This window comes from Callorhinchus milii, unplaced genomic scaffold (assembly GCF_018977255.1).
Source record: "Callorhinchus milii isolate IMCB2004 unplaced genomic scaffold, IMCB_Cmil_1.0 Scaffold2, whole genome shotgun sequence".
NCBI classification, from domain to species: domain Eukaryota; kingdom Metazoa; phylum Chordata; class Chondrichthyes; order Chimaeriformes; family Callorhinchidae; genus Callorhinchus; species Callorhinchus milii.
Genome location: NW_024704743.1, coordinates 64,779,727 through 64,851,815, shown reverse-complemented (window position 1 = coordinate 64,851,815; position 72,089 = coordinate 64,779,727). Strand labels below are relative to the sequence as shown.

The following is a 72,089-nucleotide window of genomic DNA, read 5'->3' as shown; positions in this document are numbered from 1 at the left end:
CCCGTACCCTCCGTTCCTCTGGCTCCGGTCTGCTCCACATCCCCCGCCCCAACCGCCCTACCATCGGTGGCCGGGCCTTCAGCCTCTCAGCCCCGAGGCTCTGGAACTCCATCCCCCAGTGCCTTCGCCGCCTCCTCCCTTTCCTCCTTCAAGGCCGGTCTCAAGACCTTTCTCTTTGACCGTGCCTTCAGCTCCCCTCTCGACTCTCTTCCCCCTCCTCGCTCCCTCCCTTCCCTCCCCTCACCCTGACCATTTCCCCCTGTTCGGGTCCTGACACAACTGTCCAGCGCCTTGGGACGTCCTCCCGACGTGAAAGACGCTCTATAAATGGAACCTTGTTGTTGTTTAGTGAGATTGCAAAGTATGGCTGTTGAATGTTCAACCTATGTAATTTTAAAGGTCACTATGTTCATCCTACGTAATGCTGTTTCAGTAATCTGGCCACTTCACTAATCCGATCACTTTTGCCAGTCACTTGAGTGACCGGATAATTGAGGTTCTACTGGTACTACATTGGTGGTAATACACCAGAGAGCAAACAGATTGGGTGACCGATTTGCCGAACATCTCCGTTCTGTCCGCAAGCACAACCCTGAGCTTCCAGTTGCGCCACTTCAACTCTCCCTCCCACTCGCACATTTGAAAGAGAACTTAATGTTTTTCCTTAGCATTCTAAGGGCTTTTAGATTTCCGAAATTTATAAATAAATACACAAACACACTTTGATGAAACAATCGTGGAAATAGAAAGCAAAACTATTTTGTGCCTATTTTAAGGGCTGTGTCTGAAACATTAACTTATCTTTCTCTTTTTCGATGTTTAACTTTGTCAGCATTTCTGTTAATTTCAGATTTCCAGCATTGACAGTTTTTCTTTCCATTTCTAAAATTGTTTCACCAAGATACAACACAATACAAAATTACATTTGTATATCGCCTTTCATGTCGAGAGGACGTCCCGTGGTACTGGACAGTCCGGAATTTGTGTTTTGTGCCTTTGTTTTTACAATTTCCTGAAATCCGATTCTTGCGTATTTATTCTATCTGTGAACTTTTAAAGATTTAGCGAAGCCTACTTTTAAAAAAGTTGTTAAATTAAAACTGATTAAATTTGTGCAACCATTTCTTTAAAAAAATGATATTGATATTATGCTTTTATATCAAAATGTTTGATAGCTTTTTACCGTGTGAAATATGTTTGAAGATTTGCCCTAAGCTGGGCTGACTGGAATATGTATTGGTTCAATCCTATTAAAAAAGTCCATGAGGATATCAGTCCAAGTCCTTTATGTACATTGGGAGAAATACAGCATTCTCACTTGTGACGAAAGGTTATTGCCCTGAAACGTTAACTCATTTTCCTCTCTCCATAGATGCTGCCTGACGTACTGCGTGATCCCAGCGACTTCTGTTTTTATTTAAGCATTCTCACCTACCACCAGGTGGAGTGCCAACATAAAATAAATTCTACTTTATTGCTTATGAAGGCAAGGTCAAGATAGTGGACATTTCATATCACTCTACCATTATTTGACTAGAAGTGATCATGAAAAAATTCTAATAGTAATCCATGTGCGGGAGTAGCTTGATGTCACTGGTACTTTGCGATGATTTCAAGACCAATGGAGTCCTGCGGTGGTTAGAGCACTTGCTTTGCAAGCGAGAGGACCCGGGTTTGATTCCCAGGCAGGGCAAATTGTTGGGCAGGTTTTCTTACTCCGCACGCCTGGTTACCTAGCTGTAAGTAGGAACCTGGTTGTTAGTCGATTGGTGAATTGCTTTTTCAGGGCTAATAATCCCTTCAAAAATAAATAAATAAAAATAATAATTTGGTCACTCAGTCCATGATTGTTTGTGTGACACTGCTGTGCACAATTAGCTGCCGCGTTTCACCCACAAAATACACAGATAATACACTTTACAGTATATTCTGTGAAGTGCTTTGAGTCACCTCAATGCTGTGATAAGGCGCTACATCAAAATGCAAGGATTATTATTATATATTATTGTAAAACATCTGGGCATGTACAGCATGTAGCCAAGCCAACTTTGACTCTATTGTGTCAATCTCCTTATATGAAGAAGCAACAGGAGATTTAACTCAGAGTAACATCTTGGGAGATCTGGAAGTGTTTCGGAGTGAGGGATTCAAAACTTTGCAAAAACATTTCAAAAGGAAAATAGATATGATCTAGTTGTAGATACACTGTCCTAGACATTTGTACATGACTAACTCAAACTGCAAGGACCCGAAGAATGAATTGAATTGACAATGTGTTAGAGAATACACATTGACAGGCTTCTGTGGTGGGAGTGTTGCTACTCATTGTTTATAGGATAAATGTTGCCATCATTGGGTGCACAGGCTGGTTTTTGGGCGTCTAAACATTCAGAAATAAGGCCCTAAAAAATCCCCCACGAAGAGTTTACTTGATGGTTCACAAGTGCTTCACTTGTGTCGTAATTAAAATATTAAATAGAAAAGAGTTACATGAACAATATTTATTTTTACTATTATTGCAGACCAGACAGGTTTGTCGGGAGAACTTGGTGTAGCAGACTAGTTGCTGGGTACAGGGATTCTTCCCACTCAGCTCCTGTTTATCCTGCAAATCAAAATCCTAATGGGTAGAGCAATCCTAGTTGGACAAGCAGTAGGATAGCTTGCCAGACATTGCTCTCAGTGGCAAGCTATATGATCTTAGCTGGTTAAATTTCAGATATACTCTAATGCAAATTCTGGAGCCCCCAAGTCCTGGATTTTGCCAACCTGCAGTTAATACTTTCTGGGAAGCAAGGTGCATTCCTCTGGGGAAATTGTGTGTATTTCATTCCAGACAAACAAATATGTGTGGAACTCTTAGTAGAGTTTGATGCGTTTCTGTGTGTGTCAGACACTCAGCTGACCAAAACCAAATATCGTTATCAATATTATCCTGAGATCGAGAAGGGTAAAATTCTATAATACTCTGTGTCAGCAAAGGTCAAGTATGCTGATGGTGAAAATGTTATATCTGCATGATCTTGTAAGGAAGAAAGCATGGAATGGGTTTACAGTGTTAGCCGTTTGCCACAAGGTGGGGCTTTACACAACAAAATGAATGCTGACATACAGGCTTTGAAGATGAGAATTCTAGCTACTGTGTGTGGAGACATTGATGAATTGATGGGAAAAAGCCATGATAATAGTACGCTGTCAAAGTCATTACACAGAATGGTAAGAGGAATTTTACCTCCTAAAAGATCATCAGAACTATTTTCATACATTCAGTCGAAGCAAATACTCCAGTGTAGTGTGGGGGGTGGACATTAAAGATCCCATGACGCTATTTGAAAGGAGAAGGGAGTTTCTTTTTGCGTCAGCCAACTATCCTCTGGATAAATTGATCATTTACCACTTGACTATTTTTGGGACCTTGCTGTACAGAAAAAAAAGCTGCAGTATTTGCCTAGAAAAACAACAACTTGCACTTATATAGCCCCCTTCATACAGGATAACGTCTCAGAGCGCTTTACAAAGACTGCTTGGGATGCTTAGGAAAGGAAAGCATAGCCAGGGGAAGTAAACGTAGGTTTGGTTGAAAAAGTAGGTTTTCATGCAGGTCTTGAAAAGAAAGGGAGTTCCAAAGGTTAGTATCACTAGACAGGATAGTATTTACTGTAAAGTTTGTAAAAATGTTTCCATGTGACGAGATACTATCAAAATATCTGTTGTTACGGCCTTAAATAAAATCATGTGGTCTGGTAGATATCACATGTTTATGCTGAGCAGCCTTGCGCTCCCCGAGGTGGAGAACAACTGATGGGGAACAGGCAGAGTGAGCGCTAAATGCCTCATGTGGACCACTAGTGAGGTAATTGGTATATATACAAAACAAATCAGGTTCGGTGGCACGGGAGGAAAATACAGGGCAAATAGCTCCCAACCTTATTTTCTTGTTTTATAAAAGAAGCCCAAACAATTACTAACTAAGTAATTCAGAGGAAATTACATTGTTGGCCCTTAATGTTTCACCTTCCTACATCCACTCAGTGACCAGGAACAAGGTATGGGAGGAGATTGCCTCCACAAAAATAATTTAGAGGGGACTGATCCTGATAAGGGACTGGAATCAGTGGACTCATCTAAATAAACTACCAGCCTATAATTTGAGAGTCCTCTGCTGGGATCCCTTACCTCCTCCTCCTCAGAAACAATGGCTGTCACATTTCTGTGCAACGTAACACTCTGTAAATGTGTGAAAATAATATAACACATTATGTTCAAAGTATGAAGACACCAATTATATAGCGTTCTTTTCACATTTTCTTATTCGTTCCCTGTCGCTCCTGTGATATTGCAAACACTGCATAGCAGGGCAAAATGTTTTGAAATATTGGCTATGTATAGTAGTTATGAATATTATACAGCAATGTATTAAAGAGAACTATTTAAAATACAACTGAAAGCATACTCTAACCAAGATGTATGTGTGCTTTGAAGTAAGAGGTTTATTTTGTTCACTTTTACCTCCAGGGTATTCTTTACTTCTTTTGTGAAGGCTTTTCAATCCTATTTCATATTCAGATGAGAAGCGTTTAACACTTTGTCTCTTCACCCTCCTGGGTACAAGTGGTGCAGTTTCTGGAATGATCATTCATATGTCGTGCTCTAAATTTGCTTGGTCGTATCATTAATAATAATAATGATCCTTGCATTTGATATAGTGCTTTTCACGTCTTCTAGACGTCCCAAAGCGCTTCACAGAATATACTGTAAAGTGAATTGACTGTATATTTTGGGTGAACGCGGCAGCCGATTGCGCACAGCAGTGTCCCACAAACAGTCGTGGATTGAAAATGACCAATTTGTTATGTTTTTGTTTTTTGGAGGGATTATTATTAGGCGTGTGGAGTAAGGAAACTTGCCCAAGGTTTCGCCCTGCCTGGAATTGAACCCAGGTGTCTCACTTGCAAAGCGAGTGCTCCAACCACTGAGCTACAGGACTCCATACATACAGGACTGTATGTTACGAGTTATCCAGACAATATCTATGTTACAGTCAGACAGTCAATATCTGTATATTACAGTGAGACAGTCACAGAGAAATTGTCTGTAAGTCACATTTTCACAGCCAGACAGGAAACGCTGTATATTACAGAGTCAGGCAGACAGTCAGACAGAAATAGTTTGTACATTGTAGGGTTTGAAAGTAAGGTGAGCATAGAACAAGTCACCCACGTTGCACACCCGTCCACTTGCAGTGTGTAAACTGACACCGAGTTCAGCCTCACTGTTATTCACTTACTTTTAATATCATAAAATACATGAAATCATTTATGATTTCATAACTGACATACATAACTGATTTAATTCAGTTTGTGGGAAAAAAGTTTGAACTGAAAATAAGTCCTAGTGAGATGTTGCTGCATGTGTGGTAACTTTCACACTTTTTGACGCTTATCATTTGTCGTGGGACGTCCCATTAATCACACACCTTATTGAATGCACTGCTGGAGTCTGCATTTTAAATTCAATTCATATAATCTGAAATTAATTCCCCCCAAATTCTTATTTGGCAATTTTAATTCACCAGGATTAAATGTATTAAATGTATACATTCAAATTGTCCTGTGACATTCACAGTAGCCTTAACACATGGACTGCCATTGCCTCCTAAGATTAAAGCTCAGCAAAAAATACTGATAGTTCATAGTCTTCAACTTCCAAAACAGTATATTTAGAATCGTAATGCACTGCACAACTATACACTGTGTAGTTATATCGTAGCTTGAGTTTAGATCTTAGACCATATAGCTCATTAGTATTCAAACTGCTTGAGGAATAGTGAAACCTAACAATTTATTGGTTTATGTGGGACTAATCAATTCTTGAACCCAAAGCATTGTTAGGGATTGGGGCAGGGTGGGTGGGGGTGGGGGGGGGTTGCAGGGTGGTCATTGACAGAAGTGCCGTCTTTCGGGTGAGACGTTAACTGAGATCCTGCCTGCTTGTTCAGGTGGACGTTAAAGATCCCATGGCACTATGTGAAAAGAGAAGAGTTTCTCCTGGGGTCCTGGACAACAATCTCCCAAATAAAATTGGTCACTCTTTCCAAGGCTGTTTGTGGGACATTACTGTGTGTAAGTTGGTTGCTGTGTTCATCCACAAATACACAGTCACCCCATTTTACAGGAGATCCCGTTAAGCGCTTTGGGACGTATTCTTGATGTGAAAGGCATGATATCAAATGCAAGGATTATTATTGCTAATTCCCCTAATTATTTGAAGTCAGATCACCCTCTAACCTCCTTAGCTGTAGAGTATACAACCCAAGTTTTTCTAGTCTGTCATAGCTACAACCCTTCATCCTATGTATTAATCTGGTGATTGCTCAATGTCCACCGGGAGAAATGTCATTGAAAATCCTGTCATTTGCTAACCTTTTTTTAAGTAATTGGCATTTTATTATCTAGACAATTTAAGTTCCAATAATAATGTACAAATCAATCAACAATCATTGGAGATTCAGCAAAACTGAAAGGGAAACAGTTTCACTTGGATTCAACGTTTCATTTACAAAAAGGCAATGCTGTGAACAGAGGAAATGAGGCAAGGGGTTTGGGGAACAAAAAGAAGAAGCAAAGGAAAACATTCTTCTCCTTTCTTCCTTTTTTCCCCAGAGAAAAAAAATTCTGTGCTCCAGCAAGTGGACAAGAATAGGGTGTAACATGTCCTTCCCCATTTCGGGAACTCACACCCTGTCTTGTTGGCTCATATCCAGTCTTCAGAAGTCGAACAGTTTGTTCTTTAAGAGCTGTGATGATTAGCATTGACTTAACACCAGTAGGAAATTTTTACATTGTGACTGATTGATTAAAATGTTCCTGGCAATAGTCTGCTATTGTGCTTTGGGTGGATAAAAACTCGCAGTCTAAATATTCAAGTTTGGGCAAAATCATTCAACAAACAGGAAGTGAAAGAAGCTATTTTTTCTCTGATCCATGCAGAACAAAAAAGGGACAATTTATGTACTAGATTATCCCCTTATGCAAATGTTTGCACTGACTGGGTTGTTTCCAGTTATGCACTGAAAGAAGCAGTGGTACATCTGCTTCCCGTTTTCTCAAGTACAAATTCTGACCATCTGCTTGGTCTTATCCCGACTGGCCTATTTAGTACAAATCTACTTCCTGACATTGCCACCTTAGGTTGTGCTGCCATAACCAGTTCATTTTACTAAAAGCTCATAAACCAGAATCTTCTATTCAACACCAAGAGACCTGAAGGTGGTCCTATGTATGACATCCAATCAGCAAACACAGTGCTGTAGGACTGAATCATACTTTCCATGTGTGGTGTTGACAGATAGAGCTGGGAAAGTTACCGTAGAAAAACTTCTTCAGATATCGTTTGGTTTCTGTATGTTCTGTACGTTCATCATGCAAACTCCATTATGAAATCTATAAGTTTCACCGATCTAACCAACACTTTCCTATATTCAACTTAGTATAAATGAATAACATTAAATTGTCTGATTGGACTCTGCAGTTTAGTGCAGCACACATACTGGGAATATAGGTAAACTCTTTAACTTACGTATACTGTTACAGCACGGAAACAGGACCATTGGCCAAACTAGTCCATGCCAGTGTTTATACCCCACACCCACCTCTCCTATTTCCCTCTATTCCATTCTCCCTCATGTGTGCATCCAGTTTCCTCTTAAATATGTTGGTCCTTTTTGCATCAACCACAGCTTCCGGCAGTGAATTTCACATTCACCCTCACTAACATGCTTGAAACTGTCAGTTTGGTTTGGATATTCTTACGCATGGTAATGGGCAGTTATCTTACGCATGGTAATGGGCATATGTCAGTTACCTGGCAGACCAAAAAACAAACTATCACCCTCATAAAGTTCCTCCTGAACTCCACTTTAAATCTTTTACTGCCTATTTTATATTTATCCCCTCTTGTTTTGGACTCACCAACAAGTGGAAACAGGCTATCAATGTCCACCTTACAAAATATTTTCATAATCTTAAATGCCTCTATCAGGTCCCCTATCAGAGAGAAAAGCTCCAACCTGTTCAATCTTTGGCAGCTTTATCCAGTAATCCCTGGTAACATCAACAACAACAACAAGATTCCATTTATTGAGCGCCTTTCACGTCGGGAGGACGTCCCAAGGCGCTGTCCAGTTGGGTCAGGACCCGAGCATTGGGGGGAAATGGTCAAGGGGAGGGAAGGGAGGGAGCGAGGAGGGGGTAGAGAGTCGAGAGGGGAGCTGAAGGTATGGTCAAAGAGAAAGGTCTTGAGACCGGCCTTGAAGGAGGAAAGGGAGGAGGCGGCGAAGGCACTGGGGGATAGAGTTCCAGAGCCTCGGGGCTGAGAGGCTGAAGGCCCGGCCACCGATAGTAGGGCGGTTGGGGCGGGGGATGTGGAGCAGACCGGAGCCAGAGGAACGGAGGGTACGGGCGGGTAGGTAGGGGGATAGTAGGTCAGAGAGGTAGGAGGGAGTGAGGCCGTGAATGGCCTTGTAGGTGAGGGTGAGGATCTTGAATTCGATCCTCTGGGGGATGGGGAGCCAATGGAGGTGAGCGAGGGTGGGAGTGATGTGGTCACGACGTCTGGTGACATTCCGGAGGTGATGGAAGGCGGTGCCAGTTGTGGCGCGGATATGGGGGAGAAAGGACAGCTCAGGGTTGAACAGAACATCCTTATAAAAGTATGTGATAATCTCTCTGCTGCTGCAAAATAATTTCCCTAATGTGGTAACCAAAAGTGCACAGAGCATTCCAAACCTTATCCATTTATTTAGTTGCCAATTTTTTTTGCGTTGTTTGGGGATGCCAGAGCTGGGAATTGGAAACATATCCAGCTCCTAGGCTCCTAGCATCGCGCACATCATGTGAAGAGAACCTTCCATTTTACCCCAACAATGTGCCTTGACCATAATAGACAAGTGCTTAGCACTCCATTCATGTGAATTTATATGTTTCTCATACAATCTGCCCGAGTCTATCTGCAAATTTAGAATCACTTCTCAGACTCTTCCCACTCAACTTCCCAAAATAAACCAGAATCACTTTGCACCAGATTGGATTGGGGAGGGTGGAGAGGGTAGGAGGGTAATTTTGTTGTTGTTTGTCGAAGGCTCAGTCGAAGAGTAGGGTCTTGAGCGGCCTTGAAGGAGGCAAGGGAGGGAGCGAGGCAAAGAGAATGTGGGATGGAATTCCATAGGGTGGGGTCAGAAAGCCCCAACTGCCAACGGTGGGCCAGGCCGGGCGTGGGACGTGGAGCAGGCCAGAGCCTGCTGAGTGGAGTGAGCAGACAGGTTGATATGGGGTCAGCAGGTCCCATAGGTAGGAAGGGGCAAGGCCATGGAGGGCCTTGAAAGGATGAAGATTTTTAATTCTATCCTCTGGGGGATGGGGAGCCAGTGGAGCCGGGCGAGGGTGGGGGTGATGGGGTCACAGAGCCTGGTGGGGGAGAGAACATGAGCTGCAGAGTTCAGGATGATCTGCATCTTGTGGAGGGAAGAGTTGGCATAGTCAAGCCTAGATGTGATGAACGTGTGGATGAGGGTTTCAGTGGCCTGCGGTGTGAGACTGGGCAGTGTTGCAGAGGTGGGGGAAGGCAGAGTGGGTCATGGCATGGATGTGGGGTAGAAAGGATAGTTGAGGGTTAAACAACGTGCCAAGGTTCCTGACTGGCTAAGGTGGAGTGTGCATCCATGGATGGTGATGCTGTCAGCACCTGAGATGTGGAGGCCCTGACGGGAGCCAATCAGGAGGGCCTCGGTCTTGTTGATGTTCAATGGTAGAAAGTTTGCTCTCATCCAGGACTTGATGATGTCTGACAGACATTCTGTCAGCACAGCAGTGGTTCTGGAGTCAGAGAGATAGAGTTGGATGTCATTTCCTTACATGTGGAAGTTGACCCCATGTCTGTGGATGATTTCACCAAGAGGGAGTGTATAGATGTTGAAGGGGAGGGGACCAAGGACAGAGCCCTGAGGAACGCCGCATGAGACGGTGCAGGGACTAGAGAGGAAGCTGTTTGTGGAGATGAAGTGGAGACGGTGTGAGAGGTAGGATATGAACCATTCAAGGACAGAACCATGAAGGTTTAACATTTAAATAGTGCCTCTCACATTGGGAAGACATCTCAAAGTGCTTCACACACCTGACTGCAAGGTCCAAGCTGGACGGAGGAAATCTGAGGGGGGAAAGATAGCTGAAAGCGCATTAGTGTTAAAATGGATGCCATTGTAACCAGAATAGAATGCCTAGTGTGTGCCTCGGTGATGAAGATTAAAATTTTGCTTTTTTTTTGATAGAAAAACAAATACAAGATGATCATGTGGAGTAATATTCTACTCGTCTTATTCCGATTTAACCAGCAGGAGGCAATGGAGATATTGGAAAAAGTCTCATAGAAATTTACAGCACAGAAGGAGGCCATTCAGTCCATTGTGTCTGTTCTGGCTCTTGTAAGAACAATCCTTTCAGTAAAAGTTAGGATTAGTTAGGAGTAGATTTGGCATCTTACTGGTTTAGCTCCATTACCGAATTTGCAAATGGCATCTGTTTAGACGCTTGCATCAGCTGCACTTTAGAGAGATCATAGGAAACCCAGCTATGACAGGTACGTTTTACTGCTTCCATTGCCTCAAAATCAGGCCGATGTTAACAATCTCATGATGCTATTCAAAAGGGAAGTTTCTCCTGGTGTCCTGGCCAACAGTCCTCCAGATAAAAACTGGCTCATCTACTTCTCCTCCAGCTGAAACGCTAGGTCTGCTGATGTTGTCAGCTTGTCTGTCAAACATCAGAACCTGGATGAGCGCAGTTGAATGTAGACAAAACCTTTTGTGCAGGGCGCTATATAAATGCAAGTTGGTTTTGTTCATTGCAATTTGTGGGACCGGCTGTGTGCAAGATAGCTGCTACGTTGCCTACAAAAACAGTATTTCAAGCATTTATTTAAAGTGTTTCAAAGTGATGATGCACTACAAATGCAAGTTTTTTTTTAATTGTACTTGACAGGGAAAGAACAATCCCCTGTACAAAGGAAAATAACTCCAGTAACATTCAAAGCATTTGTCAACAATCCTAAAAAGGCAAACTTCTATATTAGTTGCACATTGAAAATATATCCAAAATTTGGCAAGCATATTTTACAGACTACTTTTGGTAGGTTGTAAATATTTTTGGTTATTCCAACAAAATGGAATACATATTTAATAACGTTATATTTTGGAAACACTCCTGTAAATAGAACCTTTTTTTTGAGGTGTGAATTATATTGCTGCTGCTTCCCCTTTAAATCATTTCTGGAAATGTAAGACTTTCTTTTAATAACGTTTCCTTTTTCTGCATTTAGATCTGGGAACTTAAACTGCTGCAAACAGAAAGGCATTTGTGGCTCTTTAATTAGGAGAGGTCACAAGCCAAAAGTGCTACTAACTGAATCAGGTTAATACTTCCCACCAATTAGAGAACATCTCTTTGATCCCAACTCTTCCTCCTACCTCTTTATTAAACATCCTGATTTTTTTGATCTAATGCATCTTAAATTTGGGTAAAAATCTCTCATGTGGCACCATATCAAGTTCCTTTGAAAATTCTTGTAAATGGCATCCATCCACCACCCTTTATCTATCATCTCTAGTTCTGTTAAAGATCTCTTTATCTTTTTACAAAACCTTGCTGATAATCTTGGCCTTGAGTCAGAAGGTTGTGGGTTCAAGCCCCATGTCGGGAATTGAAATCGCTGACACTCCCAATGCAGCTTTGGGGTGTGCTGCATTGTTGGAGGTACCGTTGGATGACACATTAAACTGAAGGCCTGTTTGCCTGTTCAGATGGACATTAAAGCATTTTGGGAAACCCTCCCAACATGAAAGAGACTATACCAAATGCAAGGATTATTATTACTTATCCAGATGCTCAGAAACTGTGTCCTTGATGATGGATTCATAAAGTGAGATTCAAAAATAGTCTGCTTACGCAAGATCGCTTGAGATCTGAGATAGATAATAAAAACGGCATCAAAGCTACCTGAAACTATTTGGATCCTTTACCAAAATCACCTCACATTTCTCATGGCAGTGGATAGTGCAGCTGCATGAATCCAAGGTGACTGATTTCCCTTCCTCCCAGTGAATCCATCCAACAGCTCAAGTCTGAATTTTGAGGGAAGTTGGCACTTGCACTTCATGTCAGCATGAACATGTTCTGTTTTCATTCTGTTTAATGTACTTTAGGAGCTTTGTGCACGGCAGCATTATATCTTCTATCTTTTGCTCCAAAATTTACTTCATCAGCCCAAAGACCCCTCTATCAATTAGTGACTGGAGTAAAATAACTCAATATGAGCCATGTAACAGCCTCTTATGAAAGAGAACCAGGACCACTCTGGCCACTGTGCAGCAGTAAGAAATCTTACCCTTATAATAATAATCCTTGCATTGGAATGCATTGCCTGAAAGCTGGTGGTGGAGGCCGATTCGATAACAACTTTTAAGAGTAGATAATTGTTTGGGGAGGACAAGTTTGCAGGGCTATAATAATAATAATAATCCTTGCATTTGATATAGCGCTTTTCACGTCGGGAGGACGTCCCAAAGCGCTTCACAGAACACACTGTAAAATGAATTGACTGTATATTTGTGGGCGAATGCGGCAGCCAATTGCGCACAGCAATGTCCCACAAGCAGTCGTAGATTGAAAATTACCAATTTATTATTGTTTTTGGTTTTGGAGGGATTATTATTAGGTGTGTGGAATAAGAAAACTTGCCCAAGGTTTCGCCCTGCCTGGAATTGAACTCAGGTCTCTCTATGGGGAGAGAGCAGGGGAGTGGGATTGATTTGGATAGCTCTTTTCAAAGAGCCAGCACAGATACGATGGGCCGAATGGCCTTCTTCTGTGTTGTATAATTCTATTATTCTATGATTTGATTTAGCCTCTTATCATGTCGTCACGATGTCCCAAAGTACTTCACAGAATATACTGTAAAATTAACTGACTGTATATTTTTGTGGGTGAAACATGGCAGCCAATTGCAGTGTTCCAGCAGTGTCGTGGATTAAGTGAACAAATTATTAATTTTTTAAAAGTGATTCTAACCCCCAGAAAGTGATCCGCCAATCGACTAACAACCAGGTTCCTACTTACTGCTAGGTAAACAGAAGCTTGTGGAGTAAGGAAACTTGTCTTAAGTTTCGCCCTACCCTTACTTCAATCCGACTTCTCAAGTCTATGAAAGTAAATTGTAGTTAAGTCAAATAGCACCCATAATATTTTGCATTCACTCCAGTCCGTACCTTTCAGGGTCATCAAAAATAATCAGTTTCTCTGGTAATAAAATGAATATGCTTATCTAATCTTTCTTGAATATCATACAAAGTTATTATTACTGTACTTACCTTCTCACAAATATTACTTCTGTAAGTTTGGAAATCCAAAATATATGTGGCAATTTTTTTGCATTTTGGTTGACTGTGCAACACAACTATTTCTGAGGAACACTATTTCTAAAATTATTGTATTACATTTCAAGTGTGCCTCTTTGATTAATGTTTGTCTTATTTTAAGTGGAGACATTAATCTTGCATTTGGTAAAAGTTGCTGTTAAAATTAATATTTTATGCTTTTCAATTGGACTCCTTCATCTTAATCGGAGTATTCAATCGCAGGCTGCATCATAAGATACAATGGAAACAAGGAAATTGCATAGTTGTCACAAGACAGCCCACTGTCCAGCAGTTGTAATGTGGCACATTGAAACATTATTCCATTTTACCAGCAGTAGTTTGCAAAATCACAAGGCAAACTGTGTGTACAAATATAACAATAATAATCCTTGCATTTGATAAAGCGCTTTATCACGTCTCCAAGACATCTCAAAGCGATTCACAGAATATATTGTAAAGTGCAGTGACTGTATATTTTGTGGGCGAAACGTGGCAGCCAATTGCACACAGCAGTCTCCCACAAATAGTTGTGGGTTGAGTGACTAAATTATTTTTTTCAAGGAATTATTATCCTTGGAAAAGATAGTCCCAGATCCCAGCCCTAGTTGTGGGACTTCACACACTCACTCACTCATTCTTGAACCCTCATACTCGCTCACACTGAGACATGCACTCTCTCACACGCTCACATTTGTGCACTTGCTCACAGACACAGAGACACACAGACAGACCAACAGACACACACACACGCACACACACACATAAACTGAATAGGATAGGAAAGGTTATCCTATACCTTTAGACACATTAAAGCAGTCGGACAAGAGAATATAGGTCCATTACTGTGAAGGGCAAGGTTACTGCAGACACTAGGAAGCACATGTATTTCTTTGCACAGAGGGTAGTCAATAGCTGGGTTAACAAGAAGGCTTGGTTGAGGTCAGGGTTCATTTAAGAAACTTCTGGAGCACAGTTAGGATGATGGATGAACAATTCAGTTGTGAGTAGCTTTGGTGTCTTTTCTGAAGGAAACACATCCTCATGGTACTAAAGAGCAATAGCATCAGACATAGTAGCACTAATCCTGTTCAGTGGTAACACTTCAGAGAGAAATTTCACCTGGGTCTAAATTTACCCTTTTATGCAGCATTTTAGATGTCTAGCATTCGGTAAATTCTTAAACACAGCTTTAATGTTGAAACTAGCATGTCAGGGAATTTCACAGCCAGTTTAAAAATATATTTTCAACACATTTTAAAAGTGACAATGAATTGAAATGAAAAGTTCTTTTAAAACTTAGGCAATTTCCCCTTCTACCAATTTCTCCCCGAAAGCACCTTGTTTCATGGATACTGTTTTTCATATGTGAGATAGACAACAAGTGTTGTGAGAGCAAATTGAGCAATTTCTCTTCTTACCTCATAGAAATGGAAATTTTGAAAGGAATAACTATGAAACTATGCAACAGTATGATTCATTCACTGATTGCTAAAAATAACAAACTTATCCATAAGTCTTCATGTAATTTCTCAATAAAATATATATTTGTTTATATAGACATCAACATGAGACTTACAAACTTTAGTTTAGAGTTGCAATAGTCTGGCAGTGGATCTCTTGCTTGCTCCAAAATTGCAATGATAGATTCAGTGCAGGTTCCTGGATCAGTACTTATGATGTACAGTAGAATCACGGAAATATCATAACTGAAGAAAGACATTCAGAACATAATACCTGTGCATTGCTAGCTCCTCCACTGGAACTATCTACAGTGGAATTAAACAGTGGCATATTCACACGCTGACTCTCCATTTTGGGCTTCAATGTGAAAGTTCTGATGTTGACTAAATATTTTTATTTGCATGTATCTGCCCAGAGGTCCAGGAATGCGATTACCCATGCACTGAAATGTAAGTGAGTCATTCAGCAATTTATTACTGGTAAAGTTGTGTGAGGTTATAAAGAGTGACAACAACAACAACAACATTACATTTCCAGAGTGCCTTTCACGTTGGGAGGATGTTCCCACGGCGCTGGACAGTCAGGGCTCAGGACAGCAACAACTTGGATTTATATAGTGCTCTCCACGCCTGACGACGTATCAGAGCGCTTTACAGTAATGGATCCCGGGACCAAGCCGGGGGGAGGGGGAGGAAAGGGACCAAAGGTGTGTGGAAAAGAAAAGTTTTCAGCAGAGACCTGAAAATGGGAAGGGAGGGAGCGAGACGAAGGGAGTGAGGAAGACAGTTCCAGAGCCCCGGGGCATAGTTGCTGAAGGCACGGCCACTGAGGGTGGAGCGGAGGACTCGGGGGACGAGGAGGAGGCCAGACCCGGAGGTAGGGGGGTGCAGAGGAGTGCAGGGACTTGAATACAAGGGTGAGGATCTTGAAATCAATCCTCTCTGGGATAGGCAGCCAGTGCAGTCTGGCAAGGACTGGGGTGATCGGGGAGCGGAGTTTGGTGCGGGTGAGAATGTGGACAGCAGAGTTTTGAATGATTTGGATTTTATGGATGATAGTGGATGGGAGACCGGCGATGAGGGCATTAGAGTAGTCCAGCCGAGAGGTGACAAAGGCATGGACCAGGGTTTCAGGACCCGAGGATGTGGGAAGGGTGGGGTAGAGGGAATAATGGAGAAACAGATACAGAGGGAGAGAGAGATAATCTGCGAAAGATTCAGAGAAAAAGACAGCAAGAGAGAGATAGAATGATAGTGATAGTATAACTCCTGATGGAAGAAGTTTATGGATAGTACTGTAGTCAATAGCTATTTTCGAGATGACCCATTATCTTCACTGTTTTCATATCCCCAATAGGATCGGTTCCCAATTTGTGGTGATGCTACTACACTGTAATCCCATTCTCTGTTGAGTCTGTAATTAGTTTGGATTATTATGTGTGGTTTATAATACACTAAACATTTAGAAACACTGTGAATCTGCTCCCACATATTCTAATGTAACATAACTCTAACACTCACATAAAAATATAACTGCAAGTTTTCATAAGGTATCATAGTACTTTTGACAGAATATAGACATTTAAAGAGTTTTTTTTCAATTTTAATACTTCTTTTGGCAACTGCAAGCATATTATCATAACTTTTCCAGAGATCAAGAAGGCAACCAATATAGTATAAGTTCTAGCAGAAATATACTGAACATACTGAATCTTTTGTTAAAAATCTGAGCTGATAACAGTGACTAATAAACTGCATTAGCATGAAGATATTACAACTTGTAAAATGTGAACATAAAGTTGTATCTGCTCTTTGTACCAAAATACCTCAAAGGCTTTTGAATATCAGAAATCTCTGATCTTCTCTAAAACAGTACATGCAAACTGAACGCAAGCAGAAGTTTCTCAGCTTTTCTTTCCCTGTGTAATTTTGCTGAGTTAAAATTGGTATTTCTCTTTTCTAATGCATTGTAAAGTATTGAAAAATCTTATAAAATTTAAGACACTCCTGAACATAAAATTCTTGATACACTGCATTCAGAATACCAGTTTATAATCTTGCAAAAACCTTGTCAAAAGTGATAAAACTGAGCCTTGTATTTGGATAATTGTGAAAGTTGCTCAAGAAGTTTAACAACTTAATTAGACACTTTAACAGTTTTCTGGTCAACAGGTGTGATACAAAACATGCACAGAACTTCAGTATAACTGGCTGAGGGTGGCTTATCATTTTGAAACTCATAACTTATATCATTCATTTTCTACAAGACAAATAATGTCTTTATGTAACAAAATGCTTTGGACAGTAAAGCTTTAAAATATAGTGGGTGGGGTGGAAGCACAGGGTTGCTGGAGCATTTGAGAGCAATCTCAAAAATTAAAATTAAGTTAATAATATAATCCTTTGCATTTGATAAAGCACTTTATCACGTCATCGAGATGTCTCAAAGCGATTCACAGTTAACTATAGATAATGGCCACTGGGGCTGTATGATATTTGTTGACTTTAGTTTTTAGATTTTAGTTTCCTGATTTTAGATGCCCAGTATACTGTGCCACCACTCTACTACCCATACGACTGTACCAGTCAAAAGGCATATGAATTAAAGAAACACATATCCACTCAATATACTTCATTCAGGACTTGGAGGTTATCAGTCTAACTTAAAATGTAACACTGAAATAAATAAACTAAACTTTATTGTGTCTGCAATGTGGATTTACACGAGTAAATAGCTATACATTTATGCCACAAATGAAATTTTATGTTTTTCCATAATCTAGCCAAAATAATTAGGCACAAGTTCCCAGTAAAATATGGATTTCAAGATATAATACAGACACTATTGACTTTTAACGGATTTTACTGCTGATTGTATTTTCTTTTGTTTTTCTTTAATATTCAGCTGGTGATCACGTACAAATAGATTCTCTTAACAAACTTTCTTGTGCCTATTCCTACAACTTACAACACTAATAACACCTCTATCAATATTATCTATAAAATATTCTAGACTTAAAAGCTCTATATTGTTAGAAACTCTAATACCCCATATTGCAAACTACAGTAATTCAAAACACAAGCACTTAACAACCTACCGATCTGAGGTTTGAACTGAACTGGTCACATATACATTTCCAAATGATCATGAATATTAAGCAAATAATTTAAGTGCCATATGATTAAATACAATCTCAAAGTACCTTCTTTCAGAGTTAATATTTCTGGGAGGTATAGTGATATTTTCCAGCATTATTTCCAGCATTAATTGCGTTTGCACTTTACAATAGTCAGATCAGAGATGTAAATGAAATTTTAAAAAAATTGAAGAGTTTCTATCCAATAGCTTCTTGCCTTTCAGGCAACTTGGAAACGACCACACTAAACGGTGGAACAAAAGTTTAAATGTTGGATTGAAATTGTTCACTATATCATGTGAAAACGATGCTCTCCTCTAGTTATGTGTGAAGAGAATTCATACCTGTCCTGGCTGCGGTACCCACACATGTTGCATTCAAAGGGATCACGGAATCCATGACACCCCATGTGTATTGTAAACATCACATGATCCAGGAAAAGTACTCTGCAGTGATCACATTTGTAAGTCTTAACATGTTCTCCGTCGCCACTGATCACTTTGAAGATTTCTTGAGCAGGTTCCATGCCTGCTTTCATAATGTCATAAGATCTGTGGTCTTCTTTCACTAAAGACAAGCCATTTCTTGCCTGTGTTACGTGGTTTGTTAGGTAAATAAGGTTATTCCGTTCTTCATTATTGCTCTCTGTGTCTGTGGAGTCTGGGCAGCTGTTGCTAGGAGATGCTTCTCTTTCGGATGACTGTGATTTTGTTTTTGAATACAGGATCACATTTTCAACTCCACCTTCTTGGCTTGCTGCACTGTTAGCGCGACTGTGGGCATCTGAATGGCTTTTGTGGATGGGGTACATGGTGCTTATAACAGGTACCACTTCAGAGCTTCCAGCAGGAGTTTGGACAAGTGGACGCAAAGACTCGGCCCCTAGATAATTGATAGCATTGTTAATTGCTTGGTCCATAACATGAGTCTGCATCATCTCACTCTCCTTTTCATAATTTGAATTAGCGTCATATTGAAGCTCTGAAATACCAAACTGCAGCGTCTTTTCACCTGTGTGATTAGCAGACGAACAACCAATACAATATTATTTCACAGAGACTGGATAAATGACTTTTTGTCATATAAATTCAAGGAAAGTGCAGCTGTAAAACTTGCCTAGACCATAAAGCACTTTCTTGGCTTATTAAAGAGTCAATATTACCAATAAAGAACACTAACAATATTATCCCTTCAGTATTATTTAGATAACTACGATAAAAAAATGCTGAGATACATCTTTACATTTAGTGAGAATAATTAAATTTTTTAATAATCACTGGCGATCTTTGTAGGCTCCTCTGAAAATATAACTTATTATACATTTACCAAAAGAACGCTATACTGGCTTACTTTATACAATAGTACATATAGATTCCTGGCAAATGAAAATCAGATCAACATGAGCATTGCACATATCCAGGTGTTTTTCCCCCCATCATCTTCCCAAATTTTCGGTGAATGCTGTGTTAGATCAATGGTAGGAATGTGGAATTCTCTGACACATTCAGGTCTTGGGGTAGCAACCATATCCACATTCAGAAAAAGACTGGACACATGGTTAAAAGAATAAAGTTGAGGAATATGGGAGAAAGCCAGGATATGGGACTAGGTCTAGGATCTAGGATAGGCACTTGCATGGAGTATAAACCCCAGCCAGACTGGATGGGTCAAATGGCCTTTTTCTGAGCTGCACTATCTATGAATCCTTTATGAATGCCTAGTTTCAGCATCAAAACTCCCACTTCAGGAATAGCCTAGATACAATAAGGAATATGTTGTAATTCCCATCACACTGGAAATATAATGTGCCTTAACTCAAAACTTTGCAAAACAACCCTTTCAAGAATCAGATACAAGGGGAATAGGGAAAGGGTAGGTAAGTGGGACTGAAAGGGTTGCTGTTGAGGGAACTGGCATAGACACGATGGACCGAATGGCCTTCTGTGCCATAAATTTCTATGGTTTTGTGGTACAGTTGCATCACTTATTAGTAGGCTCTCCTGACTATTCATGCACAAGAATATTTAGCCCAAAGTTGTTTTCACACCCTGTCACATTGATACAGATGCTGTTCTTTATTTTCTAGATATGTCAGATATTAGAGCCGCACCACTCAAAATATTAAACTTTAAGATAATAAGGTAGCTGCACTTCCCTTTACTTGCCACCTGACAATACAGTTGTGTTGTGAAAATAAATTATATAAAATTATAAGAATCCTTAAATTTAATTATCTGAAAATAAGTACCTTTTTTTAGCAATTAAGAACTACTGTAACATGGAAAATAACTAAACAAACAATACTAGTTACATGTCACAATAAGAAGAGAAGTTGGCAACTGCTATGTTGGATAATTTTAGTTCATCATGTTTTACACACATGGATTCTTTTTCTTGTTATTGGATTAATTTTCTTGTTATTGGATTATTTTTCTTGTTATTATCTCATTGACACAGTTCTGCAAAGGCTTTATGATAAAAGGGTGCTCTACACTGACTGAGGATATCAGTACTCACAGGGTTACTGTGAACAAGATGCTGCTCTGGGTGAAGGATTCTATAGAAATGCTAATTGTTGTACTATCTGCTCTGTGGTATTATGGTCCAATTGCATAACTCTGCTTGTGTATGTATCCCGAATCTACATTCAGTGCAACTTGCTTAACATTAATAAATTAATAAATCCACGACTGTTTGTGGGACACTGCTGTGCGCAATTGGCTACCGCGTTTCGCCCACAAATACACAGTCAATTCACTTTACAGTATATTCTGTGAAGGGCTTTGAGACGTCTAGAAGATGTGAAAAGTGCTATATCAAATGCAAGGATTATTATTATTATTACTTCATAATTTCTGACATTAAAGTCTAAAAAAGCTTTGAACTCTCCATTCCATTCTAGGCAGTAATGAAGTCTACCAGCCATAATTACCTCGATGGTTGAACAATATATTAACTGCGGGTTCACATTGTAGAACTGGGAATTGCCTTGTTTATTCTATGACTGAGGGAGACCTTGTTACTCACAAGTGACAATCATCACAAGAATATCATGAATATTAATTCAAATGGAATAAGCAAAGCAATGCAGAAATGAGAAAATGTCTATTAATTCTGTCTAATTCACTTTGCTATCCAAATCCCTTTTCAAGATTAAAATTGGTGCATTTTCCTCCACTATGGATGTAAAAGCATGGTTTTACTGTCAGGCTGACCACTATAATAATAATAATAATAATAATCCTTGCATTTGATATAGCGCTTTTCACGTCGGGAGGACGTCCCAAAGCGCTTCACAGAATAGACTGTAAAGTGAATTGACTGTATATTTGTGGGCGAACGCGGCAGCCAATTGCGCACAGCAATGTCCCACAAACAGTCGTAGATTGAAAATGACCAATTTATTATTGTTTTGTTTTGGAGGGATTATTATTAGGCTCTGTGTGGAGTAAGGAAACTTGCCCAAGGTTTCGCCCTCTGCCTGGAATTGAACCCAGGTCTCTCACTTGCAAAGCGAGTGCTCTAACCACTGAGCTACAGGACTCCACTGTCAGGCTGTCAGGCTAAGACTCCCTTAAATAGAATTTGATTGACTCCATTATGTCCTCATTGATAGACATTGCTTTAACACTTAAGTAGCATATTTTACAATTCATTCACTTGTTTGTACTCATGTTTGTGTGTGGCAATGAGGAGGGGACACACATTTTGGGATCTGTGTTGTGGAGATTTACCAATTGAAGGGTATATGATCAGCTCAGATATGGACCAGCTGGTAAGTGGCTATAGTTTCCCATCCCTCAGCGGATTGAGTTCAAGATAGTTGTTCTCATCTTTAAATTCTTCCTCGGCATCACCCCTCCCTACCTCTACGACTTCATACAAATACTACTTTCCTTTCATGATAACTAACTTGCTTCTATTCATGTCTTTTTCAGTCTTTGGAAACTGAAGACCCAAGTTTGCACCAGTTATAGTGTTTTACATATCCAGTGTTTAAATGCTACAAGACAGTGCCCGTTGTGAAGGGCGCTATATAAATGTAAGTTGTTGTTGTTGTTTCCATTTATTCTGTCACTAGATGAAGCCTTGTTTGGACTGGACCATAATGATGAGACAGCTCCTTTAGCAAAAATGCAAGCCTTAGTTATATACTAAATTATCTCAAAAATAATGTACCGCTTTCTTGATTATTGGCTCAGGATTGTGTTATTGTGTGATTTAGGCAATTAAACAGATCATCATCATAATAATCATAATAATAATAAATATGCAGGTTATGCAATATGAAAAAGTTCTATTTTGTTGACCATAAAAGAAGAACAAGAAAAAGGTATTTCGCCCATCGAGAAATGCCTTTTCATCTCCACTTTCAAGCCTAAGGACTAGTCATTGTCTATCACTCTTCCTATCGTGGTATGGCTCTAAACGTAATGGTGATTCAGATTCTACCCTGAACAGCTCTCCGTCCCCTAATGGATCAAGTTCTCACCTTTAGAATCCTCCATAGTCTCGTCCCTCCCTACCACTGCGACCTCTTTCAACTCTACCGACCCAGCTGCTCCTTTTGCTCGGTGACCACCAGTCTCTTAATGTTCCCTACATTATTTGCCCCACCATCAGTGATTCTGCTCCCAATCTCTGAAACTCCACCTCAGAGTCCCTTAGCCTCACTCCCTCTCCTCTTTCAAGGCATGTCTCAAAACAAACTATTTTGACTATGGTTTCCCCTCCCTACACCACTTGGCTCCCATTCCCAACGGTCTTGCACCTGCGAATGACATGGGCATATTTGTTTTCAGGTATCTCCTATCGTTCATGAGTTATTTTCCGTTTTGCGTTTTTCGCTGGAGTTATACCTGGTGGCCGCCGAGTCAAAGTGGCGCTGTGGCATCGTGCGTCACAGAGCACCTACGTATGTATGTACACACTGTAGTTACACCTGGTGACCGTGGCACTGTGGCATCCTGCGTCACAGAACATGCACGTAGCCAAGCGGCAGCGGGAACAAAATAAAGAACACAGACGAAGCTAAGCCGCTGCAACAACAACAAAATTACATTTTTAAAGCGCCAAGTCCTCCTATTCACTCCTCCCAAAAGGAGTCCTCAGACAGGAGTCTTCCCATATGAGTATAGATAAAGATGAAATGTCTGTCTGTGTGTCAATCTACCTTCCATAATGGATCCTTTGGTTGCAAGCGAAGCTGCAATGGCTACAGCTAATATTATATAAATGCCTGATTTTTAAAAAGGGGTTCTTTAATCTAGCTAATGTTGAGATTCCCTTTTTAAATGTATTCCAGTTTTGTTGGTGTGTTTTCTCCCCTATTACTATTTTATAACATATCCTTCCCCATTTAGACTCTCTTCCTGTTTTGCTGCTCCCTTTTCACAAAGCATTTTCCTATGTGGTTCTCCTTGCTCACGGGATATTTACTAAGATAAGTGTCAGCATATTTTGCTTCTAACAACAAGTAAAAAAGCCCCAAAAGTGTTTTAAAGCCTTAAAGAGCTACCTAAAGCATTTTGAAATAAAGATTGTTAGCATTTTATTCAGAAACTCAAATTGAAGAATAAAACTCAGTGGTATGATGTTGCCAAATAGAACTGGTATTTATATGTTCTAATAGACACTTTCATTGGTACAAACAAACAATGCTGCACAGCATCTTGAATGCCACAAACAGTAGACGAAAGGTTACTGTGAACAAACATGTCATGCTTACCAACAAACTTCTGTGGCATTGAACTTTTGCGCTTGGCAACATTACTTGCTAGTCTGTCCAGTACCATAGCTCTCTCTGATCCCATCTTGCCCACTCCTTCAGTTAGTTCATGTGGTTTGCTTTCTTCTTTCACTATATAAAAAAAAGAAAAAAGCAAATCCATTGAGAAATAGTGAGGTGAAGCTAGTAGTGACTGACGCTCAAACTAATCTGTCAGTTTCAATGCTAATTATTCTAATTAGTCCATCAGTTCCACTGCTTTGGTTTTCTTAATCCAACTGGTAGCTCCTTACCTAGACGTTCCTATTAATGAGTGGATTTGTGCACCGTTTACCATAACTAATCTTGCTTGTCCAGGTAACTACAGCATTAGTGAAGTAATTTTTGAGTTGTCTCTGTAGAATTATTGCTACTACTGTATTATAATTAGCTGGGAGTCTACAGTGTTAAAATGTATTGGTTATGGTACCAGTCAAAGCACATCATCAGTAAAGGTAATTTCATGCTGAGCTGCACAGCTGACCAGGAAGCTCATAGAGTTCTTGGTACCTACCATCCACTTAGTCAGGACTCAAACCTGTGCCTGTCGGATGTCAAATGACTAACTAGTGACTATCCTTCTTGGAGGGGGAAGTGGGGTAGATAAGCGGGTCTCCTTGGTGATGAACTGGCTCCAAGGTGCTTGGCAATGGAATGTCAGAATCAATCCTAGAGTCAGAATTGAGCCTAGAGTCAGAATAAAGGAGGGTATGGAGAGGAGAATAAGTTTTAAGAAGATTTCAAAGGGATGGATTTGAATCCGCTATGGCTCGCTCCCAAAATCCCTTTGTCTTGCGCCTTCTACTTCTTTCATTACTGTGTTAATAACTAATCTCTTTGACCGTGTGTTTGATTAGCACCCTCAAAGTCCTCCTTCTTGCCTCCCTGATCATGATCGCCATCATCTTTGTGAAGTGCATTGAATTATTCATCCTATGTTAAAGGCATTCTGTTCAAGTGTTGTAAGGTCCTCATCTACACATGCTTTTGATTATAGGTCAAACTGCTCTATAAAGACAAAGCTCTTTACAGCATTTCTAAGGAAAGTGTGTAAAGTGAGTGATCCTTGTGACCTCTCCATGATGGGCTTCAGATCAGTTCATGGCTTGGAATTAAAGCTTCAAGCCTGAACTGTAACAGAGCATTTTTAGATGATAGCTATTTGTCTATAGAATAATAATAATCATAATAACAACAACAATCCTTGTATTTGATATAGCGCCTTATCATGTCTTCTAGACGTCTCAAAGCGCTTCACAGAATATACTGTAAAGTGAATTGACTGTGTATTTTATGTGCAAAACGCAGCAGCCAATTGTGCACAGCAGCGTTCCTCAAACAGGAGTGGAATGAAGTGACCAATTTATTATTATTTTTTTTGAAGGAATTTTGAAGGTGGAAAAGTTATTCGCCAATCGACTAACATCCGTGTTCCTATTTATTGATAGGTAAACAGAGACGTGTGGAATAATATAATAATAATAATAATAATAATAATAATCCTTGCATTTGATATAGTGCTTTTCACGTCGGGAGGACGTCCCAAAGCGCTTCACAGAACACACTGTAAAGTGAATTGACTGTATATTTGTGGGCGAACGCGGCAGCCAATTGCGCACAGCAATGTCCCACAAACAGTCGTAGATTGAAAATGACCAATTTATTATTGTTTTTGGTTTTTTGGAGGGATTATTATTAGGCTCTGTGTGGAGTAAGGAAACTTGCCCAAGGTTTCGCCCTGCCTGGAATTGAACTTAGGTTTAACCACTGAGCTACAGGACTCCACAAACAGCACTGCAAATTGAAAGTAAGGAAACGTACCTAACATTTTGGCCTGCCAGGAATCAAACCCAGGTCTCTCGCTTGTGAGGCGAGTGCTCTAACCACTGAGTTACAGGACTCCACAAACAGCACTGTCCCACAAACAGCCACAAAATAAATGACCTTTTTTTAAAAATTGAAAGCAATATTTTTTTGGGTGGTGGGGCTTTGTTGCCCAGGACACTGGGAAAAACTCCCTTCTCTTTTTGAATAGTGCCATGGAATCTTTAACGGGGACCTTGGTTTAATGCCTCATCCAAAGGACCGCTCCTCCAATAGTGCAACTTCCCTACCAGCCCTGCATTGGAGTGTCAGCTTGAACTTTGTTCACATTTAGTTCCTGGGCTTCAACTATATTTTCATTCAGACTATTTGCATTACGTGATAAAAAAAGGCAGCTCTGCAAGAGTGCAAGAAGCTTGACTTGCACACGTTACCTTTCAGATTCTGTTACTTTATCCCCTCTCTCTTTACTAACATCATTCACCGGTCAATGGAGTAAGCATGTAATGTGCTCTTGTAGCTGTAAATCTAACCACTACCAAGAGCAGTTGAGATGACCTTAATTTAGTGGACTGCCTTCTCCCAAACGATCAAGAATTCACAGTGAGCATGGCCTCAAATGTTACCTTGCTGCTGTTTAACAATTTCAACAAGATATCTCCAACCTGCAAGGGCATATCTTAGTTTTAAAAGCACATTTCCATGCTGTTACGTTACATATACTGCTGTTACTGTGTCCTCCCGACGTGAAAGGCACTATACAAGTATAATTTGTTGTTGTTATAGGTATTTCCCATCCACCTTGGCTGCTTCCACAGTCACCTTTCAGTCTCCAAGACATGAATGCCACTACTCCTGGACACCTTTACCTCTGTATCTACGTCACTGGAGCAGCACAAGATGTAAGCAGACACCCAACATTAGACTCAAAATTCCCTTGTGACAGTAGAGGGACAATAGGCTGAATTTGGTGAGTACATGTGTGCCTTTTATTCTGTGATGTACTTTTCAGGTGGAAAAACAATATCCAAATTATGACCCTTTTACTCAAGCAAGTCTTGTTTTTACGGCTAATCCATAAAACAATCACAAATCATAACTTCTAAGATGGGCTAAACTTATCACTTTTGACAGAATTCACAATAGGTGCACGATGAGGTACAGTCAGCCTCATGTCCAACATAAACTGGGACAAGGCAGGACAGGAAGTGGTTTAAGACTGAAAGTACGGTTTCCAACATTTCCATAAATGCACGTCTCTTCGAGGACAACACTGCAGATGCACATGCCAGTACCATTGCAGTGTGCGGGTGCGATGCATTGTCGGAGGTGCAGCCTTTTGGATGAGAAGTTAAACCGAGATCCCCCAATCTTAACCATACGCCTGGAATTCATGTGAAACTCTACCGATACAAAAGGAAAAAGAACTTTGAGATGGCAAGCTGAAATAGATGAAATGGCAGCCGAGGTTTTGAAAAAATCTATATTACAAAAGTTGCAATTCGAACAACTGCTGTCCGACACTATGACAGGCCCATCCCTCCCTCAGATCTTGTTTGTCCATATTTTATCGTTAACTATATTTTATGGATACAATAACTGCAAGCATGGGATCTGAAAACTGAGTGCAAGTTTGCTGGATGAAAACAATTTATTGCAACTCCTGTCCTGACTTGTCCCGTGTTATGTTGGACATGTGGAGTGAGGCTGAATGTACTTCAACATCTGCAGGCTGATCAAGGTGCTACTGTTGGAAATGGCACTTATCCACCAGGATATCAGTTTATTGTTGCTGACCCTCTTAAGTGTGACAACTTTCACGGGTCAGATGGTGACTTGGGCAGCTTTGTTCCCCTCTTTTAACACCCTGATACCATCACCTACTGCATCAAGCAGCTCAACATTTCTGTATGAGCAGAGGCAGGTGCTCTGGTCAGCTTGGGCAGGTGGCAGGAGTTGTACTTTTTTCCAGCCCAGCTGAAGCTATGATTGTGTTCATAAGGAACAAATCAACAGAACTATGTTTTGAAAAGGCTATTGCACATTCATGTAAATAAGAGTCGATCCTGAAGGGACTCCCTGCAATATCATCCCATGGGGGCTAACACTTACACACTACACTGTACATTACTGAAATGGACAAATTGGCCATTCACTTCATGGCTGTTTGTGGGACAATGCTGTGGGCAAATTGGCTGCTGCATTTGCCTACATATACACAGTCACTACACTTTGTAATAACATCTTGTGACATGCTTTGTGGTGTCTCAATGATGTGATTAAATACTATTTCAAATGCAAGTGTTGTTATTATTATTAAATGCCCCTTCTCACCCATCCGTTACTGGACTTTTATACACGTGAAATCTGTCACATGTCTACATTTATAATGGCAGCTATATTCTGTCTTCTGATTTCACCTTTCTCTCTAATCATGTCTTTGAGTATGTCACAATGTCTTAAAGTACCGAAGGTCTCACAATATTGCATGATATTGAAATGTGATCAAGGCTTTTTGAACTATACTATAGCGTACCTTTTAGCATTGCCTAACTATGTATTATGATCTATCATTGTTTATCACCAAAAATATTTCATATGCTCTGTACATTAACAGGCTTTACGATTTTATATTAATAATAATCCTTATGGGATATCGATTTTCCCATCAGTAGGACTTCACATTGTTTCCTTCTCTTTTCAAAAAAGCCTGAAATTACCGTATCTGACTGTAACATTTTTAAAAATTGACATGGTGGGGGATGTAGATTTTGTGTTGCTTGGCTTCGGAGTGTGAGAGTTAAAGGACACTGCACATGCACATTCTCTAGGAGCTAGATCCTTGGTTTTCATTAATAAATCCAGCCTTGCCAAATACCTTCTCCACGCTAAGGTTGCTAAGGTCAGCCTGGCTCAGTTGGTGACACAGTCACCTCTGAGTCAACAACAACAACAAGATTCCATTTATAGAGCGCCTTTCACGTCGGGAGGACGTCCCAAGGCGCTGTACAGTTGGGTCAGGACCCGAGCATTGGGGGGAAATGGTCAGGGTGAGGGGAGGGAAGGGAGGGATCGAGGAGGGGGTAGAGAGTCAAGAGAGGAGCTGAAGGCACGGTCAAAGAGAAAGGTCTTGAGACCGGCCTTGAAGGAGGAAAGGGAGGAGGCGGCGAAGGCACTGGGGGATGGAGTTCCAGAGCCTCGGGGCTGAGAGGCTGAAGGCCCGGCCACCAATGGTAGGGCGTTTGGGGCGGGGGATGTGGAGCAGACCGGAGCCAGAGGAACGGGGGGTACGGGCAGGTAGGTAGGGGGATAGTAGGTCAGAGAGGTAGGAGGGAGCAAGGCCGTGAATGGCCTTGTAGGTGAGGATGAGGATCTTGAATTCGATCCTCTGGGGGATGGGGAGCCAGTGGAGGCGAGCGAGGGTGGGAGTGATGTGGTCACGAAGCCTGGTGCGGAACAGTACACGAGCTGAGTGCTGAATGACCTGCAGCTTGTGGAGGGAGGTGCCGGGAAGGCCGGCGAGGAGAGAGTTCCCATAGTCCAGCCTTGAGGTGGTAAAGGCGTGGACCAGAGTTTCAGCAGCGTGAGGGGTGAGGTAGTGCCGTAGTCTGGCGATGTTTCGGAGGTGATGGAAGGCGGTGCCAGTTGTGGTGCGGATGTGAGGGAGAAAGGACAGCTCAGGGTCGAACAGAACCCCAAGGTTCCTGATTGGCTTTGAGAGGTGGAGAGTGCAGCCTTGGATGCTGATGGTGTCAGCGCCTGAGGTGCGGAGGCGCTGACGTGAGCCAATCAGGAGGGCCTCAGTTTTGCGCACGTTGAGCTGAAGAAAGTTGTCTCTCGTCCAGGACTCGATGTCGGACAGGCAGCTGTCAGGACATCGGTGGTCGTGGAGTTGAGGGTAGAGGAGGAAAGGTAGAGTTGGGTGTCATCCGCATACATGTGGAAGTTAACTCCATGTCTGCGGATGATGTCACCACAGGGGGAGCATATAGAGGGTGAAGAGGAGGGGACCGAGGACAGAGCCCTGAGGGACACCGCACGAGACAGTGCGGGGGGTGGAGGAAAAGCCATTCGTGGAAACAAAGTGAAGACGGTGGGAGAGGTACGACCTAAACCACTCAAGGACAGGGCCTTGAAGGTTGAGGTGGGAGGACAAGCGGTGGAGGAGGATAGCATGGTCGACCGTATCGAATGCTGCTGATAGGTCGAGGAGGACGAGGAGGCAGAGGGAGCCCTGGTCACAGATGGTCAGGATGTCATTGGTGACCTTGACCAGGGCAGTTTCTGTGCTATGGGCAGCACGGAAACCCGACTGAAGGGGTTCGAATAATGAATGGGTGGAGAGGAAAGAGCGCAGTTGGGAGGCGACAACTCGTTCGAGGACCTTGGACAGGAAGGGGAGGTTGGAGATGGGCCGGTAGCTTGATAGCTGCGACGCATCAAGGGAGTGTTTTTTCAAGGTGGGAGTGACGGTGGCAGTTTTTAAGGGAATGGGAACAGAGCCAGAGGAGAGGGACAGGTTGATGATGTCTGTGATATGTGGGGCAAGGAGGTGGAGCTGGGAGATAAGGAGTGGAGTGGGGATGGGGTCAAGGGAGCAGGTGGTGGGTTTCAGGGATAGGATGCGTTTGGTGACAGAGGGTGGGGAAACGGGTACGAAAGTGTGTAGGGGAGGATGGGTAGGAGTCAGAGTGTGGGAGGGAGGGGTTGAGGAGTGGGTGGATGTTGGAGGGGAAGTGACCGCGGAGTGAATTCAGAGGGTTATGGGTTCAAACACTATATTGGAATTTGTACTTATATGGGTCGTCCCGACGTGAAAAGCGCTATACAAATGTACTATGGAAGCACCGTTTTGTTGCAGGTGCCGTGCTTTGGATGAGACGTCCTGTGGTGAGCTTTCAGATGCCTGTTCAGATGGACATTAAAGGCCCCGTGAAACTAATTAAAAAGAGAATGTAGTTTCTCCCAATGTCCTTGGCCAATAGTCGCCCAAATACAATTAGTTATCCACTTCACGGCTGTATGTTTGTTGTACATTACTGTGTGCAAACCGGCCGCCATGTTCATCTACAAAATACAGTCACTGCACTTTACAGTAAATCCTGTAAATCCTGATGTCAGCCAGGATACTGAGAGAAACTCATTTCATGTCCTACTGATGTGAAAGGCGTTGTACCAAATTCAAGGATTATTATAATGATTCTTGTTACTTCCTAACAACCTATTTGGAGGGCCTCTCATATTCCCATATGTGATTGCTTCCTTGATGGATGGAGCTATCGCCATTTAGTGTTGTTCACGGATATTTCTACTCTGCTAAATCAGCGCAAAACAAAACAAATAAATCCCTTAACCATTTGTCTGCTAGAATTTTGCACAATTGTGGGTTTCCATGGCAATAGGAGATATCAAAAGTAAGGACAATTAATTTCTTTATACTCCTCCAGCCATCCCTTCTTCATTCAGTAACATTTATTGGGGGTTGTGGATTACAACTCAGAAATCCGCGAAGTGTTCATAACTATTTATGTACCTGGATAGATGCCACTGTGCAGGCCCATGCTTTGCAAGTAATTGTGGCAACGCTCTTTGTGTTCTTCGAGTGAGCTGCGCTGCTTGTAGCTTCTTCCACAATAGCCACATTTGTGAGGTTTTCCAACTGCACAAAACAAGAACAGATCACTTAAGAACTAACAACTTTTTTTGCAATTCTTTATTGATGTTGGATTTGTTTCTGCCACCGCTTGTTAGCTCCCATATATTTCAAAGTGTTTATTTCTTTAGTGTATAGTCAATGTGTATAATAATATGCATGCTCCACACACTCTAATAGCACCATTCCTGTAACTATATGAATTATTCCAGTAAGTGAGTTGAAAAGTTAAAGACACTGTTTAAAAACTGCCTATCCAAGGAGTTAGGCATTCACTTGAACTGCTGGAGGGCAGAAACTTAGTAAAATGTATTATTATTATGAACAGCTATTCCTAAACACAGAATAAATAGGTTAAAAAACAATATTGGTTACACTGAGATCATTACTCCCTTCACTGGTTCTACTCACGCACTGAATCACACAGTGGAAGAAAACTAAGGAACAACTGAAATTCAGCTTGAACTGTGGCTCAAAACATTTTCCACATCCCTTTTCCACATCCCTTAATTAATCTGTCTTTTTACTGGGACCCAAAACAAAATGTCTTAAAGTGAATGATGTCTAAAATCCACAAAATGTTAAAGCCGCATTAACCGGAACTTAGCCTTAGACCACTAGGTCGAGATCCAGAGGAAACTGGAGCATGCACTTTGCGTGGAAAATACAATCTAACTGCACATATTTTAATCTGGTTACAAATGTACATTACAGGTTCAAGGGTAACTAGCCTCACACCAGTAACTAGATACTGTATAAGGAAGCTTCAATGTGCATTGAATTTGGAACACTGCTTAAGTTCACCAATGAAACTACCTCCATTGAAGTGGCTTATTTTAATATGATTTTTAAATCAATGTACTTGACAGTAATAAAAGGACAACAGTTCTGCATGGAACAGTATGACAGTGGAAGCCTCAACAAAGGTTTATAGATTTCACAAATGACTAATACTAGGTCAACCCAGTCGAGTTTTGATCCACCATGTTTCAGAGTAGTAAGATGCAGGTTCACAACTGTGATACTCAACTGTTGGGGAGAAAATATTTTTGGGCGGGTGGATGAAAAGTTATTTCCCAATTGGAATAGTGGGAGAAGCACTTTCTGAAGTGATTAGATATAGCGTGCATATAAGCAATGATGCCTGATGTATTATTTGCTCAGGGATGTGGACTATGTTTTGGGGAGGAAGTTAAGGACAAAAAGAAAAGTGTTAACAAAACAGGGAAGTAAATTAGAAAAGCATCCCCAGAGTCCAAGTACATCTGTGTATTACTGTCAGAGATTTCCAAACCAACGAGACTTTTTTTCACTTCGGGTGAGAAATTCCTCTTGACACTGATATCACATTTACATTTCTCCACTTACATGAAACTGTCTATACAAGTGTGGAATGCCACCAGGCCTACTTGCCCAGACACTTGACTTCTCATCAGATCTTCTGTATGCAAAGGGACAGGAGATCTGACCGAAAGTTGTATCTGGATGGATACAGAACTGAAAAGACTAATCATTGCACATTATTAGTTCCCTGTCAACACATGCTTGTCTCCGGAGATAAAATAGCAGTATAAACTTGGTATAGGCCCAGTGGTTTTGCTGATTTGAATCTATAAAGTGATTTTCCTGCTATAAGCCCACTTTGTCATACTTTGTCAAAGCCACCAATGGCAAGAGTAATTTTATGTCTTAAGGACTTTGTTAGTTGTTACTTTATAGGGAAAAAGTAAAATTAAATAATTGTAAGAAAACTTTCTTTCCCAGTCTAATCACTTTCCATAATAGTGCAGCTAATTCAGACCATCAGTATTATGCTTTCCACCAGTCACTTCCACTAAGATGAAAAATAGTGGTTCATCAAAAAATCCTTTTGTAGGATTCAAACCATCCAGCATCGAATATCTAAAAAGTGAAATATTGCTGAATTTTATTGCTGAATACTAATTATGATTGCTGGCAACCATTGCATCTACACATTGTATGATAAACACTGTGCTCCACAAACAATCCTGTTAACCCTACAAGCCAAAGCCCTAATGGGTAGGGCAGTCCTAGCTGGACAAGAGGTGGGAAAGCTTGATATCAATGGCAAGCTATGCAGTTTTAGCTGGTTAGTCGCCAGTAGTCCCCCCAATACACTCTGGGGTCCCAGGCCTTGGCTCTGGTCAGCCTGCGCCTAATACTTTCCAGAACTAGGTAAGGATAGGCTGCGAATTCCATTCCGATCCACGTGAATTTCCATGTGTAGGCGGAACTCTCATTTTGGTTTGGATATTCTTAAAAGAACGTTGATGGGTTTCCACATCACATGTGTCAGACAGCTGGATGACCAAAGAAAGTGAGTTGTGGAACATTATCAAGGTACTTTTTCTAGGTGTAAACTGAAAATTTAAATAAATATATTACTTATAGTATTTTTTAGAAAATGCACCCTAATTAACTCACCTTCTTACAACCATCAACAAATTACCCATACATACAGGCGCAAACAAGCACAACCCATATTTTGTAAATCTGTCTCTTCTGCACCATTCGGTTAATAGCTGAGTTCATAAAGTTGTTGAGCGGAATACCCACCGGAATGAGTGCGTAGATGGCCTGTGAGTGCATCTCGACGCCGGCAAGCATAGTTGCAAAGATGGCACTTGAAAGGTTTCTCTCCAGAGTGCAACTTAATATGGCGAAGTAGATTGCCTTTTTGAGTGAAAGATGCACCGCACTGATTGCATTGGAAGGGACGCTCCCCTGCAAGACAGAGTATATTTGTTAGAAGAAAACCCCTCAATATATTAAGTGTGGAATTTTAGAAAAGGATGCATCTTTTCTACTGTTGTGTTATTCCTGCCAGCTGCAAGTTTGATATAACATGAGCCTTTCAGACTAAACCTGCCAGTTTCTCTATGCTTCAGTGACTAGGTCAATTTGATCTGAAAAATCTAATTTTTTCTAAAATCAAAATGGCACATCACAATGAAGATTCAAACTCATTTAAATAGAGTGCCGGCATCATTGTGTGTTAAGAGCCACTCTTCCTGATCAGCAGTTTCAGAATAAACAGATATGGTTTTTTTTTAATGTTGTGGCATTCTGTGTTTTTTTTAATGTGGCTTTTTCACTGTTTCTTAGAAAAAAAAGAAATTGAAATGAACAATAAAAAAAAGGAAACTTATTAAAAATGCATTTTCAGGCTCTCACTTTAATCTCGGCATCACATTCTCATTTAAAATCTGAAGCGCTTTACTATTCTGGTTATGATAATTTTCTTCAAGGGTGCTGGGAGTGGGAGGGGGGCAAGTAGCATGCAAAAATGTGGCATAGTAAAATCCGAATGAAAGTGATGAAGGTAAAAAACAGAAAAAAGCGATGCCTGTTTTTACCAGTGTGGCTACGTTTGTGCACCATGAGGACATTTGGCCCAATGCAAATTATTCCACAGATATCACACTTCAGCTTGCCATTTGGAAGTCGAATGCCCCCAACTCCAGAAAACGTTTTGTGGTCTTGGCCATTGTGAGGTCCATTCATATTAGTCCCAGAAGTATCTATCATGCGTAGATCTTCAGCACACTCTTCACCATTGGCATCACCGGCTCTCCCATTCTCTTCATCACTTGGGGCTTCCAATTTAATAGAGTTTGCTGGAAGAAAATGGAGCACAAAATTCAATTGACACAGAATACAGAAGAAATCAGATCAATCAATATCAATAGCAGAAACAATGACATGTATATATGTATTTATGCATGAGAGGGCAGATTTTCTAACAAATATCAAGGTTCGGGCATCAGACAACAGGACTCAAGCAAGGGTTAGAAGCGCTCTGGGATGCTACCGTGCGTGAGGGGCACTATATAAATACAAGTTATTGCTTTTGTTGTTGTTGTTGAAGAGGCCAAGAGCCTTTACACTAAACTATACTACAACATGATCAATTTTGTAACATATTTTACCTCAAAGTGAGTGCTATCACACATATTGTGCTACCTTGATTACACAAGTTAGAAATCCACTTAACATCATATCCAGTTCTACTTTTATCAACTATTGGATGCTCTGGTTGCACTGCAGCTACTGGTTATGATATTGAAACAGCTTTGAAAGTGGCAATACCAAATTGTACCAATTCCTCCACATCAGACATTGTGCTCAGGCTAAAATGGACTCTCTGCACATCTGTATTTAAATAGTGACCTAATATCAAGGAAACATTTGTATTTTTTCAGTAACAAAGGGACTCTCCTATTTACTCGCAATACAAACGGTAAAGTACACAAAATAAGATCAAGTATCTATGGCTGAGTTCAAACTGCAGGACAAGTGGGTAAAGACTTAGGATCACCGAGGGCAATTTCAGGACAGATATCAGGAAAGATTTCTTTACACAGCGGGTAAATAATATCAATAAATAATCATTCCATTTGACACCTTATTGCATTGTCAAAGAATGTCATGGGCATCACAGAATTTTAAAGGTCAGGATAGTCACTGTGTATTCACAGGTAAACACAGCGGTTCACAAAATGGAGGATTGGTGGTAAGGAAACCTAGAAAAACTTCCTTCTCTTTTCAAATACTTCATTTAACATACACCTGAACAGGCAGATGGGACCTAATTTTAACATCTCATCCTAAGGACAACACTTCAACATTGCAGCTTTCCCCCATCACTGCACTGGAGTGTCAGCCTAAACAATAAGGCCAAAGTCCCAACCTGGGGTTTGAACCCACAATCTTCTGACTCCAAACCTATTGTGAATAAAGTTTTTATCTTCTCACGACAGATATTATGAGTATTACAAATATTATCTTAGCCAAAACATTAAACTGATATAATTTAAATTTAAATTTAAACCTTGCATTTGATATAGCGCTTTTCACGTCGGGAGGACGTCCCAAAGCGCTTCACAGAACACACTGTAAAGTGAATTGACTGTATATTTGTGGGCGAACGCGGCAGCCAACTGCGCACAGCAATGTCCCACAAACAGTCGTAGATTAAAAATGACCAATTTATTATTGTTTTTGGTTTTGGAGGGATTATTATTAGGTGTGTGGAGTAAGGAAACTTGCCCAAGGTTTCGCCCTGCCTGGAATTGAACTCAGGTCTCTCGCTTGCAAAGCGAGTGCTCTAACCACTGAGCTACAGTACTCCACAAATGGACATGATAGGGTCTGTTCAATGAACTATTATTTTATCTACTGCCACTTATCATGCAAAGGATTTTGATTGGGTTAACATTCTTAGAAAAGATTCATTTAAATGTGACACATTTCTCAGAGTAAAACTGAATAAAAACTTTCCAAAAACAAAATTTTAAAACAAGAAAGTGAAGAGTATTGATTTTTCTTGGGAAAAATAATTTTGCTTAAAATAATCATCAGCTCTTTGGATGCATTTATCTTTCTATTAAGCAATTTTAAGAAGTAACTACATAACGACATACACACCAAAACATTTACCTGAATGCAATTATATCATATGTGCTGTCCATCTGTCTTAAAGGCCATATTATATATAGACGAGTCATTTTTCTATAATACGGCTCATAATTTAGACCAAATTCCATCGGTTTACAACAGCCAAATATAACTTTTTCTGCCCATTAAGATATTAAAATACAAAATTGATTACAATTCTTGCAGTCAAACAGAGGTATTGTGGGCAGTTACTGAATAGCTATAGGGAAAAAATAAAATGCTGCACAAAATCATCTAAAAACTTTCTACTTTGCTTTGAATTAAGGATGACAAATAAATGACTTTTTTTCCATCAAACAATGTCATGTGTTTAAATCCTCTTATTCTTCCGTATTCAGTCCGTTTCCTCTTCATATCTTTCAAAACGAGTACGCTCAATAATGAAATGAATTACTAATGAAAGCAGAGGAAAACTTCATTATAAAAGATAATTGAAAATACAACAGTAATGATTGCACTTTGATACTAGATAACTTTCATTGTACAGCTGTCTTGATGGGAAAGAATATTTGGCTACAAAAAGAGGTGCGTTTCACCCTAGGTAACTGGTTTTTCAATTAGAATACATTTGAGTTTTTTTCCCCTATAATCCGTTCGACAGCTCACTCACACAATTTATGCCATAACATGGAGAACTTCATAGATTTTTCAAATAAAAACTATTTAATAAAAAATATTGAACCAATATTCTGAGAAGATACAAATCATTGTGTCATGATCAGGGAAAGCATGAGACAGAAGACAATTTCTGCTTGATGCATCACACAAAAATGTGGTTCCTCAAAATCTCCTCTCAGCACATTACTGAAAATATGTAACCTAATTTAGCAATATAACCATCTGATAGCAAGTTTATATTTATAGAAGCAATCATAGGAACTTAGGACGTACGGGATTGGAAAAGACCACTGTGGTCCATGGGACTGGCTCCAATGTCAAAAAATTCCTACATTACCCTCGCTCCCATGTCCTTTGATTGAATTCATTAAATAGCTGTCTGATTCCCTCTTGAATTTGCTGACACAATCTGCCTCCACTGCACTCCCAGGTAGTGTTTTCCACATATTCGCCACTCACTGTGTGAAATAATTGAATCTAAACAAATACATCAAATCAAACATTTGTTGGTCTGATTTGATATTTGACTCTAAAACATGGGTTCTTTTCTGCTGAATCAAGAGGTTACAGGAAATAATTATTTTATTGAAATTGAACATTCAGGCTTCTCTGAACCTACTCTATAAGAACATCAGGATACAATTAAGTGCAATACATGTAGAGATTATTTACAATCTACATAACATGGACTCCAGCTCCCCATCCTTTCCTATAACTTCTAAATCCGAATTCCTGGAATCTTCCTTGTTACTTTAAGCGCTCTGAGAGGTTACTCCATGTAAAGCGAGTTCCAACTGTTGTTACTCAACCTGGCTCAGTTGGTAGCACTCTCACCTCTGACTCAGAAGTTTGTGGGTTCAAGCGCCAAGTCAGGACTTGGAAATCATATAGTCTAAGCTGACACTCCAATGCAGTCTGGGTGTGTGTCCAATGTTGGGGATACTTTCCTTTGTTAAATCTAGCCCCATCTGCCTCTTCGGGGGGATATTAAAGATCCCATGGCACTATTTGAAAAGAGAAGTGAGTTTCTCCTGGTGTCTTGGCCAACAATCCCCCAAATAAAATTAGTCACACTTCTTGGCTATTTGTGAGACATTGCTGTGCGCAAATTGGCTGCCGCGTTCCCTTACAAAAAAAAACACATCACATTTCACAGTAAGTCTGATGAACCCTTTGGTCCATCCTCCCAATGTGAAGGGTGGCATGACAAATACAAGGATTATTATTATTCCTCTTTGATTCCTCTCCACAATCATTTTGAAGATAGAATGTCTCGAACAGCATGTTCCAAAAATGATCTCTCTCATGATCTACACAGACTTAAGAATATTTTCTTTTTTTCTTTTAACTTCCAGAATACTGACATGTGCTCGAGATATAACCTTCTTTTTGGTTTGTTATTAGTTGCAAAAACCTGCACATTGACTGTAAGCTTTGTATTTTCTCTTCTCCACCTTTGCCGTTGGGACTCCTTTTCATTTCCTCTTGTATAGTTTAGTATGATCCATAAATTTTAAATGATAAGTAACAGCCTCCCCCAAATCATTCACCTATGAAATATAGTCATAACCGTACTACATTTACAGTAAATCATGTGAAACACTTTGAGGCATCCTCTTGATGTGAAATATATCCTCTTGATATATCAAAGCAAGGTTTATTATTATTAATAATGAGTATTACGGACAGCGGTGGAACTTGAACACATTGTGGTCGAACTCCACCGCTATAGTGAGTAGCCTCAGGCAAAACCATTTTCCATTTATTGTAATCTTCTGCTTCTTTCTGCTGAGTCAATTTTCAGTCCAGCTAGGTGATTTGCCAGTAATCCATCTCACACTCAGAACTTTATCAAATGCTTTCTGATAATTCATATCTACTTGATCATGCATTTACTGCCTTGAATAATTCCAGGAAATTTGTGATCCTTGACCTCTGGCTTCTAAACTCATGCTGAGCATCCTGTGTGAATAATCTGACTCATTTTCCTCACTATAATTATGAGGATAACTGGCCTACAATTTTCAGTTTCATGGCTCATGACCTCTTTCATGTTCCTGCTTTCTCCAGGTCTTAGGTACAGCTCCAATGTTTACCAAAAATTGTCATTTTCCCTCTCATTCTATTGAGAATTCTGGGCATATCCCATCTCGTCCAGTCGTGTTACAGACAATTTCATTTGCTTTATTTTTGATTAACACCCACCTCGCCAAAGCCTGCTTGGTTTACACAAAAACAAAGTCAAAATGACCAGCTCTGTAATTTGACAACAGTTTTACTTTGTGAAAACTGATATGAAAAATCTATTTAACACATCTGCCATTCCTTATCTGTAATACTGCTAATCTTAAATGTGCCATATTACTAACATAGCTGAATACTTTCTTTAGATTCCACAAATAATTGCCTTTTATTGCCCTCCCACCTCATAATACCCCTTTCAGTTATTGTCAATGGAATTTTTTTGTTATAATTGTTGGAACTTTTTCTTTCTTTACATCTCTTAAAATATTTCTGTTTGGCCTTCAAGTTAATTTTGACCTCTTTATTCAGCCATTTGAAACAGTTATGAGTTGAAACAGGACATGTGGCTACACATAACACATCCTTCCTGTAACTAATATTAAAGTGAAACCTCATTAACTCTTAATTACTAACTTCCAGTTAATATACATTTTCTTTGAGTTTGGCAGTGGTTCCTTTAAAGCCAGTTAGAGAAACTCAATGCTCAATAGCAGATAGAAGCTAATATGGATTCTGACTCAATCCTCTTAGCAGGGCATTCCATATCCTGAATACTCTGTAGGTATATAGGTAATGCTAAAGACATAGAAATCTTTAGTTAGACTGCAATTAGAATATGGGGTGCAGAGGAGAATTACTAGGGTGATATCAGAGTGGAATGGTTTGGCCTAGGAGAAGAGACTGGAGGAACTAGCACTTTTTCATTGAAACAAAGAAGGTTGAGGGTGACCTGATAGAGAATTATGAGGGGTTTTCACAAGATATACTGTGAAATGGAGTAACTGTATTTTGTTGGCGTTCTATAGTTCAGCTGATACTGAATCCAACACATCAGCAATAATGATATTTAACTGTAGTTGATTTCGACTTGAAAATTAACATGAAGCAGAATTTTAAAAATACAGTATTTAATTACATCATTGATTCTACATTGCACTATTTATGCAGGTCTTTTAGGGCCATTTTATTTAGCTGGACAAAATGTCATTCCACGGTTCAAAACAATATGGATTGTTTAATTTTAAGTTTTTACTCCACTTTTGCAGATGCACACGTAGAACCATAGAATCATAGAAAATTACAGCACAGAAGAGCTACCCAATCAGTCCCACTCCCCTGCTCTTTCCCAATATCCTTGCAAATGTTTCCTTTTCAAGTACCTATCCAATGCCCTTTTGAAAGTTGTTATCGAATCAGTTTCCGATAGTGCATTCCAGACCGTAACAACTCTGCGTAAAAATAATTTTCCTCATCTCCCCTCTGTTTCTTTTGCCAATTATCGTAAATCTATATCCCCTGGTACCAACCCACCTGCCAATGGAAACAGTTTCTCCCTGTTTACTCTATCAAAATCCCTCATAATTTTGAACATCTCTATGAAATCTCCCCTTAACCTTCTCTGCTCTAAGGGGAACAATCCCAGCCTCTCTAATCTCTCCACATAACTAAAGTCCCTCATCCCTGGTACCATTCTGGTAAATCTCTTCTGCAGCCTCTTCTTTGGATGAATGGGCACATAATAACGCGAGCAAATAATACATTTCAACCCCCCCCTAGAAAATACAAATATATTTAAGAAACATAAGAAAACAATCTCAAGTGGTGCAGGAATATTAAAAAGGTTAATTCCTCCTTTGCTTTGCAAAAAAAGTGTGTAATTGAAAACAAATTTATCACTGACAAATATCTCACCTTAATATCAGATATTTGCTACCTTGCGCTTCTATACTTCTCCTGAATGGCAGAGTATGAACTCCTTTTATTGTGGGAAAATGTGATCTGTTATCTAGTTTACTTTAGGCCTTCTAATTTTATTCTTGCCATATATGTGACCACTTAGGCGAGGTAACAGGATTTGCTGACATCCATACTGCAGCAAGTTAGAAACTGTGGGGGAGGAGAGGAGACGAAACTGGCAATAAAGCTTCCAAAATGACCCCAAAGTACATCTGAAGTCATCGATGATGAACAACTATCACGCTTTCAAAGGATATTATGGAAATTACGTCTTGTGCCCATTCATCCAAAGGAGAAGTTTACTGACTCTTGCAGGTTTACAGAAAAGGTTCAAATTGGCCTTTTTTTGTTGTTCATGCGAGCAAATAATAAAATTCAGGTCTCCTAGAAAATACAAACCTGATTTAAGGGGATATTCATTTTTAATAAAACTGTAAAGGACTTAAAGCAGGGAAAGAATTTAGGTGGAAAAGGATCAAATTCCATTCATATATCTCTAATAACTAACCTTTCTTCAGATTCTCATCTCAGAAATTGTAGGACGTGAAGTGGCCTTTGTAAAAGGTATGTATTTGGATTAATTAGAATTTTGTGCTAGTTGATGCCTGTTTAAATGCCTTGCAGAATTTTTAATTCAAGTGTAGAGAAGTAGAACCATAAAATGGGGATTATTCTGGGATTGTTTCAAAGTTGTCTAATTTGGAAATTGATTGGATGGGGATCAAATCCTTTTCTATGATTTTCCTCATTAGATCTATGATCCTATGATCCTTTAATTAGAAATGTAGATATTTTCAACACACGTTTTCAGCACCTTTGAGCACATTATGTCCACTGCGTTTTTGTAAATCATCCTTTCTATCTATCCCACTTTCCCATATCCATTTATTTATTCTTCAAGCGCTTATCCAGGTCCGTTTTGAATGACTCTTTTGATGCAGCATCAAAGTCAGGACATTGGGGGAATCTCCCTTCTCTTTTTGAATAGTGCCCATGGGATAGATTGAAAGATATCAAAATGAATAGAGAAATACTTGAAGGATAGGTGGCAGACAGTGCGAATTAAGCAATCGTTTTTGATTGGTGGAAAGTAGTTAGTGGAATGCTTCAGGGTTCGGTTTTAGGACCTCTCTTGTTCTCTATGAATGTCAATGATGGGATCCAGAAGTTGACAGAATAATGTCTGTATTTGTGGATGAGACTAAATTAGGAGCTGGTGTTAATAGTAATAAAGAGCACAGGAAGATACAATGGAGTGGGCAGATTTGCGAAAAAAATGCACTTCACCACGGAATCATGCAAAATTATGCATTTTGGGAGAAAGCATAGGGAACAGAATTATACCCTGGGTGATAGTATTCTCAATGGAATCGAGTTCCCTTTTAATAAATGTGCTTGCATTGCCTTCCCAGGTCAGCAAATGTTTAGCATTCAGTATGCGAGAGGAGGACACAGTATCTACAACACAGAAACATCCCCATTACATCTCATTCTCATTAAGTGCTGCTGTGTGATCCTTGCAGGAATTGAGGTTGAACAAATGTTTAATCAAATATAAATCTCAAGACGAACTGTCCTTTTTTGAAGGATTAAAAAACGTGCCCATGTAGATCTCCCGTGTAGATTTTTTTTAGATTAGCAAATTAAAGAATTCACGGGGACTGTTGAATATCAATGCAACATTTGTAAAAATAGCAAATTATAAAGTTTACAAAGTTACTAATATTACTATAATATTAATACTGGTGATCATTATCACAGAGGGCGGAAAATGCAATTTAAAACATATCCTTGCAATCTGTCGTTAATGATAGGTTTTGGATCGACCCTCCCCCAACATGGAATGGTTTTCCTTCAGGTATTTTCAAAATCAAAATGCCTTCATGTTAGTTTTTGTTAGTGAAGATCGCAAAGGCTTTATTTCAGCCCACTGTGCGTCCTTTTAATTTTTGCTTTTAATCTTATTTTAAATAAGATATCCGGTATAGCAGGCTCAGAGATATTGAGTGAAGACTGAGATATGAATCACTGAAACAAATTCTTGGCAATTGATTACTTGTGAAAATCCTAAGGAATCTATTTTTATTTCTGCTTTTTGTCGAAGATAATCTATGATGATTTTTGTTTGAGGGTCCAATTACAAAATAGGTACTTATTTGTGTTGAGTGTATCTACAATGATATTGTGGAAGGTGCTCTGGTATTGTGGCGGAGCAAGTGGGATCAGGTTCACCTTTGCTTTGTTGATAATAACTCGCAACCATTGGAAGGTTGTTCAGATCTACACTTCTTGATAAATATGGATTCAAATTGCACTGGATACAATTTATTAAATTGTGTAAGAGAAGGCACAGAGATTGGAACCACTATCTATAGTGTACTTGACTCTTGAAGCCATCATTTTAATGCATTTGACATTACTCTCAATCGAGGGCAGATTAAGGGATTAGGTGGGGGGGTGGGGGCTGATGTCAGATCACATTTAGGGGCCCTTTGTACTATGCATGCAAAATATGCAACAATACCTTTTTAAAATACTTTCTTGCATGACATCATATTTGCAAATATATCAACTCCTCGTGATTAAAACCTCGTGTCAAATAGTGCTCGACAGACAGAAATGCGAATGCATTCAATCTATCCTGGATCACTGAGTGAGTTTTTGATGAGAATCATCTTTGAGAATGAGGGTTCACCTTCACAGACTCTTACTGGTCGTGTTAAGAACATACGAAGAGCAACTGACACATTTGGAAATGTCGATTCCACCAACAACAACAAAATTACATTTGAATAGCGTTTTTCACATGGGGAGGTCACTGAAAGTGATTCTGCTTCATATACTTTAGCATTTCTCACAAAATTTTCTCACACTCAATATGTGGTATGAAATCCAGAAAGTGCACAAATTCACAACATTGTCTGCATCAAAATCTTTTTCCAGTGCCATTAAGATGATCTCTGTTGCTGCTAGTCACGGCTCCTGCTCTCCGGACTGCCTCATGCTTCCTGCTGCGCTTCTCTTCCTGTAGCCTCTTTTGAGGCAGTGTGGAGAACAACGGGAAGAGAGGCACAGGCGGGAGATACAATGCATCAATCAGGTTCAGGCTTTGGGGCCCTAAACCATATTTTACCCGGTGTATTGGTTAATCTGGCCCTGCTCTCAGAACTTCCATGTAATGCTGAAACACTCCGAAGAATTCATATACATACAAATACAGTGCAGAAAAAGGAAACAAAATTAAAATAATAATTCTTGCATTTGGTATTGCACCTTTCACGTCATGAGGATATCTCAATTTGCTTCACAAAATAAACTATGAAGTATAATGACTATATATTGAAGGCTCATACCGCATTATTTTGCACAAGGCAATGTCTGTTCCCTTCCATTCTCTTTTCGGATAGTTCCATGGGATTTGTAACATCTAACCGAACGGTCAAATGGGATATTGGGTTTAACATCTCACTTGGCTGGCACCTCCAACAAGGCAGCACACTATTTTGGAGTGTCAGCTTTGATTATCAGTCCAAAGTACTAACATAATCTCAGTAACAGTTACCAATAAGTACAAAGTTAAGAAGACCCATCTCCGCAACGCGTAGGTGCACAAGTCAAAAAACACAGTATCTATTTATAACATAGCGTCTAATGTGTTTAACCCCAGTATGGGGGCTGAACATTTATTCCATTTACTTCAGTTAACAGCTGGAAACTTTGCTTGGATAGTAACACTGCTGTTGGAACCTTCGTTTCCTGACTGAAGTTTGGCAGAAACCAGCACTGCAGTCTTGCATTTTCAGAAGTATTGAAAAACAGGAAACTGGTTAGTCAAGGAAAGGGAAGAATCATTCGTACATAGAAAAATGCTGGCCTACATCTTACGATTCTATCTGTAAGTGTCTAAGCAAGACAGCACACAAAATCATGTTTTCAACTATTATTTTTGAGGTGTTAAACCAAGGTTCTGACTGCCCATGATATTATTCGTAAAGAGAAGAGAGTTTATCCTGGCATCCTGACCAATAATCAATAATATACAATTATCCTGTGAACTTGTGATAATGTCTTTCCAATGGAAATATTAGATGCAAGGAATATTATTAGACTAAAAAAAAGCTACTATTCTGTTTCTGGGGTCTTAATACATTTATCAGTGGCTTGTTACACATGTCTGTGATAAATAAGTTCTGGAAGCATTCTGAGAGATGAACTATATAAAAGGCTAAGTTGTAGCAAAAATGATGACAAGGCTGAAAGTCTGACTCACATCTGAATCTGATTCATTTGCTTCTTGAACATAGATATTTCAAAGTAAAAATGTCTAACAGTTCCAATATTCTGCAGCAAATGTCACACATGGATGCTGGACAGCTGGAAATAGCATTTACATAGCACCCCTCATGAAACTAGCCTGTGTGAGAGGCGCTATATAAATGTAAGTTGCTGTTGTTGCTATAACTGCGCACTTGCATCTTGAAAGAAATTAATTGGTTAATTGATTTAATTAATGCTTGCATTTTTGATACAGCGCCTTATCACGTCGTTGAGACGGCTCAAAGTGTTTCATGGAATATATTGCAAAGTGGATTGACTGTATTTTGTGGGTGAAATGTAACCGCCAATTGCACAAAGTAGTGCCCCACAACAATCGTGGATTGAGTGACCTATTTTTTGTTGGAGGGATTACTACTGCCGGAAAGCAATCAACCAATTGTTGGGGCAATGTAGCGCGCAATCCCTCAAAAAAAAAGGGTCACTCAATCCACGATTGTTGTGGGGCACTGCTGTGCACAATTACTTACTACAAGGTAAACAGAGGCGGGTAGAGTAAGGAAACCTGCCTACGGTTTCGCCCCGCCCAAGGAAATCAAACCCTGGTCTTCTCGCTTGCATGGCGAGCGCGCTAACCACTAACTATGGAACTCCACTAGGGTAATGGTTAGTCAAGACATGCAATAGCTCTTGTGGTAACGTTTTGCCTCCCACAGTCAGTACAATGTAAATGGAAAGAAGATGAATTCATCCACATTTGGTATCAATCATCAAAAAGGATCTAACAAACATCTAAACTTAAATGTTGATTATAACTTGGCTATTAAAGTTCTCAAAGTTCCCCGCCAGTGGCAAAGTGGGCAAATGCACAATGAAGTGTCATGCTGAATCATACAGACTAGGAAAAGTGTAGACTTGATCCCCAAATGCTCAGAGCTCAAACAGGGTAGTGGTGAAGACTCCACTGTTGCCTTCTGGAGAGAAGGGTAAGGAATGAAATTCATAGATAAAATTTGAGGAAGGCAATATCAATTTCAAAAATAACATTAAAGATTTTTGATATGTTAGACCGAGGATAATAGGCAAGCTGGAGATGGCATTGTTCTACTTTTCGAACCGTATCATCACCTATGATAAGTATAAATCCATATTTAATTGACGTATCTTCTCTCAGCTGACAAAATGGCCTCTGTGTGTTCTGTTCTGTAATTAACCAAACAGTGGTCTGTTATTGCAGTGTGACCGAGCGCACTATCTGGCAATTCTGATATGATCCAGTAAAACGTTTCCAATGAGGGTAGGTGAGAACAAGTACTATAACACTTGAAACCTGAAAGCTGGAGTTAAAAATCAGCTTGATCTTCACTAGGCATTCACCATGTTCCCACAAGAGCTATTGTCATCTTCATTAATAATTTAATTAAACCTCTTAAAACAACTTTGAACATTGGTTAAAACCTGCAGTGTTTTTTCTTTTGCATTAGAGATGGTTTATTCAGCTCTTAAACTGCACTATATACACTAATTGCAAAATAGAAACATTTTCCGGCCAATATTCAGGATTACACATTGCAACTTTCACAATCAAATTTCCATTTTACAGGCAATGCTCAGTGAATTTAAAATGCATACATTCAATCAGGTTCTGCTAATAGTTGCAAGTCACTTTTTGTTATGCAAATTCCCGTAAGTCATTATCCCAATGTCCTCAAAGTTTCAAAACAGTTGTGATGTCCCAAAGTCACTTGCAACACATGACCATTTCATAAACTGACCTTGCAAATGCTTTGCTCGGTCTTTTAAAAGATTTCAAGGGATTTGTTTGATACTTGCAAGGAAGACAGGGATCTACTTGATCCTTTATTCAGTTTCACCACAACATTCCCAAATCAAACCTTAAAACTAGTGAAAACTATTCTAAGGCATGCCACAATTGTCCAATTTCATACAAAAAAAGTTTTACTTTTATTGATGAGCAAAATCCCTGGCCTCCCACAATGCGATATATTCAGGAAGAAGAAAAAAGTGTTTTCTTGGATGAGCAAGATACCATTTTCAGCTTTCTGATTTTGCACAGAACCTCTCCAAATGCCAGATTATTATGAAGGTCACCATCCAGCGAAGTTCACACATTCAAATTGGCTTTAAATATTGAGCAATTCACATGAACTCCTGTGAAATTTCCAAAGTTACAAATGGGCTGAAAACAGCTCATCTGTTGTGAATCAGCTTACTGGGCTTCTTTCAAAACCAAGCCCCAGTTCTGCAGATTACAGCAATTATCCTTTCAGACTATTTGCTTGTTAATACTAAAAGAAGAATCAACAAGGATGTAACTAGAGCCCATCTGGAATTTTCAGATAAATAGATTTATTTCACATCTAAATACTGTGTCCCACACATGAGACATAATAAATCATCCTTGCATTTTTGATCTTGCAAATGTCTCTGGAACAGTACTGGATATTTCCAGTATTGAGACACCTGGGGTATTTTCCACTAGTTATACTTACTGACAAGTGGAAAATAATTTTCTCAGAATGCCTGGATCAGTACATCAAAACAATTGGAGAATAATCATGTCATCCATTTTGACATCAAGCATAGGACTTCAAGAAACATGTGCACAACAGATATGGCATTTACAAATTCTCAATCTGCCACTGGAGGAAACCAGAAGAACGTCACATTGTCATCAATAAAATAATACATTTATATTTCTCACATTGCATAAGTCTTTTTTTAAATGGTCTACTCATTTCCTGTAATGATTAAATGACCATTTGCTGGTCCATGGAAAAAAAGTGTTCTATTGTATTTTTTCTCTTGGTACTCAACTTTTAACCATGTCCTTTACCTTTAACATTCCATTTGGCTGTTATAAAAGTTGATGATCACTCCATCCCCAATATTAGCCTAACAGAGGCAGCTGGAGAAGATCGCACAAATACTGAAGCAAGTGGAACCAATCTACCCACTAATAATGGAAATATCAGGCACAGAAAGAAAAGTAATAAAAGCACTATCCTACCCTGAGGTTTAAACTTAATATAACCTAAGGTTAACAACTTGCTGCCATCGGTTCTCTGTGCACAAACATTCTGCACCCTGAGTTTTGCAAGCCTGAGCTCTGCTGCAGCCACCGTTAGATCCTGCAAGATAATGCAATTCTCCTGAGAGATGAGGTTTAGCTGAGCAGAAGAGATGTGCGTTCTGATAAAAAAAACAACTTCCTTTTGCTGTAGATTAGATCTGTAAGGAGAGTGTCTGAGCTGAAGCCACATAGCAAAGTGTTCCCTGACTGAAGCAGACTTTTGAGTTTATCGCTTCTTGTGGCTTTAATCATTCTGTCATAAATAACGCAGGCTTGTACCTTTTCAGCTCACCACTGACATTTAACAGCTGACACCTGCACTGCCATTGTAATGCTTCAGTAACCAATGTATACTCATTAAAACAACATTAATTCTGTAAATAGTACATCTCAGAGAGAGACCACACTGTCAGGCTTGGCATGTCACAAAATACCAATCACAAAAAAAAGGCTTCTGCTTCAGATTCACCTCAGAACGGCATTAGCCTTATTCATTTCTTCGTGTCGTAACCAGCACATAATTAACTCTTTGGAGACTGCAGTAGAATTGATGCACCAGAATGTTAACGTAAGGTTAAAATATTTTCCTTTATTTCAAAGTTTTTAGAATTAATATGTGTTCGATGTTTTTGTAGTTTTCTCAAGATTTTATAACAGAACTCTTGAATGCAACTTCAAATGCGTTATGTTTGAAAACATTTCCTGTTTAACCATAGCTGTTTCTCCCCCCAAAAGAGTAAACAAATTGTCCTTGTTAATAAACTGGTAAATTTATCAGCTACAGTTCCTAAACATTTTTTAAAAAATTTCCACGGGAAATGGGCAATCACACCTTCAGATTGTAGCTTTTTAAATTATGATAAATTGTTCATATTTGATTAAGTAAATTGTGCCACATGAGCTGTAATACTTTGATGCAATCAACATGTCGGCAGGGTAGCCCTATTCTCCCAAATCTCTCTCGGTCTATCCCCCTACTCCTATGGCTCCTTCCCCTCCTTTGAGCACCTCACCCTGTACCATCCTTCCTTACTCTCCTTCAAAATCCTCCTCGTCTACCGTCCCCAACCACCCAACCAGCTCCTTCCTCTCAGACATATCTCTCTCTCCTCTCTCTACCTTCTCACTGAACGCCTGCTCATAATAGTCAATTTCATCCTTCACCTTAACTTCCCCTGCCCCACCTCCTCTGACTTCACTGCCCTCCTCTTCACCCTAAACCTCACCCTCAACATAAACTCCCCCACCTACAACCGTGGCCACTCCTCAATCTTGTCATTAATATGGCCATCTCCAATCTGTCAACAATGCCATCTCTGGCCACTTCCTCATCTCCCTCACTTCTCGTATCATCATCCCCTCCTCCAAGCCCTCCATCTTTTTCCACCCTTGGAAAAAGCTTCTCTTCGCCCCCCCCCCCCACCCACGAGTTCCTCACGATTGCCCTCTCATCCGTGAGCCCTCTCTGCTCTGGCCTTCCACCTACAGCAATCCCATTAAGCTACTGAACCGTCTCTCCTCAACTTTCAATTTTCTTGCCCCCCCCCAAAACCGAGGACCATCTCACCCGCTCCACCTGGTATACAGCCACCTCCACTCCCTTAAATCCGAAACCCGGACCCTCGAGCGCAAATGGCACAAAACTGGCCTCATAGTTCACCGCCAGACGTGGCTCCAGCATCTTTGTACCTACCACCTCTTCCTCTCACGACCCAAACTGCTTTCTATTCCTAGGCCATTCTGAAGGCCAAAAATAACCCCAAAGTGTTGTTCTCCCACACTCATCACCTCCTCTGCACACACCTTCTGGCACTCTCGATCCTCACATCTAATGCCAAGTGCCAAGAGGTCTTGGACTTCTTCATCGAAAAGATAAGAGCCTGCCTCGCCCCCCGGTGTCCCCTAGGATGTCCACCCCCCCACCTCAACGCATTCTGCATCACCCACTTTTTCTGCCATGGCTCCTACCACAGCCCCCACTCTACACTCCTTTGCCCCCATCTCTCTTTCTTCCCTCTCAACCATTATCACACATATGAACCCACTACCTGCTGCCTCGACCTCCTCCCCACCCAACTGTGGTCACTGAACACCCCTCCTCTGCCCACTGCTGGCTGACACAATCAACCAATCCCTCTCCTTAGGCTCTGAGCCGCTCCCCCTCACACCTCTGTCATCACTCCCCTCCTCAAAAAAAAACACCTACGGTCCCTTGAACCTTACAAATGACCAACCCATTTCTAACTTGCCTTTCCTTGCTAAATCAAATTTGCTCCCACCTCGTTAAGGTCACCACTGACATCCTCTCTCTCTGTGGCCAGGGCTCCTTTTGCCTCCTTGTCCTCCTAGACCTCTCCGCTGCGTTTGACACAGTCGATCACGCTATCCCCTCCAGCATCTCTCCTCCCTCATCCACCCTAGTGAGACAGCTCCACGCTTTCGTCACCTCCTTCCTTGACAAATCCAATGCCCTCGTCGCCGGCCTCCCCAGCTGCACTATCCACAAAATCCAATTAATTCAAAACTCCGCCACCCTTATACTCACCCGCACAAAACTCCATACCCCTATTACACCAATCCTTGCCAGGCTCCACTGGCTCCTTATCACGGAAAGGATCCTCCAAGATCCTTTCAAAATCCTCACTCATCTATAAATCCCTTCACGCCCTGGCACCTCCCCACCTCTCCGACCTACTTACTCCCCATTCTACCATCCATCACCTCTGCTCGGCTGGCTCTGGCCTCCTGCTTGTCCCACGTTCTCTCTGCTCCACCTTTGGTGGCCATGCTTTCAGCCACTACTCGGCGATACTTTGGATTGCTCTCCCTCAATCCCTGTGCCTTGCTCTCTCCTTCCCAATTTTAAGATCACACCTGAAGATCTGCCTCTTCGGCCATATTTACAGCCTCCTCCCCCCCGGCTCAGCGTCAGGCTCCGACACTGTTAAGCGCTCTGAGACACTTCCCTGCATGAAGGGCGCTATATAAATGCAAATTGTTGTTTGTTGCAATTGATCCCAATGAGTAAATGCCTTTCGCTATTATCTCCAACTATTGTTGTATTTTTCTAAATTGTATTCTATGAACATTTTGAGATGCTTTGAAAAAATGTCTAGCGCAGAAAATATAAACAAAGGGCTGCGAAAATTGGAATGGTAAATTACAATCAATGAACTGGGAAGCGGTTACTAATGATAATAGATGAAAGTTATATTAATGATGTTTGCTCCCATTTTAAAAAAACTTTGCAACCTAATTGGATTCAAGCTGGTAATCAAAACGTAACCATATGAGGGAAATCAAAGGTATCACCTGCACCTCAAAACAAAGAAATTGCCAAGGTGCAAATGACAACAAGGAAAACATTTGAGTAATTAGATTTAAAATAATACAACTGCCTAAAGGCAATGAAACTGACTATCAATGTCACAAAGTGTTCTAATAAAACATCATTCAGAGGCATAGTGATCATTGTGTTCCTGTGTAAATAAGAACATAAGAATGTATAGACCAGAAAAAGAAAACTTGGCCAATTAAATCCACTCCTTCTCCGGCCATGCATAATCTAACCTTTCAGGCATTCTATTCCATCCATTTCCCAACAGATTCTCATGCAATACCTCCACAATAATCATCCATTTTGACATCCTCACGAATCAGCCCTGGCCTAATGACCACCCCCTGCCCCATCCCCTTGACAATATTGCTTTCAAGGTGGGGAGGGAGGGGGCAAGGTGAGGAGGGATTGAGGGAGAGAGTTCCAGAGTTTTGGGGCATAGTTTCAAGGCACGGCCACCGATGGTGGAGAGGAGGGGACGAGAGACAAACAGGAGGCCAGAGCTCGCCGAGGGGAGGCAGCAGGTGGTGGAGTGGGGGGTAAGTAAATAGGGAGGTGAGAGGGTATAAAGGAATTTGAAAACAAGGGAGATACCTTGAAATTGATCCGTTTAAGTCTAGTTTGAGGCTAGTTTGAGGATTGTTAATTTTAAGCTTGTGTCCTCCAGCTCAGTGCACACAGTTTGAGTCAAATACCTTGCTTACATCTACATTATTTCAGTATTTGATAGACCTGCATTCACATCGCTTTTCAACCTCTTTTTTTCCAATGAAAACAAATGTCCCTCCTAGTAACTTAAGAGCATAAGTTGCAGAATGATCTTTCTCACTTCTCTGAAGCTTTCTCCCAACAAGTTAAAAGTTCTTTTGAAGCCAAATGACAAAAAATGCACACCATTTTACAAATTTGGTCTGACACATCTAATCTAATCAAGATTGGAATAATTTTATAATGATTGGTTATAAACCCTTGGAAATGTGCATTAGCTTTGTTGATAGCTTCACATTTTTAGGAAACTTTCTTAAATAATCAGTAATTAAAATCCTCTTCCATTTTCCTTTGCCGATGGTCAGCCTTTCATTATGTACATATGTTTACTGTTTCGTATTCTAATATTTGTTCATCTACATTAATATTCACCTTCTAAACTGAGTCAGATCTTTTTCAATGCTATTTTTTTCCTTGTACATTATTTGTCACTTGGCCACACAGCTTTGTATCCTCAGCAAATTTCAGACTAAGACTCATTCCTTTCTTAAAATTGTTTATGGAAAATGTAAATATCAGGGGACCCAGAAGAGATACCTAAAGAACTCCACTCATTATTGGACAGAAGATTTTTTTCACAAATAAAGACTGATATAAAGAAACTATGCAACCCATTACTGTCAGCTTCCTGTGTTTAAATCAAGTTTCAACCAAGTAGTTAATTTGACAGAATTCCTCGAGTTTTAATCTTTCTTATAGGTATCACCTATGGACCATTATCACTGTAGATCTGTATCATCTTTCTTATCGGATGGGGTGGCATTTGCACAGGCTTTGCTAGGGGCTGTGGCTATTTGCAGGTTTTGGTTGTTTGCAGGATGCACTGCTCTTTATTTAGGAGCGTAGACTGCGTGCTGTGAACCTGTCTGTACTCCCCACTAAGAGGGGAGGGACAGGAAGTGGGTATAAGGCCCCATTTGTAACTGCGCCCTGCATAGGACGGCAGAGCCCCGATGTGGGGAAGCCTTGGTCCCTCCACCAAAGTGGAGCGCGCAGAGGCCACCCCCCACCCCAAGGGGCCAGATCTGTTGTGTCCTGTAACGGGTTTGATACTGTGTGAGACAAGCATGAATATATATCAGCAAATAAATATATATTTTGTTTAAAAACAATCTAATTGATGTTTCAGTTCAAAGACTGCCATGGCCACTCCACCCTTGACAAGCTGATGTGGTTAAATGACTTGGTGATATACCTAAGTAACTTCTGGTGTTGCCCTGGCTTCTAATCCACAGCATTCAGTAAAGTACGCCATGAAAGGCATATTTGCTGTGGCACACATTTAGTGTAACAAAAATGGCCGTACTCTCTCAATGACCACTACCAGAATTCTGACCCCTAAGTTTGCTTGAACACATGACTTACTGATGTTTACTTGTACTATAGATTCCTGTGTCAAAATAGCTGGATCTGGAATTTGACCGCAGTCTTCCTTTGTGAAAAGTAGTATGAGGAAACTATTTAACACATCTGCCATTTCCGCTTCTCATGTACAAAATACAAACGGAAGGAGTGCACAAAATCTTTTTTTAAAGAAATTAGTACTTGAAGAAGAGAAACGTTTAAAGGTATGGAAAGTGAGCAGGTGTTTGGAATCGGATTAAGTGGCTGAAAAACAATAAATGTGGCAAACAAAAACAAAAAAAGGAGAAAAATACCAACGCAAATTTATTGGATCAAATGGCCTGTTTCTGTAACATAACATTCTACGAATATATGAACAACCCAGTCCCATAATCACCAGAGATTCCGAAAATTGCAATCCTTCAGTTAAATTTTTGTACAACGTTCCCCCAAAACTCTCTCCCAAATATATACACACGCATACACCTTGTGATTTAAAAATAAGAAATATACATTTTTGCCACACATTTTGAAAAAGAACGCATTTGCATCCTGAAAATTTACCACAAATGTAAACACACATAAGAAATGCATTTGTATGATTGCAATGTTTCACATATTGTCCCTTAGATTTAAAAGCAGAATGGAAGGAAACAGATTGGTGAAAATGTGATTCAATGAATTTAATTAACAATTGTTGCATTTTGCTCACCTGTGCATATTTTTGCCTGTAGATGTATATAATTTTCAGTCTCTTCAAAATCCCAAAGATAATTCAAAGAAAGAAACAGAAAAAAACAGCAACATGAAAATGAGACCTTAACAGATAAATATACAAAATTACAAAATTATACAAATTAGCAAAATATCTTAAAATGCAAGAGGTGTGAATTACACGGAGATGAAGAAGCCATTAACTGCACTATTAAAAATATACTATGTTAAATGGCAGCACCCAGCATTAATTTATTTAACCTTGTTAACTAGTTCAGAGCTTTATCTGTATGCATGGTTTATAGTTGAAAGTAGTTTACACAAAAAATGACATTTTCTGAAAATAACCCTGAAAAAGACATCTTAAAGGAGAACAATTAGATAGAATGTTTTTAGAACTTATGATACCAGAAGCCATTGAATGGAAACCACATAGGGAGACTGCAAACAGCCACACTGATCGTCATTACTAATTGTTTTCCACTATACAATTAATTCCTTCTGATATGATACTAAGCATTTTTAGGAATAAAAATTATCTTATGTCATTCAACATAACGTCAGTCATAGAATGAATTGCCATTCTCTATGTGGATCTTCATTGGTTTGGGATATGTATGTGTTTAAGCACCACAGTTACTCATCCATTTACACACACAAACACAGAGTCAAAATTTACTCAAGTCCAGGAACCGGTAAATTTGTATACTTTATTTACAATTTTTTTCAAAATTTAAAACATACGGATTAAATGGTTTTATGTTTTTTAAAGTTTTTGTTGGGATATTTGCTATGAGGTAGAATGGATGAGTTAAGAGTCAGTCTATGTTTTAGTTGCTGGTTGCTCAGTCTCTGACTCACAGATCAATATGAGGACTTCTGTAAAGAATAATCAACAGGAGAGTTAGGAAAACAAATAAGAAGTGAGAATGAAAGGGTTAGACCACATACAGCTGCATACAAAGCAGGAATAGCAAGGAAAACCAGATTGCAACTTTGAAGAAAGTAAATAACCATCAGCCTGCTGGGTGGCTAGGAAAGGGCGAGATATTCAAACCAACTTTGGGAGATAAAATAAAAAATAAAATTCTGTTGAATGTCCCACATTCTTCCAAGGCTAAATTCAAACAGAGTGGAACAGAAACAGATTGCTTTCTATTGGCTATTCTGCAGAAATCCCAAGCACTTTTCAGGCTAGCCTCCCCTGCTCTCTCAGTCTCTCTGAGTCTCTGTAACATTCTCGCTCTCTTTGTCTCCTAAGTCTCTGCAAACTTCTCGTTCCTCCATGATCATTCCGTTTGTTTCTCTGACCAACCCTATATTGTTCAGAAATAAATGCCTTTGCATTACCTGACAACAAAAAAAATGTTGTGTGCACGTGCATCAGGTTACTAAGGACACAATTCAATTCTCTTCCCCAGTAACCTAGCAACTTTAATTAAATTGGCTATCATGACAGAGGGAGTGTTGGGCTATTGCGACAAAGGGGGTTGGGATTCTTTTGTGACAGCCAATTGAAACAGTTGAGAAGGTTTGCCTCTAATGACAGATCACCACTGAGCAGTAACACTTGCCACCAATGAAAATAGATGTGGTATTGAGTGCTGAAATAATGAGTTATAAGGTCACCCTCACAAGTGGGAGCAGTGCTCGAGTCACCATGAGCATGTACGCACAAGAAAATGTACTTACACGTAACAGTCCTAAGTATATTCAGGTATATTTCAGATTACCTTTGAGTTCACGGCAACAGTGAAACAATGAAGATGCTGTGATGCCACCGGCTTTATGATGTTGCTAGAATAGTTATTATGACCACAGCGAGCCTGGTCTCAACTGCGGTCTATCTTTACATTGTCAAACTACACCACTGCTCAGAACTCTGAGATGCTTCCCCGAGTTTATATAAATGCCAGCTATTATAACACTGCTTCCAGTGAGTCACTACTAAGGAAAGCGATTATTCCCATTGAGCTCCTATTAACCCCTCAAACCAAAGCTCTAACGGGAAGGGTGGACAAGCAGAGGGAAGCTCGCCAGTGCTTTATATGGTTTTAGCTAGTTAAACTCCAGCAAGGCACACTCTGGGGTCCCAAAGCCTTGGCTCTTGGGACCAATGTCTAATGCCCTCCAGAATTAACTAAACAGGGTAAGTCCCTCCTGAGATAGAGTGCGATTTCCATTCCAGACACAGGAATTTCCAAGTGTAGCTGTATACATGCAATTCTTAGACTGGTTTGTATATTAGTCTGAGACATAATGAAGTCTATTGTTATTTTAAAGTTGTTGTTGATGGGTTTCTGCATGTCGGACACTCAGCTGAACAAAAACAAATTACAGCAAGTCACTGAATAGTCACTAGGACAGTGGCTGAATTTTCTCTCCCTACTACTACCTTTCTAGCAATGAACCACTAACTGATCAGATATTGTTCCTTCTGGGTCTGTGTGACTCAGCTACTTGAAGATCTTTAATTTGGAAATATGAGAAATCTATACGGATGAAAGGGAAATTACATCTTCTTTAGTGAGTTTATGACAAAGTTATTTCCCACATAAAGAGGAACCCCATTATAAGTTGTTAGTCGGTCATTAGTCGATTGGCGGATCGCTTTTCTGCTAATAATCCCTTCAAAAAATAAATAAAATAATGGTAATTTGGTCACTCTATCCACGACTGTTTGTGGGACACCTGATGTGCGCAATTGGCTGCCATGTTTCGCCCACAAATATACAGTGTTAATGGGTCTCCTGTAGGCCGCTAATCAGACATGTGATACAATCTGCCCAAAATAATGTCTGATATCTGGTCATCGCTGATATTACTTCCTGTGTACTTCACACATGCGTTATGCACAGGAATCCCCTCTCACATCACTTATGAGTGTTGCAGAGGCATGCTACTGACACGTTGGCATGTTGCTCTACTTACAACTCTTCATAGTGAAGTGAGGAAGTGATGTCAGCAGTGACCTGATAATCTGGAAGTCAGCAATTTTTTAGCCTTTCACTAAACATACTATAAATGAGACATTGGGATGGAGTGAGGGGAGCTGGAAACTGAGAGCAAGGATTCCACCATATTTGTCTGGTGCCCCACATTAAATGGATTAAAAAATACTAAATTCAATCTGTTTTAAGGTATCTGTAGCTGCTTTGTTCATCACAGAGGACTGAACAGCTACCAGCAGGTTGTCTTGGCCACTGGATCCTTTCCCACTGCAGTCTTGTGTCAAAGCGATAGCAGCAGCTTGAAAAACTGCCAAAGGGATGAGGATCGTAGTTCATATATTGACCCACTAAATTCCACATGGTATAAATGTTATGACAATTAAATTACAAAATGATATTTACCATCTTAGCAACTGACACAATGCTATCGGGAAACACAGAACCAGACTCCATCCTTTGGGTGACAATATCCACCTCGTGGGCTAGCAAGACTTTCCACATGCACCAATGTGTGGCACTAATGATCTACAATATTGCTTTTGTACCACAGTGGATATATATTCTCAGTCAACATTTTCAAAGTCCACATCAGCATTTAACAGGTCATATTTACATAACCTGCAAACCACATTCACAAGATCATAAAAAGAGGTTTGGATGAAGAAGGCTCTTTGGCCCTTTGATTTCATCCTTCTAGAACACCCCATCATCCTACGGCCCTCTCTTCATAATGTATCTGATCAAACGTGCATTTTAATTTTAACCACTTTATTAGATAAAGCACATTTTCCCACGTCTATTGAAAGCTATGGTGACAGGGACTATAAAGTCGCTGAGTTCAACAGGTAATGGACTATTTCCATTTCTCTGTTCGATTTCTGAGAAATAGTTTGTACTGGTGAAACTGCAACATTTAAAACATGATCATGAAGGGTGAAAATATTCATCAGAAAGTCAAGACGTGTGAAAGTTTAAGAAAAGCGGTCAAAGGCAAGAAAACTGAGAGAAGCTAAATACCGAGAAAGAAAAAGCGGTAATTAAAAATAGGGAGTTCAAATAAAGAACATACTCAACGTGAAACATAAGGAGAAAGAGGAAGACAAACAACACAATGTAAAAATCATATTAAATTGCTTGGAACAATTAAAAACTATATACTGTAGTACATTTATATTACAGCAAAATAAAAAACTGCTCCACAATATGCAAAATTCACTTGATGTATTATGCCTTTGGATCTAAAATTTCCAAATACTTTTTAACTCAGATTATATTTGATTGTTTTTACCAAATCTTCTGCACAAGACGGTTATTTTGTGTCTTCATTTTGTTTCCTCTTTCGTTTTGTGAGGGTTTGATTTCTTTGAAATCCAAAAGTAATTTGTAAGCCTTCAACATTGACAACATCCTGGGATTCTCCTCTCTACCATCCAGGGAGCCATAACTTTTATATCATGTTCTGTGTTGTGGACAATTTTAATTCTCACTTAAATAACACAATAAATAGATATCCAATTCCAAGCTTTCTACTGTATTTTGTTATGTATGTTAGCTGCTTGAATAGCCATTAAAAACTGGTTCTCGTGCAAAACATTTATATTAGTGAAAAGGTATCCTTCTGACACAACAGGCTCATTCTGAATCCCTGCCATATTGACTCAAACTGTAAGTGCATGATCATCAACTAATTCTTCTGAAAAATAGTACTGTCCCCAGTTTGGGATCAAAAATATGCTGGGATGTCACTTGCTATGTTTTGTTAACAAGCACAATATGAAATGAATTACGTGAGAATGATTTGACTTCCATAGGCCAAAAAATGTTTTATTCTCAAAAGAAATATACTAAATTTCCAACAATTCACTTGTGAGGGAAATTCCAATTTAAAAAAAAGTCATAAAAAAATAGACCGAGGGCAAAACAAAGAAGAAAACCGCAAATCCAATGCTTTGCTGTACAGGAATTTGCTTTAGGTAGCTCAGAGGATATGGGGTGGTACTTAGCCATATGAATTAAAGTAGGTGGCAAAATTAAATTCTCATTTTTGTTATCTTAGTCAAGGGGGTAATAGTGACTACCATTGGCCTCAGAGTTTCTGGGCTAGGCAGTGAGAAAATAAAACAGTTTGGCTTTCACTAGGATACCCCTGGAAGGAAGTGCTCACATGTGCATGTTGGTCAAGGAAAGGCACAGAATTAGCTGCGATGACCTGGATATTTGGAGAACCTGCTGACCAGGTCTGCACATGAAGACTAGCAATTTGGACCAGATTACTGAGAGCTGTTACTATTCATGAACCTTAACCCAAATTGAGATACAAAATTCAGGAGAGGAGGTAACAAAGAAGAGTCAATCAATAACTTTGAATCTCTGAAAAAATAACTTTTTTTCTCACGCATTTTTGACAAACTGCATGCAACACATAAAACTGAATATCAACTTTCATTGAGAAAATAAGAGGTCTCCATCTACAGTACATAGCTGAGAAAATAGAAACTTTGAATTATATTTTTGACATTGTAAATGTGCTTCCAGAAAACCATCATAACACATGATAAAGTTTCCAGCCCTCTTTTATGCTAATACTGTGGCAGAACTTTACTCAAGGAAGATTTTAAAATTTCCAATTAGATCCTATAATAGAAATTCGGCAAAGTTCAAAATGTCACTTGTAAGATCATAAAGAATTTTACATTATTACTGCATGTGTAATATGTTCTAATGAATAGTATAATAACTAGACCTAGAATAACATTCTATTACTTTTTGTACTTACCCATGACCCTGTCACTCTGGTGATTGTTCTGACCTCCAGAACTGGCAGAGAGATCTTCAGGAACAGGCATCTGCTCTGCTTCTTCTGACTGTTCATTTACAGGAACAGTTTCCTTATTCCCTAAATAAAAAGGAAATGGTTTCATTAACCAAATACAAAACTGTGCACTTAAAGAGAGGATCTATTTAAGTGCTAACTTGGACACTCATTTCTGTTTCTCCACATTTACCTTTTTATTGTTTATGACAAACAAAGTCAAGTTTTGAATTTGCTTAAATCTGGAACATTTGCAAAAAGATCTTAACTCCTAATCTAGTGAATAAATAAATAAATAATTTGCATGGTTTGGACCACACGTGACAAGGATGATGCTTTATGTTTTGTTGCGTACTTCATATATTATATTACAAATCTACAGTATTGTGAATAAAATGGAGTAAAACAATTCTCAGTTATATACTATCATTTGTTTGACAGATGCAAAGAGTTCATAGAGTAATTGAAATTGGATTTGCAGCATTTTCAAGCCCAACTTTTGTTCAATCCAATACTAATTTTATTTTAACTTTTGACAGTATAAAAAAGGGAAGTAAAACAATTAACACAACAAATAAAAAAGAAAAAAAGGAAAAGTAAATTGAAATAGACAATTTGGAAATATATAACAGAAGTCAGAGTTCCCAGACAAAACTCTTAAACAAAATTATAAAAAGATGGATAAGGATGGAATTATCTTCAAAAGTCACTTGATGCATTTTGTCTGCACTTCTGTAGAGCTAACATCCAGCATGACTTTGGTGAGACTGTTTTCTTGTCTTAGGGAGGCTCACTGTGACAATGTTTGAGAACCCCTGCTCTAAAGCAGTCTAAAGTTTAAAAAAATGTTGATATTCCAATTCCACTAAATTCAGCACCTTCGACGATGAACACTTACAATGGGATTTTCACCAAAATTGCTTGAGTGGCAAGTGGAAGATCATCCAGTTAGTCTTTAAACTCCTCTTGAGAACTAAGAAAATTGTGGCTTGTAACTATCGCTTATACTTCTGACTCAATATATATTTTGACTAGTTCAATTTGACTAAGCAGTTTGAAGATTGAATTTAAGCAGAAATAGTCATAATGAACCCAGATCAGTCCTGTGGCAAGATAGGGACTGAATGAGTCAGTGAGTTACAACCCTTTTTCCTCTGAAACCTAGGATTAAATCTAGCCCAGACTGAAAGTTTAAAAAACATTTCAAGGGTCTCCTGTGTAATGAGTGCAATTTCAACCCAGTCAGTAGCAGGTTAAACCCAAACACACCACTGCTCTTAACTGGGCACAAATTATCAGTCTCATTCAAACAGACCAAGAAGATCCTTCATGTGGATAACAGGTCATTTAGAACTGGTGCAGGCCTTATGTACTACTGAAATTAAGAGTTAAGACATTATTGGTGGCACAGTATAAGGTACTGTTTAACATTTGTTGCACCAAAATTCCAATTAGAGTAATCTCAGTATCACTTGTAATATCTTTAAAATTTAGTTTATTATAATTATTAAATGAGCAAATGTGATTATTACATGCTAAGATCTCAGAAGCTCATGATTAATAATGGATAAAACTATAAATGTTTCATATTTTAAGCAAAAGTTCATCTCTGATATACTCTACTTGGCAGTCTTTACATAGCTAGAAACATTAATATGATGGATTCCAAATTTCCTTTTCTCTAGAGGTAGGAGGACAATCTCATTTCATTATCCAGACCACACTCAAGTCACACCTCCTAGCTGGAAACTATGCAAGAGCAAAAGACCAGTCTGGGGAATGAACCCCGCTGCAGGACTAGACCTGTAAACTATTAACTTTTCCAGCTGGCGTCAAACCTTTTTACTACCTTATATGAAGAATACTATATAAATGCAAGTTGTTGTTATAATGCATCAGGCTCTGTGACTGTCAAGCGCTATGGGACACTACCCTGCATGAGGGACACTATATAAATGCAAGTTGTTGTTATTGAGAGTGAACCAAATCTTTCTATATAGCGTGACACATACATATAATGTCCTTCCCGCAGAGTAGGATCTCAGAGCACTTAACAGTAGTGGAACTTGATGCCGAGCCACGGAGAAAGGGGAGTTGATAGCAGGCAAGGTTTAACAGGAAGGTCTTTGACAAATAGGCAAAGAGGGGGCAAGGCAGAGGGATTGAGATAGGAAGTTCCAGAGTTTCGACCTATGTTAAAAAACACTCTGCATTTATCAAATAGTAATTCACAATCTGGTTATGAGGAACTAATGTCGTTATTGAATTATGATTTTTACTATTGCATTATTGCTTTTCATTCTACCATACACTCTCCCCCCTCTACTATATCATATATTATTTTATGGGGCTGAAGAAACACACTTCAGGAATGCATCTTGCAGTAGAGTAGAATGGCATCAGTAAACATCCTTGCATTTGATATAACGCCTTTCATGTCCTGAAGGAGGATGTCTGAAAGTGCTTCATGAGATTTATTGCAAAGTGTAGTATGATGATATGTTTTGTAGGTCACACAGCAGCCAATTTATGCAGAGCAATGTCCCACAAACAGCCATGGAGTGAGCAACCAATTTATCTGGGGTTTGTTGGCCACGAAACTAGGAGAAACTCCATTCTCTTTTTGAAAAGTGCGATGATATCATTAACATCCATCTGAACAGGCAGGCAGTACCTTGGGAAAGCTACCATTTCCCCAAATGTATGATATGATCATGGTAAAATTTACAATAATTAATTCAAACAATTAAAATACTAGTAACTGCATTTACTGTCATTTTTCGGCACTGTAAAAAGCCAGTAAATACTGGTACTACAAAAACAACAGGATTACATTTGTATAGCGCCTTTCACATCGGGAGGACATCCCAAGGTGCTGGACAGAGTACAGCAGTTCAGACCAGCACTGTTACAACACTTAGACAGAAATTCTTTTTCATTGGAATGGATTCCCCCCGACGCCCTCCCACTGGTTCAGCCAGCCTGGGTTTTGGGTCCAAGAGGAAAAAGGAGCACCTTTCAGTTAGATATAATCTGTCATTATGACTCTTAGTGACTACTATTCATGTTTGAGTATGTCAGCAATTCAGGATCGCCATACATGGACAAAGAGGACATGAAACCGTGCATCAAAGAGCAAATAATGAGAAACCACAAACAAGAATATTTTCTAGAGTTGAATTTCCAATAATATCTACTATTTCCTCTGTAAACTGTGCTATTCTTGTAATAGATTCCAAAATTTACCTCACATCACCAGGGACCGGAAAGGATCAGGGAGGTTTATCGAGCTGGTCCCAAAGTTTGAAAATTCCTATGCTCACTTTTATTCTTGCTTTGCATTTTGAAATATTTGTACTAGCTAAATGTGTTAAGAAAGCAGGTAGAGTATCCTTTGCGGAATCTTAAATAGACTAGACTGTAGTTAAAAAATTATTGTACAATACATAATTGCACAACAGGTTCCTATGCTTGTGTCAAAATTGCTTTAATCAAGTGTGCCAGAATGTCTACTGCTAATGAACATTACAATAAAAACACTGTAGCAATTTTTCTTTATCTAATATCTTGTCAAATTCCATTCTGCAGCATTTGAATGTTATTTTAAAAAAATCCTACCTAATAAAGAATTGATGCACCATACCTAGATTAGCAAAGGAAGTGATTAGTACTTCTTACCTCTCCCCCCCTCAACATATACTGAGCGGGTTGGAAGAAAAAAAGAAAAATTACAATGTTATTCAAGTAATGAGGAATCTTACAACAAGTAATTTAAGTTAATTTTGCAGCATGGTTCCTAACAATGTTTTGTCAGAATTATTGCAATTTATCTTTATAGAACAGCATGCCCTTGTCACAGACTGATATTCTCTTCATAACGAGTTCTATTTCATTTTACACTAGCCTTTAAGTTTCGTTTTTTTTTCTTCCAGATATCAATTACTTTGAGTATTAGAGCAGATCTCACATTTGTCATGATGATATGAATGAAAGGTGAGTCCTCACGAGGCAGGTGGATTGCAGGAATGGTTCTCCTGTGAACCCTGTAGATTCAAGTAGAAGCGACTCCTCGAAAGGACCTGGACTAGGAAATTAGCGCAAATTGTTGCAGGGGACCAAGAGATGAGCAGCTGGTGTCAAGATCTGGATGGGAAGATAAACAGCTGCTGGGAGGAACCTGGACCTACAAAAATGTAACTGCTGCGTGGGAAGTGATCTGGGTGACTGGAACAAAAATTACTTTACCACTGAGGAGAGAAGGCAAGGGCCAGTCAATGTCCATGACTCCTTTTCTCAGTAATTCTATGAATCCTTGCAATTTATCCCCCAAAATTTTAAAACTAATTTGAAACATTAGGTGTTTATTTTCTTGCTTTATTTTGTTTCCAAATATTGATGCGTTTTGAGTTTTAAAGCAGAAACTGTCACGTCAACGTAAGCAAACAGTAAGAATGAGACATGTACTAGCTTTAGAAGAGTTTTACTGATGTGTGTGTGTGTACATGTGGAACAGTATACATGAGATAGACGAGGCTCATGGCCTAAAGCGAAATTGAGTTGTACAGTGTCTGGTCTGGCTGCAGAAGGAAGTGTGGCACATAATTGTTGTACTGATGGTAGCATATTCATACTGAAATTGTGAGAATCTTATAACTAGGATTGTTGAGAAATATTCCTCAATTAAAAGGATTCTCTGGCAGAGGGATGAGCTTTGGCGAGCTGAATTGCTCATCCTCGTCCTCTTATGTAATAATCAGCAGGTTTCCGATTCAAAACAATGACAAAATGTCTATTAATAAAATAGACTGAAAGTTATCCATTGGAATGCACATTACCCTGTATATAAAAATAGCTCTTAAATATGTAACTTTCCCTATTTACCGGAACTGTTTTTATGAGAAAACAGTAATAGTGCAAAGTCGAGGCAAAGTTACATCACAGAGATCATTTTAAGATGATGATCAAAACTTCATACACACAAAAATTGAAAAATTCTACTAAGTGGTATAATCTCTCTACTTATCATGAATCATCTCATCTATATTAATTCCATCAATAATTTTTCAATACATACAATTTTTATACCTTGATAATTTATATATATATAACCACAAGCCTTGAATACAGTTTCCTCCTAATAAAAGTTGCCTCTGGGTTGGATACACTCCACTTTTATTTTAACAGTTCAGCTGATGAGTGTGTGTTATAACAGAATACCTGTTCCTGCTAGTTTCCTAAAGAACAGCAAAAAAAATACAAACCATGAAAATATCAGAAATATCTAAGCCCTGCTGTATAACAGAGTGTCTTATAAGAGGTGTGGGGCGTGTCAATTTTACATGACACTATCAGGTGATATTTACCTGTCTCACCTGCCAGTTGGGAAATGTCCTGAGCCTCTTCAGTTTCCATATTCTGTTGCTGCTCTGTATTGAGAGGAAGCAATGTTGCAGTAAATTACAAGGTGGATAATGTTGCCACTGTTTACTATTCTAAATACTATCTGCTACAGAACAAAATATGTTCTTTCTCCTTCATTTCCAGCAAATACCCCTGAAATCCATGCATTACTCTCTGACAAGGAGACCCCGATCTTTCATGGATTACACAGATTTATAGAAATTTCATTGCAGGCTGAGGTTGACAAAATGTGTTATTTATTGTTAATTTACTACTCCATAGTAACCCAAAAATGCAAACTGACTGCAACAAAATTAAGCAGAAAATTAAATGGCCCTGGGTCATCGTATGTGAAGAGAAGCACAGAATTCATTCTCTGGTTGATCTATAGTTATGTTCTCTCTAATTTACTGAGCATGCATCGATGAACCTTGAGTCAGCTTTGTGACACTTGTACAATCAGCAATCAAAAATGAAGCAATTTACAGAAGAATGTCTCATTTACCCAAGCAGGACTGCATATCTGAACAGCACCAGCTCTGCCTCGATTAATAATGAATACACCTCGTACAGTAGCAGATGGGCATAACAGCAGCTTTAGACCATGTCCCTCACTTTAAGAAGTCTCGGTGACCAATTTTCAGTTACCTCCTATATAGGGAGAAGTGAATCTCCCTAAATAGCGAAACAAGCCTAGGAGAGAAAGGGAACCCATGCCTTCCTGTTTTGCTGACAGATGGCTCCACAGATTTGGAACAAATAGTGGGAAGCTGCTCTCCTCCTACTGTAACACACAGCACTGGCTGTGAGTGAAGCCACAGCAAACACCAGGGACAAGGAGGATGGGGTTTGGTGGGGTAGGAATCAGTCAAGTTTTTTTTTTGCTAGTTTTGCAGATTACAAGTAGTTGACCTCTGGAAGTCTGTCTGTGATCCTTAATATCGAAAACTTATGAAATTGCAAATCAAATTGCGAGAGGTCCTGTGGCATTTTGGGGACCAGGAGGAGGAATTGCAAACTGAAACCTTAACAGTTGTTACGAATGTCAAAAGCGCGTTACAATTCTTACTCGACTGCAAAACAGAAACATCCCAAACATTAAAACAATCGTTTATTTTACTTCCCAAACCACCCCCTCCTCTCTCCCCCCCCCCCCCCCCCCCACCCCCCCAAAAAAAAGGTGCAAATAGTTGAATACGAATTTGGTTCATAATCTTTGCAAATCCCAATACATTCCCAATGTTACAGACCAGGGATGGGGGGGAAGGAGGGGGAGGAGGGAAGGGGAGAGTGGGGGGGTCACCGGACTCTGAGTTTCCAAGTTCTCGTCAGAAATAAAGTTAAGATGCGTTTTAGCAAAAAAAAATCCTCACGAATTGGTTTAAAAATCCCCCCCAACAAAAAAATAACCTTGAAATGACCAGTCGGGTTGACTGGGACTGAGACGGCTCCGGGAGCGCGGGGACACCCACCAACACCCCTGAGAGCCCCCACACAGCAAACAGGGAATTGGTTTAGTGTTTAGCATTTCCCGATTTGTCTGAGAAACCGGTACCCGGTGACACGTGCAGAGAGCACTTAAGTGGGACTTCGGTGGCAGTGGGGGATCCAAATGGACGACTGCACCAAAGTGCCCCCGTAACCAGATCTGCAAACGCACTGGTCTCCAAAAGTCACTTCTCTAAAACGACTTTCACCCCCAAAACCTTCCGCATTTCAATGCACCAGAATGTGGATTTGGATGGAAAATTGCTCAACTCGAGTCACTGCGTGTGTGTGTGTGTGTGTGTGTGTGTTTTTTTCCTTCACTGCCCCACAGAACATTCCCAAACTCGGATCAAGTGCACGAGTTGACCCGGAGAGACGGGTCATTCCGCGATCCGACTGATTCCATCCGCTTTCTCCCTGTGTCCCAACCCCCGCGCTCTGTGCGATGGTAACTCGGTGGGAGACAGACTGGAGACTAGACTGGGACTGAGAGGGTGTGGGACGAGGAATAGTCTCAATTTCTGCAACAAAGTTATAGCATTGACAGACAGACAGACTGACTGACTGACTCCTGACAGCCGCAAAAAAACACGCACACAGCAACTCCGCAAACATGCGCCCGAATAAGAAAAGTCCACCTGCAAAACGCACTAAAACTTTCACTGCACTTTTCCGACCCCCACTCCCCCCCCCCCCCCACCCCTCCACCGCCAAAACACACACACACACACACACACACAGAGAAGTTTTATTTTGCAAACGGGTAGATTTCAGGCTTTTGCTATGTTTTTCTGTAAAGAACTCTCTCTCTCTCTCTCTCTCTCGGGACAGCGACAGCAGTCGAGGTAACAGGTGCCTCCTCCCAAACTACAGCACATTCGTGTACTTTACGCCTTTTTGGCAGAACAAACTGCATCCCCGACAGCACATCAACACAACAGCTGCAGTCACAGCAAAACTGCCCCTCGGCTGCTGTATCCCCTCTGCTCCTACCTGTGTCCCTCGCTGGCGGCAGAGAGAGGCCGGTAGTTCCTGCTCCATGTGCAGGCAGCGCTTGATGTCCCTGCGCCTGTACATCCCTCCCTCCCTCCTCCCTCCCTCCCTCCCTCCTCTCCTCTCCTCTCCTCCTCCTCTCCCCCCCGCTCCACTTCCTCCTTCCAATGCGCTGTTACCCGCCGCACGCTCTGCCTTCGCTCTGGGGATGGGGCTCTGGGGCTCTGGGGGGGGGGGGGGGCTCTGGGGCTCTGGGCTGGGGGGGGGCTCTGGGCTGGAGGGGGGCTCTGGGGGGGGCTCTGGGCTGGGGGGGGGCTCTGGGCTGGAGGGGGGGCTCTGGGGCTGGGGGGGGGCTCTGGGCTGGAGGGGGGTCTCTGGGCTGGGGGGGGGGCTCTGGGCTGGAGGGGGGGCTCTGGGGGCTGGGGGGGGCTCTGGGGGCTCTGGGCTGGAGGGGGGGCTCTGGGCTGGAGGGGGGCTCTGGGGCTGGGGGGGGCTCTGGGGCTGGAGGGGGGCTCTGGGCTGGAGGGGGGCTCTGGGGCTGGGGGGGGCTCTGGGGTTGGGGGCTGGGGCTCTGGGACTGGGGTGATGGGGGGAGGCAGGAAACCCCCTCATTCTTCAATCATCAATGCACCCCCTCCCGACGCTTTCACCACACACACACACAGGGGGAGCGACCCCCCCTCTCCTCTCCTCTCCTTATTCCTTCCCACACTCCTACACCCCCAAAAAAGACCACCCTCTCCTTTCCTTATTCCTTCCTTCCCACTCTCCTATCCCCCCCCCACCCCACACACACACACACACACCTCTTCCCTCTTCCCCCCAACCAAAAAATAGGATTTCTTTTGGGGAGGAATGCGCCCACTTATTGTTTCCATCAATGAAGAGCTTCTCCAAACTTACCAGTGAAAGAAGTAGTCACAGGTTTCGAGTCAGGCTGTGCTTGTTGTGCCAGAGCAGAGTGAGGAATACTGTGCTTTATAGGGTCACCACCTTCAGGGAAAAAGGGTGTTCACCAAAGCTTCTCAATTCTTGCTGTCTGCAAATGTATATGTAAAACAAACACATGGCACATTGATCCCATAAAAGTTACTATGTCTATTTTGTGAAATAGTAAAAAGAAACATAGTTGGGAATGAAATCAATGAGAAATTCAAACCATGGAATGATACAGGAGGGACTGGTTGTCACAGAGGATGAGGACATTGAATGTTCTCCTGTTTGAATCCAATCCTTAAATCCTCCCTCCCAGCAGCTGGAAATACAGTATCCTAAAGTAAATGCACACTTCCTTATGGGTTCAAATTCACAGTGTAAAATTCCCAATAGTGTGGTACTAAATTGAGCAGAATGATGGGTGGTGTTTACTTTATGCATTTTCCTGAAGTTGTGATTAATATTCATGATTGAGGTAAAACGGTATCTTGTCCATTCTTTTGGTCAGCACAAAATTCACCAAAACTTCAAAGCAGAAATATCACTTACATAAACATTCATTAAATCCATCTTAAGTAAATTATAGCTATAGAGATAACACAAATCTTTCACATTGTATATTCACATCTATGAGGCGCTGGCAGCATCAGCGTCCAGGGTTGCACACTCCACATCACCAAGCCAGTCAGGAACCTGAGCTTCTTGTTCGACGCTCAACTGTCCTTTCTCTCCCGTATCTGTGCCGTAACCCGCTCTGCCTCCCCCACCTCCGCAACATTGTCCGACTCCGCCACTGCCTCAGGCTGCCGAAACCCTCATACACGCATTCATCACATCAAGGCTCGACTATGGAAACTCCCTCCTTCTCGGCCTCCCCAACTCTTCCCTCCACAAGCTGCAGATCATCCAGAACACTGCAGCTCGTGTCCTCTACTGCACCAGGCTCCGTGACCCCATCACCCCCACCCTCGCCCGGCTCCACTGACTCCTCATCCCTCAGAGGACAGAATTCAAAATCCTCGTCCTCACTTTCAAGGCCCTTCACGGCCTTGCCCCCTCCTACATCTCTGACCTGCTGACCCCCTACCAACCTGTCTGCTCCCTCTGCTCAGCAGCCTCCGGCCTGCTCCATATCTTTCGTCCTATCCACCCTATCATCAGCGGCCAGGCTTTCAGCCTCTCTGCCCCACCCTTTGGAACTCCATCCCACAATCCCTTCGCCTTGCTCCCTCTCTTGCCTCCTTCAAGGCACGACTCAAGACTCTCCTTTTCAACTATGCCTTCAGCCGCCCTCCTACCTCTCTGCCCTTCCTCACCCCAACCCTGGCTCCCCATGCTCGGGTCCTGATCCCTGACTGTTCAGTGCCTTGGGACGTCCTCCCGACGTGAAAGGTACTTTACAAATGTAATTTTGTTGTTGTTGTATGATAGAAATGCATTCTGTATCTTGTACACTTACTACATGCCTTCCTTTCACAATGTAAAGGATACAGGGAAAGAACAGAAATGGGATTAAAGTAGGTTCTGGATAGGTCCAAGGGGCTGAAAACCAACATATTTCTGGAATGGAAGACCCGTTCATGGATGAGTGATGGGTATCCATCCATGGGTAATGGATGAGTATTTAGAGAGACAAGGCAGGTAGTGGGAGTCAATCATCATTGCTAAGGTTCCAAACACAATGCAAGAAAGCAAAAGTAATTCCTATAATCAGGAAAGGCGACAGAACCATGCCGGGTAACTACCTAATAGATTTCATTCCCATGTGTCTTACTATTTCACAGATTAGGTGAATTTCAGTAATTGGAAAATGTATGGAGTTCATCATCAGAAAGAAAATGAAGATTACTTTTATAAAAATAATCTAATAATCGACAGCCAACATGGGATCAGAAAGGGGTAGATCTGGTTTGATCAGCTTCTTAGAATTTTATGAGGAGGTGACATCTCAAATTGATGTGAGAAGCACCTTGATTTGCAAAAGACATTTAAAGTACAAATGAGAGACTCCTTCACAAACTTCCTGGCAGTGTGAAATCTTGGGTAAATTTCCTTACTCCACATACCTGATAATAATCTCTCAAGAAAAAAATAATAAATTGGTCACTCAATCCATGACTGTTTGTGATGTGCGCAATTGGCTGCCGCGTTTCACCCACAAAATATGCAGTCAATTCACTTCACAGTATATTCTGTGAAGCGCTTTGACTCGTCTAGAAGATGTGAAAAGTGTTATATCAAATGCAAGGATTATTATTTTATTATTATAAACTGATGCCATAGGCATCAAGTGTAAGACGTGGCAATGGATTCAAATTTGGCTGAAGGGATGGAAGCAGAAAGTAGTTGTTCAGGGAAACAACAACAACAACAAGATTACATTTGTATAGCGACTTTCTCATTGGGAGGACGTCCCAAGGCACTGGACAGTTTACAGCATTTCAGACCCGAGCTGGGGTCAGGGGGGAGAGGGGAGGGGAAAGGGGGTGACCGATGGCATGGTCGAAGAGAAGAGTTTTGAGGCAAGACTTGAAGGAGGTGGAGTGATTGGGGAATGGAATTCCCGAGGTTGGGGGCAGAGTGGCTGAAGCAAC

The 72,089-nt window shown here is 40.4% G+C and overlaps 1 protein-coding gene across 10 annotated transcripts; it reads right to left on the bottom strand.

Moving 5' to 3' along the window:
* Positions 1 to 16,512: 16,512 nt before the first annotated feature.
* On the bottom strand, positions 16,513 to 69,511 carry ikzf1 (IKAROS family zinc finger 1 (Ikaros)). 10 transcript variants are annotated; one of them, XM_007897471.2, is made up of 10 exons: positions 69,463 to 69,511; positions 66,042 to 66,104; positions 60,643 to 60,762; positions 54,914 to 54,955; positions 34,684 to 34,944; positions 33,884 to 34,051; positions 31,187 to 31,312; positions 26,949 to 27,056; positions 23,791 to 23,922; positions 16,513 to 19,073 (listed from the first exon to the last, which is right to left on the bottom strand). In XM_007897471.2, the coding sequence occupies exons 2-10, from the start codon at positions 66,088 to 66,090 to the stop codon at positions 18,352 to 18,354; spliced, it is 1,728 nt and encodes a 575-aa protein (XP_007895662.1). In that variant the 5' UTR covers positions 66,091 to 66,104; positions 69,463 to 69,511; the 3' UTR covers positions 16,513 to 18,351. The 10 variants fall into 10 exon arrangements, with proteins under 10 accessions (XP_007895662.1, XP_007895661.1, XP_007895664.1 ...); XM_007897470.2 differs by lacking the exon at positions 69,463 to 69,511 and adding an exon at positions 68,560 to 68,665; XM_007897473.2 differs by lacking the exon at positions 69,463 to 69,511 and adding an exon at positions 68,560 to 68,665 and having other exon boundaries at positions 34,762 to 34,944.
* Between the last annotated feature and the right edge of the window lie 2,578 nt (positions 69,512 to 72,089).

Excerpts from the sequence above, each read along its gene's own strand:
- ikzf1 (XM_007897468.2), bottom strand. Across the intron at positions 60,763-66,041 it reads CCAACTGGCAGGTGAGACAG|GGAATAAGGAAACTGTTCCT; the intron begins GTAAATATCACC and ends CTTTTTATTTAG. Across the intron at positions 23,923-26,948 it reads CGCACCCGCACACTGCAATG|TGAAAGAAGAAAGCAAACCA; the intron begins GTACTGGCATGT and ends TTTTTTATATAG.